The sequence below is a fragment of the Myxine glutinosa genome, chromosome 9 (genome assembly GCF_964187855.1).
Source record: "Myxine glutinosa chromosome 9, kmMyxGlut1.1, whole genome shotgun sequence".
Lineage (NCBI taxonomy): Eukaryota > Metazoa > Chordata > Myxini > Myxiniformes > Myxinidae > Myxine > Myxine glutinosa.
Window position 1 is genome coordinate 13,941,936 of NC_136269.1, and position 72,089 is coordinate 14,014,024.

General features: G+C 44.2%; 1 protein-coding gene across 2 annotated transcripts; it reads right to left on the reverse strand.

Annotated features, from left to right (window-relative positions):
• Positions 1–12,961: 12,961 nt before the first annotated feature.
• LOC137435629 (BRISC and BRCA1-A complex member 2-like) lies at positions 12,962–57,513 on the reverse strand. Of its 2 annotated transcripts, XM_078784106.1 has the most exons (14): positions 57,455–57,489; positions 56,893–56,983; positions 50,769–50,960; positions 50,580–50,656; positions 50,368–50,462; positions 41,029–41,223; positions 37,614–37,688; positions 36,852–36,967; positions 36,466–36,565; positions 33,533–33,603; positions 22,304–22,386; positions 21,949–22,102; positions 13,122–13,244; positions 12,962–13,078 (listed from the first exon to the last, which is right to left on the reverse strand). In XM_078784106.1, exons 3-13 carry the CDS (start codon positions 50,885–50,887, stop codon positions 13,181–13,183), a joined length of 1,149 nt encoding a protein of 382 aa, XP_078640232.1. In that variant the 5' UTR covers positions 50,888–50,960; positions 56,893–56,983; positions 57,455–57,489; the 3' UTR covers positions 12,962–13,078; positions 13,122–13,180. The 2 variants fall into 2 exon arrangements, with proteins under 2 accessions (XP_078640232.1, XP_078640231.1); XM_078784105.1 differs by lacking the exon at positions 56,893–56,983 and having other exon boundaries at positions 57,455–57,513.
• Between the last annotated feature and the right edge of the window lie 14,576 nt (positions 57,514–72,089).

Genomic DNA, 72,089 nt, shown 5'->3' on the forward strand with positions numbered 1-72,089 from the left:
CAAACAGCTCGGTTAGGTTTGGTTAGGTTATATGTTTGCTTTGGTTATTGGTTTGGTTATAGGTTTGCTTTGGTTATTGGTTAGGTTTGGATAGGTTATCGGTTTGGTTTGGTTATTGGTTAGGTTATCGGTTTGGTTATTCAATGTAACTCAAACAGCTCGGTTAGGTTTGGTTAGGTTATATGTTTGCTTTGGTTATTGGTTTGGTTATAGGTTTGCTTTGGTTATTGGTTAGGTTTGGATAGGTTATCGGTTTGGTTTGGTTATTCAATGTAACGCTAACAGCTCAGTTAGGTTTGGTTAGGTTATAGGTTTGATTAGGTTATAGGTTTGGTTAGGTTATAGGTTTGGTTAGTTTATAGGTTTGGTTTGGTTAGTTTATAGGTTTGGTTAGGTTATAGGTTTGGTTAGGTTATAGGTTTGGTTAGTTTATAGGTTTGGTTTGGTTAGTTTATAGGTTCGGTTTGGTTAGTTTATAGGTTTGGTTAGGTTATAGGTTTGGTTAGGTAATCGGTTTTGGTTTTAGGTTTGGTTTGGCTAGGTTAGGTTATAGATTTGGTGTCGTCAAGTTAGGTGTGTGTTATACAACAAACACAACAACATGCATTTTAAGGCCATTTTCCCTGCAAGAGCGGGGGTTAGCCTTGCGGTCCCCATGACGATCTTCTCCATTTTGCCCTATTTTCTGCATCTCTCCTTGTTAACCCCCTTGCCCACATTTCTTCTTCCACCATCTTTAGCCAAGTCTTTCTCGGTCTTCCCCGTCCTCTACGTCCTTATACATTCATTTCCATCACTCTTCTCAACCAGTCACTTTCATCCTTCCTCAACACATGACCAAACCATCTCAACCTGTTCCTCTTCACAGCATCAATCACAGGCTCTATTCCCATCATCTTTCGCAATTCATCATTTGTCTTCTTCTCTCTCAACGATACTCCGCACATCCACCGAACCATTCGCATTTCCACCCTTTCCAGCCTTCGTTGCTGCTCTACGTTCATTACTCATGTCTCGCTCCCATAAATCATAACACTTCTCACACATGCAGCATACACCTTTCCCTTCAGCTTCAGCGACACTCTCCTCCTCATCAGCACGCCACTCAGTTCCCGAAACTTCTTCCATGCACATCTCACTCTAGCAACCGTTGCCGAGTCTGATCCACCTTCTCCATTCAGTAGGTCTCCGAGGTAGCAAAATGTTTTCACAGCTTCACACCATCTCCAAGATCCAAGATGTGTTATGCATGATTTATTTGTTTATTGGTCCTCCATCTCTCCTTTCTTTGTTTCTCATTTTTTGTCTAGGAAGGGTTGAATCTTACAAATAGTTTTTGAAGGGTTCACCTGACTGTTCCTGGATGGGTTTGAGGGTAGAGGAGAAGAAGCAGTTGAAACCCAAGTCCTATCCAGTTGAAACCCAAATCCTATCCAGTTGAAACCCAAATCCTATCCAGTTGAAACCCAAATCTTCCTGGTGACTCCATCTTTGTCTTTTTGTGTTCCTCTTGATACCCCAGTGCTCTATTTGGTCAGTTCTTTGATTATAACATTTATCAGGAAGTCGGTATGACTTTCTAGGTAGAGATGGCTCCATATGTTTCAAATAACACAAATCCTGAAATAAATCTACCGAGATACAAACCTATCAACCTGTAATATATCTGGCAATCATCTGCAAAGGATTTCACATCAAACTACAGTAGAAGGATACTCGGTGGAGTGTATACCTCCGCCAGGCTGAGTAGTTTACGTTTTGTATCCACCAATAGGATAGATCCGTACCTGAACCAAAATCGAATCGGCTTGTTCTCGTCATGTAACCAACTCATCCACCTAGTTTTGTCATAATCAGTCTTGTCACAAACTCAACCTGTCCACCAAGTTTCATCCAAATCTGTCCATAACTTTTTGAGTTATCATGCTATTAGAGTTTTTAGCCCCATCACTCTATGGTGAAAAATCACTTAATAAATTCTCTGATCCGGATCCGAATCCGAATCTTCACCAAAATCTAATCATTTCGTCCTTGACACATACACTACATCTCTGCCAAATTTCGTCCGAATCCATCCACAACTTTTTTAGATATCATGTTCACAGTCAGACAGACAACGAGAACAGAGCAGACACCTCCGCCAGGCTGAACAGTCTATGTTTTGTATCCCACTGATGGGCCGGATCTGGATTCGGACCTGAAACAAAATCGAATCCCTTGTTCTTGCCACCTAACCACCCCATTCACCTAGTTTTGTTATAACGCATCCATAACTTTTTTTAAACATGTTATACTGTATATCGCTTTTCGCCCGATCTCTCAATGGTGAAGAATCAGTTCAAAAATTAAATAATTCTCGTATACAAATCCATACTCAGATCATCACCAAAATCGAATCGTTTCATCTTGTCAGACACCCAACCTGTCCACCAAGGTTCGTCCAAATCCGTCTATAACTTCAGATATCGTGCTACGTATCGGTTTTAGCCCTTTCTCCCAATGGTGAAGAATCACTTAAAAAATTATCTGATCTGGATCTGGATCTGGATCTTCACCAAAATGGAATCATTTCGTCCTTGTCACATACACTACATCTCTGCCAAATTTCGGCCGAATCCGTCCACAACCTTTTTAGATATCTTGTTCACAGACAGACAGACAGACAGACAGACAGACAGACAAACAGACAGGGGTGAAAACATAACCTCCATCCACCTTCGGTGGCGGAGGTACTACCACTCATGAAGCTCTTGGACAGCATCGCTGAACTACAAAACGGACTTATCTCATCTTTACTCTTCATTATCTTCAAACGTCTCCACCAAATCCCCTCATAACCAATCACATGTTCTCTAATGTATAAAGTCTCGTCTCCTTCGGTCTCTCCTCGTCGCTTCGTCTAGCTTGGCCCAGAATCGATGTCGCCGCTCCAGGCTGAACCGCGTCTCTGGAAGATACTTCCTCCCTCAGGTATAATAACCCAAACTAGACACAATATTCCAGGTGAATCGCACACATAGTGTTGCATTAACATGTGCACCGTGCCCAAGATGGACGTTAAAACTGAGGACCGTCTGCAGCGTTGCCAGGTAAAGATCCGACAGGGTCTTTCGACGAAGAGTAGGTGAGTTATCTCCGGTGTCCTGGGCAAATTCCGAATTTCTGCCCTGCCCATGGCGGGAACATTGTTCCATCATCAACACAGCAACGTCCCCAAAAATGATGCAACCACCAGCCATGAGCTACAGACGCTCAGACGAAATGGAGCAGGCCCCCAGATCGAAGGTGAGAGTTTAAAATGAGAAAGAATTTTTTTTTTTAAACAATGAAAATACACAATGAAAGTTGCTGCATTTGTAGGTTTTTTTTCTGGGAGATAAAAGACAAAATTGTTTGATTTATGTGTCTAATAACACGTCATAGTTTACGAGTACAGGAGTTAAGGTTTAAACAATATGTGATTTCACAGAAAATGGAGGATCATTGTTTTAACACAATTCAACTCGAGGTGTTCAATGTGCATTGTTCATTCTCTATTATTCTTACAGCATTTGTCACGTGATACTTCTTAGAAACCAACATGATTTATGACAGACCACAATCCAAACCCTGGTTGCAGTACAAGAAGCAGGTTTTCAGGTGGTGTGTTCCATGGCACGTTCAGTGTACCACGTGACTAATCAGAGTGGGTTGGAATCTGAAAACGAATGCTTGGGAAACCAACACCTGATGTTCAGTGGGGGTGTCAATCCACTGGCGGCTTCCTGTAATACCCACTCCGGCCTCACCCTTCCTTTGCTCCATGTTGATCCTGTTCTGTGTGTCTTACAGGCAGAATCCCATCCTGCCCATAGGTAAAAATCCCATCCTGCCCATAGGTAAATAATCCCATCCTGCCCATAGTTAGAATCCCATCCTGCCCATAGGTATCCTACCCCCATAGGTGTTCTGTGAATTTAAGTTCTTTCCTTCGCTGTATTGCTTATTTCTTAGATTTTCTCTTCTCCCCCTAACTTCCCTGAACATCGACCACTTCTCTAACGTTTTAAATATTGTCTGGCAAATACCGTAATTAATCGTGTTCTGCTCCTCGTGTGCGGCCTTGCACCCCCGTCGTTGTTTGCTAACTTAAGTCCCCTACTTCGTGTTTTGCTCGGCTCTTAGATTTTTCCCTTCTACCCCGAACATAATACTCTTTGTCTGACGTTTTAAATCGCCACCCTCCCCCCCCCCCCCCCCAAAAAAAAAATAAAAAAAAATAAAAAGAAATAACCAAAAACATTTATTTTTCCTTTCTCCACGTGTGCTGTTGTCTCATCCTGTACTTCTGTCCAGGTGTGCTGTTCGCCCCGCCCCCATTATCTCCTTGCCATCCACCTTTTGCTCTGTTCACGTGACTCGTGGTGGTCCCTCAGGCCCTCCCTCCGCCGGAATTTTGTGCATTTAAGATTGTTCACGGTTCTGTTTAAATATTATTTAAATATGTTTAAACTTTCCCCTTCATTGTTTTATTCAGTGGTATATTACAACACGCTGTTTTTCTTCATATTTAAAAGGCTTCTTTCAATTTCCTCTCCAACTCATTCCACTTCAAAAAAAATAAATTCAATCCCTTATAAATCTAAATCACTGCATGCTCTAAATTCACATTCTTTCCATCCTTCCTCCATCGTTCTTAATCGGATTGCTAACTTGAAAATCACAATAAACCCAATTTGTTATCAATGTTCGTCTTTCATCAATCATCCACTTTCTAAACTCCCCTCTTGCCCCTCCCCTCCAAATCCCCCCCTTGCCCCCACTCTCCTAAACTCCCCCCTTGCCCCTCCACTCCTAAACTCCCCCCTTGCCCCTCCCCTCCAAATCCCCCCCCTTGCCCCTACACTCCTAAACTCCCCCCTTGCCCCTCCACTCCTAAACTCCCCCCTTTCCCCTCCCCTCCTAAACTCCCCCTCTTGACTCCCCTCCAAAACTCCCCCCTCACTCCTCCCCTTCAAAACCTCCCCCCAACCCCTCCCATTCAAATTTCCTCCCATACCATTCCTCTCCAATTCTCCCTCCCCCCTCCTCCTCCTCCTCCTCAAAGCTGCCTCCTCCCCATTTCGTCTCCCTTCTATCTCATACCTCCACCTCCCCCAACTTTCGACTTTCCTCTTCCCCCCCTCAAACAACCCCTCACTGTGCCTCATCCCTTCACCATCAAACCTTTCGTTCTCCTCATCCTTCCTTTTCCTGTAACTCTTCTGTAATCTCTGACACACTATCAACTGCTCTCCCTACCTCGCCCTCTCATCCTTCATCTTACCCGACATCTCCCCTCCCCTGTACCCGATGCTCCCCCTCTCTCTTTATTAACGGTATGGACCTCACACATCTGGGGCCTTCGCTCAAACCTGACTGATCTCTCCATACAGGTTGCTTCTGACAATCCAGACTTGATCTGCTTAACAGAAACTTTCCTCCTTCAAGATGTCTCTGATTCCTTAATATCTCTTCCTGGTTACTCCCTCCTCCGGTATGATAGACCTGAGCCTCGTCCTGGTGGTGGGGTGACTATCTTTATCAAAAACTCTCTTCCTCACTCTCCCTGCACTGCCCTCTCTCCACCTCACCCCCAGGAGTACCTCTGGCTACGGCTTCCTCTCAGCTCCCATCTTTTGTTCATATGTGTTCTGTACCGTCCTCCAAACAGTGATGACTCCATTTACATTTCACTGTCTGACAACATGGACTAACTTCTATCCACTCATCCCAACTCTCTCATCCTCATATGTGGCGACTTCAACTGTCATCATGCCACCTGGCTGGGTGTGGGTTCATCTCTCACCAGCCATGGCACCTCAGCAAAGGACTTCTGCGACTCACTGAGATTGACACAATCTGTCAATTTCCCGACCCGGATCTCAGCCAAAGGTGTATCTTCTCTTCTAGACTTGGTTATGACAAACTTCCCTGCTAATGTCTGCTGCTCTTCTTCTGCCCCAATCGGTTCTTCTGATCATGTGCTTGTTAAAGTGGACATCTCTCTGGCCATTCTCAGAGAGCCTCCTCAACGTCGCCGAGTCTGGCATTTCACTCAGGCCAACTGGCACGGTCTTCAAGCAGCCATCAATCATCTGGACTGGTCTCCCATCTCCACTGCCTCTGACATCAATTCTTCCCGGGAATTCTTCCAAAGCAATCTGCTCTCTCTCATGCACAGATTTATCCCATCTCGTCTTCAGTTGTATTACCCTTCCTCCCGTCCATGGTACACTGAATCTCGTGGTGAGGCAGTTGTCCTGAAACAACTTGCCTTTGCCTCTTGGAAGGCTAATCCAACTGAAGGCAATCTCAGTTCCTTCCACCAAGCTCGGAACAAGTGTGTGTCTACCCTCAGGAGTGCCAGGAAGCACAATCTCTCCACACTCAAGAATGAACTCTCAAACCTGTCTCCTTCCTCCAAATCCTGGTGGCGTCTGGTCAAATCCGTTTCTGGTGTTTGTTCCCCCTCCATCCCCTCCCTTACCTCAAATGGCTACACAGTTGACACCGCACGTGACAAAGCCGAATGCCTCAACTCTGTGTTTGCCTCAAAATCTTGTGTCCCAAACCCATCTCTCTCTGTTCCCACCTTACCCAGTCGAACCCAACTGCTCCTGGACTCTGTGTCCTTCTCTCCTGACAAGGTGGAGGAGTTTTTGTCAAACCTCGACTCTGATTCTGCAACTGGACCAGACGGCATCAGCCCACGGGTCCTAAAATCCTGCTCTGCCGCTATATCTCACCCTCTCTCTGTTCTTTTCACCCTCTCTTTTGCTCAAGGTCATCTGCCAGCATCCTGGAAATCAGCAAACATTGCCACTTTACACAAAAAAGGTGCAAAAACTGATCCTTGCAACTACAGACCAATCAGCCTACTCCCAATTATCAGCAAAGTCATGGAATCCATGATTGCTTCGGATATCAAATCCTTCCTCTTCTCCAATGGCTTGATCTCCGATCATCAATTTGGATTCAGACTAGGTCATTCTACTCTGGACATGCTGCTTCTGCTGTCTCAACAATGGATGGAGGTCCTCAATGCCAAACAGGAAATCAGAGCCGTCTCCCTTGACATATCACATGCCTTCGATACGGTCTGGCACCCAGCTCTGCTCAACAAACTCTCCTCCTATGGTATCCATGAATGGCTTGCGGACTTTTTTTTTTTTTTTTTTTTTTTTTGGTTTGTTTGTTTGTTTGTTTGTATACAAGATCGAGGCTCGTGAAAGAGCGAACATTAATCACACAGAAAGACAAACAGACACATAAAACAAATAACATCGGGAGCGGTAGACAAGATGGGGAGAGAGGGGGAAGGACACAAACACAACATTTGAGAGCAGGGACCGAGAGACATGGAGACATCGAGAGATCTGTGTGAGGGAGAGGGCTTTGGGGGGAGGCATGTGAAGGGGGGGGGGGGGGTGGGAGAGGTATAAACATATGGACACTGCCAGGATTTCCAGGAAAGAAGTTGGAATTTCAAACAAGGTGGATCTGGGGTGAATTAGTGGGGGTAGAAAAGATCAAGGTTTTGGATGGGGGAAGATAAGAGATGGTGGTGAACAGCTGTTTTAAAGACCTGGAGGGAGGAGAGGGATTGAAGGGAGTGTGGGTCGTAGACAATGTGTGGCCCTGAATGGATTTCTCTCATCCATCTCCCCTTCCTGTTCAGGCTGGAGTTCCCCAAGGCAGTGTTCTGGGCCCTGTGCTTTTTCTGATCTTTATCAATGATCTCTCCGACTCTCTGGAAAATCCTCTCTATCTCTTTGCTGATGACTCCACTCTCTGCCGCTCCATTCCTCTTCCCTCAGATCGGTAGTCTGCAGCCTCCTCACTCTCTGCAGACCTGGACAAAATCACAGACTGGTCAAACAAGTGGAACATGTCTTTCAATCCTGACAAATCTCACACTCTTACTATGTCTCTCTGAAATGATCGACTGGACAACCCTCCCATCTACTTTCTCAACAATCCTCTCCAAGAAGTTCTGTCGCTCAAGCTTTTGGGTCTCACTATCTGCCATGATCTTTCTTGGGAAAACCACATTTCCAAGCTGGCGTCCAAAGCCAGTCGCCGAATGGGCATCCTCCGTCGTGCGAAGTCCTTCCTAGGCACACCTGAGCTCCTCACCACATACAAGGCTTTCATCCGCAGCTCAATGGAATACTGTTCTCCCCTATGGGCTGGTGCTCCTGCCTCACACCTAGCTCGACTTGACGCTGTTGAAACCAAAGCTTTCAGAATCATTGGAATCTCCCGCGATGAAGCTATCTCCGAGGGCCTTTCACTCACTCACCGCAGACCGGTAGGTGGTCTTTCTGTCTTCTACCGACTCCTCTCCGGCCTTGCTCCCCCAGCTCTCTGTGCTTTGTCCCCCAAATATTCCTACAGGTCGCACAAGATCTGCCAGCAACCCTCTGATGGTTAAACTGCCGAAATCTCGGCTCTCTGCTCACCTTCACTCTTTCATTCCTCTTTTCTCCCACCTCTGGAACAAACTCCCACACTCCCTTCAATCCCACTCCTCCCTCCAGGTCTTTAAAACAGCTGTTCACCACCATCTCTTATCTTTCCCCATCCAAAACCTTGATCTTTTCTACCCCCACTAATTCACCCCAGATCCACCTTGTTTGAAATTCCAACTTCTTTCCTGGAAGTCCCGGCAGTGTCCATATGTTTTATACCTCTCCCACCCCCCCTTCACATGCCTCCCCCCCCCCCCCCAGAGCCCTCTCCCTCCCACAGATCTCTCGATGTCCCTGCTCTCAGATGTTGTGTTTGTGTTCCTCCCCCTCTCGCCCCATCTTGTCTACCGCTCCCCATGTTATATGTTTTATGTGTCGGTTTGTCTTCCTGTGTGATTAATGTTCGCTCTTTCACGAGCCTCGATCTTGTATACAAAAAAAAGAAAAAAAAAAAGAAAAAGGTAGAATCCCATCCTGCCCATAGGTAGAATCCCATCCTGCCCATAGGTAGAATCCCATCCTGCCCATAGGTAGAATCCCATCCTGCCCATAGGTAGAATCCCATCCTGCCCATAGGTAGAATCCCATCCTGCCCATAGGTAGAATCCCATCCTGCCCATAGGTAGAATCCCATCCTGCCCATAGGTAGAATCCCATCCTACCCATAGGTAGAATCCCATCCTGCCCATAGGTAGAATCCCATCCTGCCCATAGGTAGAATCCCATCCTGCCCATAGGTAAAAATCCCATCCTGCCCATAGGTAGAATCCCATCCTGCCCATAGGTAGAATCCCATCCTGCCCATAGGTAGAATCCCATCCTGCCCATAGGTAGAATCCCATCCTGCCCATAGGTAGAATCCCATCCTGCCCATAGGTAGAATCCCATCCTGCCCATAGGTAAAAATCCCATCCTGCCTATCGGGAGAATCCCATCCTGCCCATAGGTAGAATCCCATCCTGCCCATAGGTAAAAATCCCATCCTGCCCATAGGTAGAATCCCATCCTGCCCATAGGTAGAATCCCATCCTACCCATCGGTAGAATCCCATCCTGCCCATCAGTAGAATCCCATCCTGCCCATAGGTAGAATCCCATCCTGCCCATAGGTAGAATCCCATCCTGCCCATAGGTAGAATCCCATCCTGCCCTGCCTTATCCTTTTATAGACTGAATAATCAAAAACATACTTACTGTGGGCTCTTCGTTACCACTGTGTGTATAAGCGCACTCCAATCCAGGGATGCTGCACATTTTCTGCATTCTGCTGCACATTTGTTGGCAATCCTCAGCTGGCAGGGTGGCGGACAGGTATGCTGCACTATTTATACATTCTGCTGCACATTTGTTGGCAATCCTTGGCTGGCAGGGTGGCATGCTGCACTATTTATACATTCTGCTGCACATTTGTTGGCAATCCTCGGCTGGCAGGGTGGCGGACGGGTATGCTGCACAATTTCTACATTCTGCTGCACATTTGTTTTCAATCCTCGGCTGGCAGGGTGGCGGACGGGTATGCTGCACCATTTATACATTCTGCTGCACATTTGTTGACAATCCTCGGCTGGCAGGGTGGCGGACAGGTATGCTGCACAATTTATACATTCTGCTGCACATTTGTTGGCAATCCTCGGCTGGCAGGGTGGCGGACAGGCATGCTGCACATTTTCTACATTCTGCTGCACATTTGTTGGCAATCCTCGGCTGGCAGGGTGGCGGACGGGTATGCTGCACAATTTCTACATTCTGCTGCACATTTGTTGACAATCCTCGGCTGGCAGGGTGGCGGACGGGTATGCTGCACCATTTATACATTCTGCTGCACATTTGTTGACAATCCTCGGCTGGCAGGGTGGCGGACAGGTATGCTGCACAATTTATACATTCTGCTGCACATTTGTTGGCAATCCTCGGCTGGCAGGGTGGCGGACAGGTATGCTGCACAATTTATACATTCTGCTGCACATTTGTTGGCAATCCTCGGCTGGCAGGGTGGCGGACAGGTATGCTCTGAGTTGTCAAGCTTGGATTCAAATCTCGACCCAGCTATAAACTGCCATCCTGGTGTTACGCAGGCAAGGCGATGCATCGATGTGTGTCGTGCCATCCCTCGGATGGACTGTAAACTGAACGTCCTGTCTGCCAGTGTTCGTTGGTGGACGTTAAAGATCCCACGGTGTCCTTTGCTAAGAGGAAAAAAAACCTATTGCCAGAACTACGAACAAATTACAAATCCCTGCTCTGGACTCTGCAACTAGACCAGGTGGCATCAGCTCACATGTCCTAAAAAAATGCTCTGCTACTCTTCCACTTCCACTCTCTGCCCCTTTCACCCTGTCATTTGTACTCGGTCATCTTCCATCTGCTTGGAAATCCGGAAACATGACCACTTCAAAAAAAGATGCAAAAACTGATCCCCTTAACTAAAGACCTATCAGCTTATTTCTAATCATCCGCAGTTGATTTGCAAGCAACCTAATGTCAGATCACCAATTTAGTTTCAGCCCAGGTCACTCCACCTTGGACATGCTGCTTCTACTCACTAAACAATGGAGGCCCGCAATGTCAGACAAGAGTTGAGGGCCGTTTCTCTGCACATATCTCATGCTTTTGATACAGTCTGGCATCCTGCCTTGCTCTCCAAAATGTCTGCCTATTGCATCTAGGGCCAACTCCACCACACGGTTCACTGACTCCCTCTACCCTCATAACCAGCGTGTGGCTCTCAACAGAATCGTTTCAACTCCTCGCCCTGCCAAGGCTGGAGTGCCTCAAGGCAGTGTTCTAGGCCCAGTCCTATTCTTGATCTTCATCAATGATCTCTCTGACTCTCTGGAAAATCCTCTTTATCTATTTGCTGATGAGTCACATCCTCTGCTGTGACATCCCTCATTCTTCAGACAGACAAGCTGCGGGCTCTTCCCTCTCTTCAGACCTTGATAAAAATCACAAGATGTTCAAACGCTTGGAATACGTCTTTCAATCCTGACAAATGTCACAAGCTCACCATCTCTCCGCCATAAATGACGTATGGCAAACCCTCCTATCTACTTTCTTAACAATCCTCTTGAGAAAGTTCAGTCACTCAAACTCCTGGGTCTCACTATCAGCCATGATCTTTCGTGGGCAAACCACATTTCAAATTTGGCCTCCAAAGCCAGCCGGTGACTGGTCATCCTCCATCGTAAAAAGTCCTTCCTTGGCACACCATAACTCCTATCCACCTACAAGGCCTTCATCCACAGCTTGGTGGAGCACTGCTTTCCTCTCTAGGCTGTCACCCCTGCCTGACATCTTGCTTAGGTTGACGCCATGGAAACCAAGGCCTTCAAAGATCATCGGAATCTCTTGTGCTGAAGCTGAGTCTATGGGCCTATCACTTCGACATCGCTGACAGGTTGGTGGTCTCTGTCTTATACCGTCTCCTTTCTGGTCTTGCACCCTGTGCCCTCACCATGCTTTGCCTCCTCTCCCCCAGGGTTTCTGCAGGGAAAACATAATCCACCATCAACCCAATTTGGTGAAACAACCTAAATCCAGGATCACTTCTCACCTTCACTCATTCGTACATCTTTTTTCCAACTGTGGAATCAACTTCCACATTCTCTTCAATCTCTTTCTTCCCTCCAGGTCTTCAAGACAGCTGTTCACCACCATCTCAGATAACCCCCCCAATCCAAAACCATGAACTCTTCTACCTCCGTTAACCCCTCACCTTCCCGTTCCTCCCCCAAGCCCTCACCCCTCCAGATTTCCAGCAGTTTTTCCTTCCTGACAGATTGCTTCTGCATCCATCCTGCACATCCCAAGCATTCTTTCCTACCACTCATTCCTCCCCACTTTTCTTACCTCTCCAAGTCTCCCTCTATTTTGTCCTTGGTGTGTTTCCCCTTCTCCCTTTCTACTGTTCCTTTTGTTCTGTTGCGTCTTGATCCGTTCAGTGTTCTCGCTCTTCCACGAGCTTGACCTGGTATTCAAAAAAGAAACGAGCCGTGCATCAGCACTACTGCCGGGTACCCAGCAGATAATGCAAACCAGCAGCCATTTACTGCATGCAAAAGAGGAAGAAGACAACCTTATCTACCACGTAGGGGAAAAAAATGCATCGTGTCGGCAAATTAAAAAACACGAAACATGTCATGAGCGTATAAATTGCACTTTGAATCAGATCGAGGAATTGAGGGACAAAAAGAAAAACTCAGTAGCAAAAAGAGGAAAATCAATAATTATTATTACTTACAAATGACTTCAGCAAATACGTTTCATGTACGAGTTGATGAGTTATTGCATCGAGAGGTTTTGAGACTTATCAATGCTTCTCTGGTCCATATCAAATACACGTGTGTCGCTGTAATCCCTGCTGTTCCACAAGTCCCATCACATCCACATGAAGTATTCATTGATTTCTGGAACCACAAGGATGCTATCTGAAACAGGCATCACAATAAAGTACCAGCTACCCAGACGAAGGGCAGGTATGCGACTACGAGGCAGTAGGGATCAATTGCAAAAGTATCACTCAAAAACGAACGTCTGCACTCAGAGACTCTCGTAGAAAAACACGCCGGTGTATTCATCCGCGCAAGTACAGACGCATGCACGTACGTACGTGTTCACACGTGTCGGTTAAACAGACGCATGCACGTGCACATGTCATCGTATTTCTCCCAGTGACCCCGGTACATCTGCTCAATAAGTTCCGTTGACCGTTGCCATCTCCAAGAAGGATGGAATTGCCTCCTTGAAAAAGCTCCTGCAAAATAAAAACGAGGATTACTTCTCTACTGGAATGAGATCCGCGGCCAAAGCATACCCAGAGGAGCACCACATGATGGGGATCGTTCGATACGCCGCTCGGCTGCTCATCGTATGGCGAGGCGATCAAAAAAGTACCGGAATCAAACATCCCAAAGTAATACATCTCAAAATGTTTACATGTCCACATGCAATGGTCACGCGAGGTCTTAAAGGTCATCGTATACCTTCTAAGTTGATTGTATGCAGCAAACGTGGACCCAATCAAATAGACCAAGAGATAACAACCAGCACTTGGGCATGCAGAACTTTTGTGAGAGGTGCTCGGGTTTCTGGGAAAAGCCATGATGTCTTTTGTTCCAAGAACCTTGCAAAATGATCACGTGATTTTCATCAACATCTAGATTTCACGTAAACAAGCGTTTTGAATTATAAGTACTCAGATGTAGTCGGTATTCCGATCCAAGCCGAGTGAATGTTTCATGAGGGAGAGGGATCGTTTTTACTGCTGAAGGGTTAAAACTGAACTGCTTACACCTTGGCGAGCGAGGCTCAATGAATGCCTTTCAGAGTCCTCAATAATTCATGTTCAAATTAGATTTCCAATCACTGTGGCTGAGAGCCGAGGGGCTCTTTACAATAAACACGTCACAGTGTACTCCTCCAGCCCGACGCACGCCGAAACCACGCCACCGCACGATGCTGCGCGCATTTACATTCCCAGTTTAGAGGGCAAGGCGAGTCCACTTCAGAACCAAGAGCACAATTATAAAGGCACAGTATGGATACCAGAATGTAGTACCTGTAGCCAAAGGCTTTGGTCGCTATTGAAAAGTGGGGAGGACATTTTCTGGGAAGCTGATTTTGAAGAGGCTATGAAGAAGAAGATGATTATATATTTTTTTCATTTTCATGAATTTTTTTTGTTGTTTGTTTTTTGTTTTTTGTATACTGAATCGAGGCTCGTGAAAGAGCTAACATTTACTTCACAAACAAATCAACCAGACAAACAAAATATATTAAAAGAGGGAGCGGAAAACAAGATGGGGAGAGAAGGGGAAGCACACAAACACAACATTTGAGAGCAGGAAGATGTGTGGAAGGGAGAGGGCTTGGGGGGAGGAGGCGTGGGAAGGGGGGGAGGGGGGGGAGGGAGAAGTATAAAACACAAGGACACCAAGGACTTCCAGGACAGAAGTTGGTATTTCAAAAAAGTGGAATTTGGGTGAAATTAGCGGGGGTAGAAAAGATCAAGGTTTTGGATGGGGGAAGATAAGAGATGGTGGTGAACAGCTGTTTTAAAGACCTGGAGGGTAGAGTGGGATTGAAGAGAGTGAGGGAGTTTGTTCCAGAGGCAGGAGAAAAGAGGAATGAAGGAGTGAAGGTGAGCAGAGAGTCTTGATTTTGGCAGTTTGACCATAAGAGGGTTGCAGGCAGATCTTGTGCGACCTGTAGGAATATTTGCGGGACAGAGCCCAGAGAGAGCTGGGGGGGGGGGGGGGCGCAAGGCCAGACAGGAGTCGGTAGAAGACAGAAAGACCACCAACCTGCCTGCGGTGAGTGAGTGAGAGGCCCTTGGAGTTAGCTTCATCGTGGAAGATTCCAATGATTCTGAATGCTTTGTTTTCAACAGCGTGAAGACGAGCTAGGTGTGAGGCAGGAGCACCAGCCCAGAGGGGAGAGCAGTATTCCATTGAGCTGCGGATGAAAGCCTTGTATGTGGTGAGGAGCTCAGGTGTGCCAAGGAAGGACTTCGCACGACGGAGGATGCCCAGTCGGCGACTGGCTTTGGAGGCCAGATGATCTGAGGGATGAAGAAATGTGGTTTTCCCAGGAAAGATCATGGCAGATAGTGAGACCCAAAAGCTTGAGTGACAGAACTTCTTGGAGAGGATTATTCAGAAAGTGGATGGGAGGGTTGTCCAGTCGGTCTTTTCGGAGAGACATCGTAAGAGTGTGAGATTTGTCAGGATTGAAAGACATGTTCCACTTGTTTGCCCAGTCTGTGATTTTGTCCAGGTCTGCAGAGAGTGAGGAGGCTGCAGACTGCCGATCTGAGGGATGAAGAATGGAGCGACAGAGAGTAGAGTCATCAGCAAAGAGATACAGAGGATTTTCAAGAGAGTCAGAGAGATCATTGATGAAGACCAGAAAAAGCACAGGGCCCAGAAAACTGCCTTGTGGAACTCCAGCCTGAACAGGAAGAGGAGATGAGAGAAACCCATTCAGGGCCACACGTTGACTACGACTAGAGAGGAAGTCCGCCAGCCATGCGTGGAGATTTCCATGGATACCAAAAGAGGAGAGTTTGGTGAGCAGAGCGGGGTGCCAGACCGTATCGAAGGCACGTGATATGTCAAGGGAGACTGCTCTAATTTCCTGTTTGGCATTGAGGACCTCCATCCATTGTTGAGAAAGCAGAAGCAGCATGTCCAGAGTAGAGTGTCCAGGTCTGAAACCAAATTGATGATCAGAGATGAAGCCATTGGAGAAGAGGAAAGATTTCATATCTGAAGCAATAATGGATTCCATGACTTTACTGATAATTGGGAGAAGGCTGATTGGTCTGTAGTTGCTGGGATCTGTTTTTGCACCTTTTTTGTGCAAAGCGGTGATGTTGGCAGATTTCCAAGCAGATGGAAGATGACCTTGAGCAAAAGAGAGAGTGAAGAGAACAGAGAGAGGGAGTGAAAGAGCGGAAGACCAGGATTTTAGGACCCGTGGGCTGATGCCGTCAGGTCCAGTTGCAGAATCCGAGTCGAGGGTTGACAGAAACTTTTCCAACTTGTCAGGAGGAAAGGACACAGAGTCCAGGAGCAGCTGGGTACGACTGGGTACGGTGGGTACAGAGAGGGATGGGTTTGGGACACAAGATTTAGAGGCAAACACAGAGTTGAGGCATTCAGCTTTTTCACGTGCGGAGTCAGCCGAGTGGCCATTTGAGGTGAGGGAGGGGATGGAGGGGGAACAAACACCAGAAACAGATTTGACCAGACGCCACCAGGATTTGGAAGAGGGAGACAGATAAGAGAGTTCGGTCCTGAGAACGGAGAGATATTGTTTCCTGGCTCTCCTGAGGGTAGACACACACTTGTTTCGGGCTTTGTGAAAGGAAATGAGATTTCCTTCCGTTGGATTTGCTTTCCAGGAGACGAAAGCAAGTTGTTTCTGGGCAATAGCCTCACCACAAGATTCCGTGTACCATGGACGGGAGGAAGGGTATGACAACAGAAGACGAGATGGGATAAATCTGTGCATGAGAGAGAGCAGTTTGCTTTGGAAGAATTCCCAGGAAGAATTTATGTCAGAGGCAGTAGAGATGGGAGACCAGTCCAGATGATTGATGGCTGCTTGAAGACCGTGCCAGTTGCCTGAGTGAAATTCCAGACTCGTCGACGCTGAGGAGGCTCTCTGAGAATGGTCAGAGAGATGTCCACTTTAACAAGCACATGATCAGAAGAGCCGATTGGAGCAGAAGAAGAGCAGCAGACATTTTCAGGGAAGTTAGTCATAACCAAGTCCAGAAGAGAAGATGCTCCGTTGACTGAAATCCGGGTCGGGAAATTGACAGATTGTGTCAGTCCCAGTGAGTCACAGAAGTCCTTTGCTGAAGAGCCATGGCTGGTGAGAGAGGTACCCACACCCAGCCAACTGGCATGGTGACAGTTGAAATCACCACATATGAGGAAGAGAGAGTTGGGATGGGTAGATAGAAGTTGGTCCATATTCTCAGACAGCGAGATGTAGATGGAGTCATCACTGTTTGGTGGACGGTACAACACACATATGAACAAAAGGTGGGAGCGAAGGGGAAGCCGTAGCCAAAGGTATTCCTGGGGGTGAGGTGGAGAGAGGGCAGTGCAGGGCGAGTGAGGAAGAGAGTTTTTTATAAAGATAGCAACCCAACCTCCAGGACGAGGCTCAGGTCTATCATACCGGAGGAGGGAGTAACCTGGGAGAGATACCAAGGAATCAGAGACATCATGAATGAGGAAAGTTTCTGTAAAGCAGATCACGTCTGGTTTGTCAGAAGCAACCTGTATGGAGAGATCAGACAAGTTTGAGCGAAGGCCCTGGATGTTTGAGGCCCATACTGTTAAGGAAGAGGAAGGGGGAGCATCGGATACAGAACAGGGGGGGGGGGGGAGCGGTAGGGTAAGATGTGGAAGAGGAGGAAGATGTCGGGAGAGCTGTTGAAGGTGTGTCGGAGATTACAGAATAGCTTGGAGAAAGGGAAGAATGGGGCGGACAAAAGGTTTGATGGTGATTGGGAGAGGCACAGTGAGGTGTTATTTGACGAGGGGGAAGAGCGAGGCAGAAGGTTGAGGGAGATGAAGGTGAAAGTTGGAAGGGGGAAGAAGCGGGGAGGACGCTTTGAGGAGGAGGGTGAGAGGGGAGTCTAGGAGGGGAGGAGCGAGGGAGAGTCTCGGAGGGGAGGGGTGTTGGGGGAGATTTGAAAGGAATGGGTGGTTGGGAAGATTTGGAGGGGAGGGGCAAGGGGGAAGATTTGAAAGAGATGGGTGATGGGGATGATTTGGAGGGGAGGGGCAAGGGGGTAGATTTAGAGGGGAGGGGTGATGGGAAATGGGATTTTGGGGTGATGGGATTTTGAAAAGTGTACGATTAATGGGAAACGAACATTTATTGCAAAATGGGTTTCTTGAGACATTCGAGTCAAAAATACGTTTGAGGATGCTGGAGGGAGGATGGAGTGCTGGAGAGTTTAGGGAATGAATGAAAGATGCACGATAAGAGATGGAATTTTTTTTTGGAATGAATAGATTTGGTGAGCAAATTTGATATAATCGCTTAAACAGTCACCAATTAGAAATGTGATATCAAACTTAAAATTGAATTGATGGTATATCAGGAGGGCGGAAGACTTCCTATGTAACGGTAGGGATAACAAACAATTCCTCAAAAGAGAAAATCTACTAAGACACGAACTTGTAAACCTGTGAAAGTGCCAGTCAGTCATCTGTGTAAGATTTCACATCAAACTAGAACGCCACTTTGTAGAGCGCATACTCCCGCCGTGGGTCAAGTTGGAATAGTACGATTTCACAAAAGTTTGAGGGAGTAGTTCAGTGACAACACAAGACAAGACAACACAAGACAAGACAACACAAGACAGACACTGCACAGATATATATTTAGAATATATAGAAGATAATGTTAAAAAAAAAACAAGGCAATTTCACTTACATTTTCGGATTCAGCGTTCAATTCTATGTATGTGAGTGTATTTTGAGGCATGTGTGACTTCAAATAAAATTGTAAACCAGGAAAACGTTCGTTTCATTCCTGAGGGATACAACATGTAAAACTGGCCCAAACGTGAAAACAAAACTCGCTCATTTTAAGTCGTGCAAGCTAATGCGTCCCCTCATTCTTCTGGGAAGAATCCCGTGCACATGCTGGTCACACTTATAAGTCACCTAAGTCTTTATAAGTTCATCAAATACTGACACCGCGATTGACATTCGCTGAGGTAAATGTTGATATCTCTTCTGAGGTTATAATAAAAACAAAACAAAAAAAAAACAGTTTTAAAGCATTATACATATCAAACGATACATTTTATGAAACGGGGAAACCGAATACACACTTTGGTGGTTTTAAAATGACAGAATATGTCTTTATTAGAAAGAAAAAAAAGAACCTTGAAGACGACGCTGCTAACAAAATACACCGCTCTAACGCATAACCACGAGTTTAAACTACATTTACAACAAATATGAAAACTATTTTCATATCACCATGTCAAATATAGAATATATAGAAGATAATGTTTAAAAAAAAATGAGCCCTATCTTCCAATGATAAAAAATCCTTCAAAAAATTCCTGGATCTGGAATAATATCCTGAGCTTCACCAAAAACGAATCAATTCTTCCTTATCCCAAGGGCAATCATCCCACCAACTTTCATCCAAATCCGTTCAGAACTTTTCCAGATATCTTGTCCACAAACACATGGACACGATCGAATGCATTACTCCCTAACGGGAGTAATAACACTCGTTGACCCTTTGTGTGCGGCATCTTTTTTTTCAAAATTTTCATTGAAAAATTAATGTTTTTTTTGTCGTTTTCCAAAAAAAAAAAAAAAAATTTTCATCTTGTCACAAATCTGCGACAAAAGCACGCGAAGGGTTAAACGTTTGGAAATTACTAAACGACAAAATTGACAGAACAAAAATAGCCTGTTTGTACTTTTCAGGCAGTAACTTAAAATTGGGTTAAGCTCAGTACTTTGTTCAAAAGCGAATCTTCAGCATTTTACAGGGGAAGGTCCCCATGACAGCTCAAATTTTTCATAACTTGTTGAAAGGATTCCACGAAAAGTAGGTGTAACTGCATATTTCCGCTTTGGGCAACGAAGTGCCAAGAGGGGTGGGCGGAAAACAGCTGTCAATCAGTCTGATGGGGCGGGGCCGCAAGACACATTTGACCATATGTACTATTTATAATGGTAGATCGTCTGTAAAGTATTTGCAGTGCTGTACCATTACAATGTGAGTACGTCTACAAAGTTTGGACTCCAACATTTATAAAGTAGAACAGCACTCGGTAGAGCACATACCTCCGCCAGGCTGAACAGTTTATGTTTTGTATCTCACTGATGGGCCAGATCTGGATCCAGACCTGAACCAAAATCTAATCGGCTTGGTCTTGTCACCTACCCAACTTACCCACCAAGTTTTATCAAAGTCCGTCTACGTTTTGAAATATCGTACGTGCTTTATATCGTTTTTTATCCTATCTCTCAATTGTGAAGTATCACTTACAAAATTGTAGTATCCAGATCTGTATACCAAAATTGTAGTATCCTCGTCATACACTCAACCTCTCCACCAAATTTTGTGTGAATCCGTCCACGTTTATAAGATATCCTGTTCACAGATAGAGAAACAGACTCCCCCTAAAGAAACAGACAGTCCTCAAAGTTCCCTCTTAACTCCTCCACAAAGCTGCCTCCTCCCCCCTTCCTCTCTCTTCCAATGCATTCCTCCACCCCCTCCAATCGTCTACTTTGCTCTACTCCCCCCTCAAATTACTCCTCACTGTCCCTCATCCCATCACCATCTACTAGCCTTTGTCCTCCTCATCCTTCCCCTTATTCTAGCTCTTCTGCAATCTCTGACACACTGTGAACTGCTCTCCCTACCCCCCCCCCCCTCTCCTCCCTCATCTTACCCTACCCTTCCCCTCTCTTGTATCCGATGCTCCCCCTCCTTCTTCTTTAACGGTATGGACCTCAAACATCCAGGGTCTTCACTCAAACCTGACTGATCTCACCATACAGGTTGCTTTTGATAAACCAGACTTGATCTGCTTTTCAGAAACTTCATCCTTCAATATGTCTCTGACTCCTTAAAATCTCTCCCTGGTTAGTAATGCTCGAGAAAAGTTCATATAAAGGGTGCCAATTTGATTCATACAGCTGCATGAATAAGTAAATGTATTTTATTTGCCAGATGCAGGGCACCCCTTTATATTAACTTTTCTGGAGCATTACTTGGTTCCTCCTAAGAACACAAGGGTAGTCCAGCATGCACACGAGATTTTTTGAATGTCCCTTCTTTTCTTTTGTTTGGCATTTTCTACAAGTTATGGAATGTCCCTTCTTTTCTATAGTTTGCCACATGGAACATCCCATATAAAGGGGCCTTTTCTATGTCCCTGGCAATTTGGATAAGGGGAGTCAGAAGAGTTGGATCATACAATCAAAAAACAAGGTTGGTTTAAATGACCGAGCAGAGCATGGATAAGGATATGACTGGATCCTGCTCTGCGGGGAAAAATGGCCTCTAAAGGTGGTTCTACTTACATTACAAGATACTCGACAGGATCCTTGCAAAACAATCTATTGAATAACTGCATTAAAATCACAGACTATGCTCCGAGGGACTCCCAACTGATGAAAAACACAGTGCAATGGGGGAGAGGGTTAATGAGGGGGCTAGGAAGACCCATTATAGTCGGAAGCTATCTGTCAGCAGGGAAAGTGCAAATCAACAGCACACAGAACATTCTGCACAGTATGACATCATGATATGGTCAACTTGCTTCTTCAGTATTCACACAAGTGTTTGACTTCTCAAGAAACATTCTGTTCAAAAACAAAACGCTTTACGTCACAGAATAACAAGGGTAAAATGAAAAGAGCCGAAAGAGAGAGCCAATGCACAAACAGCCCTCTCCTTCTGTAGCAGTTTATGAGCAGGGATGAGTCACATGACCAGTTTGATCCAATGGGGAGTCAAAATTGAACCTCTGGACTGACTGTTCAAATTGAATGTCGAGGCAAGTTTTGAGCAGTCAGTATTGGTTTAAAAAAAAATCTCGTCTTTGGTGGTATTCAAAAATCTTAAAAACAACAACATAGCATGCCAAACACAATAACAACAATAGCACGTTGCCATGACAGTGGGATTTTGTTGTGGTGCCAAGATCATTGCGGCAATTTAATAGCACTCCACATTTAATAATTAGTGCATTCAATATGAAACGGTAGCATGCAGCAGCACCCGGTTCTCGTCAAGAAACTGCGTTACGACTCAAAATAAGACAGAATTCCAGGCCCGGCATAGCAAATGGAATATATGGGCCAGCAAGCCAGAAAATGGTTTCTGTGGAATAATATTTCCAAAAACTCAAAGCAAATAGATATCCTCCACATTTCATGTCTCTCACCCACCTCGCCCTGACTGCCATTTCATTGCCGTCCCAGCGTGGACTGTAAGGATAAGACTTGTGGAGTTGTTGAAGGAGAAACCTGGCAGCTGTAAAATGGCAACATGACTGGAACGTAATGACCGGCTGGTCGCGTGGGAAGCAAATCGGAAGATCGACTGTGAGGAATCCGGTGGGATACACACGTTCAATTCGTTAAAGGGGAATGCACATATTTCATCCAAAGAAATACCTTCTCAGCTGCATAATGACATACACACATCTGCAGGTGTATCAAATGTATTCAGTTTCGATTGTGCTCGGGACATTGTGCTCCTTGTTTGATGAGACAATCCCATACAAGCTGAAGAGGTACTTACTATGAATAAGGCAGTACAAACAGTCATTCTCCAACAGAAGGCTGAGCTTGGTGAACCCTTCGGCATCGTACTCCACAATAGCTCTGAAAGACAACAACCTAGGTATTACAGGTAGCTATCTTACACATCTTTACAAAATAAAAACCTGTGTGGGCAAATGTCAGCCTGGTCAAGTCTCACCTGACCTGTCATTTTTAGCAAGTGTTATGGAGCTTACAGGTTCAAAGCCTCATGATCGAAAGAAACCCTCTGGACCCGGAAAGAAAAACTGCGGATCTAGACGTCGTTATGACTAACTTCCCAGCAAATGTCTGCTGCTCTTCTTCTGCTCCAATCGGTTCTTCTGATAATTTTCTTCTCTTCTTCAAACTTCTTCAAAGCCAGTCGCCGACTGGGCATCCTCCGTCGGGCGAAGTCCTTCCTTGGCACACCTGAGCTCCTCACCACATACAAGGCTTTCATCCGCAGCTCAATGGAATACTGTTCCCCGTCTGGTCTGGTGCTCCTGCCTCACACCTAGCTCGTCTTCATGCTGTTTGAAAGCAAAGCTTTCAGAATCATTGGAATCTCCCATGATGAAGCTAACTCCGAGGGCCTTTCACTCACTCACCGCAGCAGGTAGGTGGTCTTTTTGTCTTCCACCGACTCCTCTTCGGCCTTGCTCCCCCAGCTCTATCTGTGCTCTGTCCCCCAAATATTCCTGCAGGTCGCACAAGATCTGCCTGCAACCCTCTTATGGTTAAACTGCCAAAATCTAGGCTCTCTGCTCACCTTCACTCCCCTTTTCTCCCGCCTCTGGAGAAACTCCCTCACTCTGTTCAATCCCACTCCTCCCTCCAGGTCTTTAAAACAGCTGTTTACCACCATCTCTTATCTTCCCCCATCCAAAATCTTGATCTTTTATACCCCCGTTAATTCACACCAGATACTTCTTTCCTGGAAGTCCTAGCAGTCAGTGTCCATGTGTTTTATACCTCTCCCACCCACCCCCTCCCCTTCCATGCCTCCTCCCCCCAAGCCCTCTCCCTCCCACAGATCTCTCGATGTCCCTGTTCTCTACTGCTGTACTTGTGTGCTTCCCTCTCTCTCCCCATCTTGTCTCCTGCTCCCTTTATCATATGTTTTATGTATCAGTTTGTTTTTTTGTGATTATTGTTAGCTCTTACACAAGCCTCGATCTTTTATACCAAAAAAAAATACCCCCCCCCCCCCCCCCCCAAAAAAAACACCCCCCCCCCCCCCCCCCCCAAAAAAAACCTGTTAGTTTAACGTCCTAGGTTTCACTATGAAAAGGCCAAATCAAACCCAAAGGCCCGTGTATTATGACAAATTCTCAGCTTTCCAACGTATTTCCATAAATCTTCAAATATTTTACTCTTTCGATCAAAATTGCACCAACCATTAATTAATGCTAAAAGTGAATCAATATCAAAGAGTTTGAAAACAGGGAGAGGACAACGGGGAAGGGGGAGCGAGGGGGGCAAGTGGTACAAAAGCTGTTGAAAACTAGATGGACAGTCACAAAGTTGGAAAAGAACAGTTTTTAAAAAAGGTATAATTGTTTGATTAAATCGATTAGTTTATTTTCTAACATTGATCTAAGTCTGATATTGGACTTTATACATATACCAGGCCCAAGACAAAGACATTATTGAATGTCTGTGCCGAAATTGAGGATTTCGAAGTGTACTTTTTCATGGATTGCAAGGACATTGAAGACAATGGAAGTAGGTTTATGGGTTTGAACTTGGGCTCCTGACATCACGACCTAAGTGGTTCTGATGAGAACAGTAACAGACCAATCCAATCCATGAATATAATGACATGCCAAATATGGAAATGCAGATCTTGTGACAAAGATGAACAAAAACAGAGAGGAGAGCGAGGAGGAAGAGGTGAGACAGAGACAGAGACAGAGACAGAGACAGAGAGAGAGAGAGGGAGAGGGGGAGAGAGGGAGAGAGAGAGGAGGAAGAGGAGAGAGAGGAGAGAGAGGAGAGATAAGAAGGAGAGGAGAGATAGGAAGGAGAGGAGAGATAGGAAGGAGAGGAGAGATAGGAAGGAGAGGAGAGATAGGAAAGAGAGGAGAGATAGGAAGGAGAGGAGAGATAGGAAGGAGAGGAGAGATAGGAAGGAGAGGAGAGATAAGAAGGAGAGGAGAGATAGGAAGGAGAGGAGAGATAAGAAGGAGAGGAGAGATAGGAAGGAGAGGAGAGATAGGAAGGAGAGGAGAGATAGGAAGGAGAGGAGAGATAGGAAGGAGAGGAGAGATAGGAAAGAGAGGAGAGATAGGAAGGAGAGGAGAGATAGGAAGGAGAGGAGAGATAGGAAGGAAGGAGAGATAGGAAGGAGAGGAGAGATAGGCAAGAGAGGAGAGATAGGAAGGAGAGGAGAGATAGGAAGGAGAGGAGAGATAGGAAGGAAAGGAGAGATAGGAAGGAGAGGAGAGATAGGAAGGAGAGGAGAGATAGGAAGGAGAGGAGAGATAGGAAGGAGAGGAGAGATAGGAAGGAGAGGAGAGATAGGAAGGAGAGGAGAGATAGGAAGGAGAGAGAGATAGGAAGGAGAGGAGAGATAGGAAGGAGAGGAGAGATAGGAAGGAGGGGAGAGATAGGAAGGAGAGGTGAGATAGGAAGGAGAGGAGAGATAGGAAGGAGAGGAGAGATAGGAAGGAGGGGAGAGATAGGAAGGAGAGGAGAGATAGGAAGGAGAGGAGAGATAGGAAGGAGAGGAGAGATAGGAAGGAGGGGAGAGATAGGAAGGAGAGGTGAGATAGGAAGGAGGGGAGAGATAGGAAGGAGAGGAGAGATAGCAGAGATAGCAGAGAGAGGAGAGGAGGGAGAGGAGAGGAGAGGAGAGGAGAAGAGAGAGAGAGAGAGAGAGAGAGAGAGAGAGGAAGAAGAGGAGAGAGGAGAGAGAGGAGAGAGAGGAGAGATAGGAGCGAGAGAGAGGAGAGAGAGGAGCGAGAGAGAGGGAGAGAGAGGAGAGATGGGAGAGAGAGGAGCGAGAGAGAGGAGCGAGAGAGAGAGAGAGAGAGAGGAGAGAGAGAGGCAGGAGAGAGAGGCAGGAGAGAGAGGAGAGAAAGGAGAGAAAGGAGAGAAAGGAGACAGAGAAAAGAGAGAGGGTCAAAACAGACATCGTGATCACCGAGTGTAATCTTTGTCGTTATGTTGTGATCTTTGGGTAAAGCTGGAAAAGCCTCCTTTCCCTCCTACGTGGGCTCAAACCCAAACTTATCAAAGTCAGCAAGCAAGTCTAAATGTTCCATTCCTGATTGCAGCTTCAATTCGTAGCACGACGACGGATTCAAACAAGGAACGCGATGATGTTGACTTGGCTATTACACTGTATTACAGCAGGGGGTTTGTACAAAACGTACGGATGCAGAATGGTCCCCGCCAGAGAAGACAGCACAACCTTGGGAACAACTTGCTGGCATCAATAGGTACTTCCTGGAAATTGTATGACATCCTCTGGGTGGTGACCCCCAGCTGACGTAATAGTGCATAGTACGAAAACATGTCACTGTAAAACATGAGTATTCTTATTTGATGAACATTCAGTTTCAAAAAATATTGGGTCAAAATTTGATGTAAAGAACAATTAATGCAACAGTGTAAATTTGCATGACTATCATGTGGCTAACGATGTGATGCATGTATATTGCAAGCTCGCGGCCTTGCTTCTATATCCCAAGGCGGTGTTAGGGGCGTGCAAGCCAAGCTCGGTCTCATGTGCTGGGGTGTGTTCACGGAGCTGTATATACAACTGGAGCACAGTTGCAGCACGTGCTCTCTGGGCAAGCAGCCGCCATGTTGGAATACCCTTCACTCGCGAGAACGCGAGAGGTACAGCACAGCTGAGAGTGTGATAAGCGTGAACACATACAAACGCAAATGGACTTTATCAGTTCCGTTGCCAGATTGATTCACATTTGTTTTCCTCTTTCGTTTGTTTTCCTTCTGGCGCTTGTCATAGATCCACGAAGCTGACTGACAAAGCTGAGAGTCTGATTTTAGTAAGTGAGAAGTACCAAGTTGAGTTGGTCTGCGAGAATAACTGAGTCTCAGTGCCCCAATAAAATGGAATGAAAGTGTGGTGCTTGGGAGGGGAGGGGGGAGTGTAACTACAAATTGATAATCGTCCAGAAACAATTTCCACTTCGATTGTCTTTTTTTAAGCATTAAGAAAGAAAGCAGAAAGAAACAATAAGAAACCCGCATATGGGGTTAACAACCAACCAACCAACCGACACACACACACACACACACACACACACACACACACACACACACACACACACACACACACACACACACGGGAGTGGGTCATCCACTCCATTCACACACACACACACATATTGTTTTTTATTTTTGTTTCTCACAATTCTATCCCTTATGGTTTTCAAATCTTATGTCCAACGATGCTCCGATTCTTATGTCCAATTACACACACACACACACACACACACACACACACACACACACACACACACACACACACACACACACACACACACACACACACACACACACACACACACACACACACACACACACACACACGATAACAAACGCGAGTGGTGACACATAAACGATGCACCGCCTTTCTCCCCACGTGCAGAGTACCTACAGTCATGTGAAAAAGTAAGTACACCCCAAGTAAAGTTTTGACTTTTTCAACATATTTCAACATACAGCTATTTGATCTTCATTTCAACAATATTGAGAGATAAAGGTGATATAATATAACAAATATCATGAAACATTTACATTTTGTAGTCCATTGTATAATTTAAATAAACATAAATGCAAATTTCGCATGTGGAAAAAGTAAGTACACCCCTACATTTATCACTACTTCAAATACCTAAAATTAGAATCAGGTGCACCAGCTCAGGTGCAAATGATTAGAACATCGTTAGAGAGGATCTTGGAGGAACCTGTCTTATTTCAACCTCAGACGTTTAGTTTGGTTTGCTCTTTGTTGTTGAAGTGTGCGGCGTCACCATGCCTAGATCAAAAGAGCTCTCTGAGGCCTTCAGAAAGAAGGTTATAGATGCCTACGAGTCTGGGAAGGGATTTAAAAAGATCTCCAAACAATTTGAAATCAATCATTCGACTGTCCGGAAGATCATCTACAAGTGGAGAAGATTCCAAACAACTGCCAACTTGTTCAAGCCAGGCCACCCCAGCAAGTTCAGCCCGAGAGCAGACCGCAAGATGCTGAAAGAAGTCTCCAAGAACCCCAGAATGTCATCACGGGACCTACAGGTAGCTCTTGCCACTGTTGATGTCAAAGTGCACGAGTCTACCATTAGAAAGAGGCTGCACAAATTTGATCTACATGGGAGGTGTGCTAGGAGGAAACCTTTGCTGTCCAGAAAGAACATCAGGGCAAGACTAAAGTTTGCCAATGAACACCGAGGCAAAGACCAGCACTTCTGGAACAATGTGCTCTGGACAGATGAATCAAAGGTAGAGCTATTTGGCCACAGTACCAGAAGACATGTTTGGCGAAAACCAAAGACAGCATTTGACCACAAGAACCTGATACCAACTGCAAAGCATGGTGGTGGAAATATTATGGTTTGGGGCAGCTTTGCTGCATCAGGGCTGCCAGTTAGGCCTGGGCAGCTCACCATCATACAATCCACTATGAATTCTTCATTGTAGCAGAGGGTGCTTGAGGATAATGTGAGGCCATCTGTCAGAAAGTTGAAGCTCAACCGTAGATGAACCTTGCAACATGACAATGACCTTAAACACACCAGTAAATCCACCAAGGAATGGCTGAGAAGAAAGAAATGGAGGGTTCTGGAATGGCCAAGTCAAAGCCCGGATCTAAATCCCATCGAGATGTTGTGGGGGGATTTGAAACGAGCTGTGCATGCAATTGTGTATGCTGTGCAACAATTTTTTGTTGAATAAATTATTGCAAATTCAATTTGTCATTGTTTTTTGTTCAATTAGATCACCTTTATCTATAAGATACTGTTTAAATGAAGATCAAATATTGATATGTCCACATATGTTAAAAAGATTAAAAAACATTTCATGGGGTGTACTTACTTTTTCCACATGCGAAATTTGCATTTATGTTCATTTAAATTATACAATGGACTACAAAATGTAAATGTTTCATGATATTTGTTATATTATATCACCTTTATCTATCAATATTGTTGAAATGAAGATCAAATAGTTGTATGTTGAAATATGTTGAAAAAGTCAAAACTTTGCATGAGGTGCCCTAACTTTTTTACGTGACTGTAATTGCAACTCGTTATCGTGACTACGTCTAAAGAATGAAACATTCCGACGATATAAAGAATACAACTCAAATGGAAATGTCCCTTGGAAAAAAGTATTTTGGGCGGTGTATAAGAACATAACATTGCACCTTTGTATCCCACGAAAAAACCCAAGTTACTCTTTTAGTTACAGCATAGAAAATGACATTTTTTAAATGAAAGATTTCAAATAAACTTATTTAAAGTGTACGTGGACATAACGTATAAAATAAGAACAAAAACATATCTTTCAGCAATTTCCTCTGTTAATTTATTTATTTTACATATGTGAATTACACGTCCATGCACACGTGAAATGGAGTTTGTTTATTCATTCTGGAAGTGAACACGATGTTGAAAACTGTTGTGAAAACCAAAAAAAAAGATCGATGGAATGAATGGAAGTTTAAACAGATTTACCTTTACTTCCGGATAATAATGATGAATGAAATAAGAAATAAGGAAATATATGTCGGCATCATTGTTGACGTTTTTGTGACGACTGTCATCAAACGGAAAAGTAATATATTATCTTAACGGAAAAGAAAAAGCGAATTTTTCATATATGTCGACATTTTGAGCTATATGGGCGGTGTATGATACATCGTCCCGCGTCGATTCTGGTTGAATCATTAAAGATTTCAAATAAACCTATTTAAAGTGTATGTGCACATAACTAATAAAAAAAACGAAGAAATATCTCTCGGTAATTTCCTGAAACATATTTTACTTCCGGAAAATAACGATGAATGAAATAGGAACGAATAAATATATGTCGGCATCATTGTTGACGTTTTTGTGACGACTGTCATTAAACGGAAAAGTAATACATCTTAACGGAAAAGAAAAAGCGAGTTTTTCAGATATGTCGACATTTTGAGCTATTTGGGCGGTGTATGATACATCGTCCTGTGATTTTTTATATATCTTGGCATTTTCCCGTGTGTGCGTGAATTTTCTCAAATATTTCTGACACCGAGTCTAAAACCATCGATAAAAATGAAATAAGATGGTGAATTCGAGATAAAATCGCGAGGGTGAATCAATGAATGGGCTTTATTTTACAAGCCTTCAAAAATGCATTTCGTTCTATAAACAGAAACTTTCATCGGATTTTCTTCCCGTTTTTTTTCCAACCGAGTCTAAAACTATGCTAGCGACTGTGAAAAATGAAATGATATATCGAATTAGAGTTGAAATAAAACTGTGAGAGAGAGCAAGACACCGCAGACCTAACAAAAGGGCCTCAAAGCTATGCAAGTTAATAAAATGGTGGATATTTGTTTATGAAGCCTCTCCCAGAATGGGTGGAGCTACTCTCTAAACGGAGTAAGCCACACCCCCGGAGACGGATCACCTACGGCTATTATAATATAGATACATTCACATGATGAATTAAACACATCAACATAAACACAAGCCGAATCAGCGACTCTGAGTGGAAACTTCACCGCCGAGAGCCAAATAATAATAATAATAATAATAATAATAATAACATCATTAAACATTAAAAAATCTGATTTAATATAAAATAAAGTTCCCTTACTTGTGAAAAGTGATGGTTTTGGTCATTTTCAACTCTCGGGAATGTCTGTGATTGCAGCCGCAATCAAAACAGAACACCATGTTGTTTTTACCTAAAACCAGTGAGATCCTCCCTGGGCTATGGTAATCCAAGGTGGAGGTAATAACGCCAATCGTTACGTACATAGGACCACAGCGGAGATTGATCCAGTTATACACCTCAGTCGGTGTGTTCCATTCCCAAGCAGCTTGTAGAGCACTCGCCAAGTGGCTTAAGCACTCAAGGTAGCACGAGGCTCCATGGAAACGGTTACTAAGGGATGGCTGGTTTGGCAAGCTCATTGATTTACAGCGCGAGTTTATTTACAGCGTGTCAAGTGAGATTAATCATTCGGGGGTTAATTACCGTTATTATAATCACAAAATAATTTAAAATATATTCACAGGAGCAGTCAGGGGGGATCATGCTATTCTTTTTCAATACTGCCAATTATTTTACTATTATTTTATTGCACCATTTAAAGTGGCCATTGAAAAACGCCATAAGGTAAAATGACGGCTCAAGCTGCTATATATACACCTTCCCAAGGTGGGAACGGGCGATAAAAAGGGAATTCCTCTGGATTTTTTTGCAGTCAAGTGGTCTAAATCAACGTAGGCAAAGTGAATGTGAAAATAACACGGAGTCCTCTTACTCGTGATATAATTGAGGATTTCTGAAGCGTCATTCGTAATATCCTCGTCTACCATTACCAGAAGAAGCAGCGATCAATACACGGTAAACGTTTACGAAGATAATTTGCATCGCCCGACCTTCGAAACTCCTGGTGAGAGAAGCAAATTAGGTCACCACAACCTTTACCGTATGAGCTGTAGTCCACTTGGCAAGTCCAGTTGGTTGAGATTGCATAATGGTAAGTAACGACCGAATACATCGACGATTTTGATAAGTGGCCAAAAGGGCCACCTAGGGCCAACGTTTTGATGGCCAAACAGAGGTTTTGGTGGCATTTGGCACCCGGGCCAGCGATTATATCGAACCCTTTGTGTATACAGTGTTGAGGCTCATGTAAGAGCTAACACATCAAACATGAAAACATGCACGGACACATGAAACATACAATAAAGGGAGCGGGAGACAAGAGGGGGAGAGAGAGAGGAAAGCACACAAGCACAAAAACAGTAGAGAACAGGGACGTCTGTGGAGCCCTGTTGTAAATATGTTATTGATACAATATCTTCCTGATTTACAAATTTCCAAATGATGAGCTTTAAACCTTGCATGCTGAAATTTTTGATACCAACAAAAATTTGATCAATCACTTCAAAACCTGACATTGCAAACTTTTGCTGAAATTCAGTCAACTCGGTATTGAGCTACAAATTCAAAACATGACCTGGTGGAAAAATTTCGATTGTGGAATTTAAAATGACCACGTACAGTATCTCGCAACAAAATGCCACAGCATCACTCGGCTTACATCTGAGACGATGACGTCAGAGTATCCATTCCCTCCATCTCTCCTACGTCGTCACGTTTGTGCTTAAATGCAGTTATTTTATTTACTTTATTTAAACGTTCTTGTACATCATTAATCCATAACTATGGCAACTAAAATTAAGATAACTGCCCAAGGAAGTGATACTCATCTATCTATAATTCCAGTAATCTCTGTTTGTACGTTTGTACGTTTGTACGTCTGTACGTCTGTACGTCTGTTTGTCTGTGACCGCTGTTTCTCGACAACCACGGGTCCGATATACTTTTAACTTGCCAGGTATATTGCTGGGGACCCGAGGATGTGCCTTTTCAAGGTTTCATATTAATCGGACAATTACTTACCGAGCTATGTCCAAAAAACGATTCAACCAATCAGAGAGCAGCGAACGATCGCGTGTGCCGAACGTGGAGGACACACTCTGCCTCGGATGGCACATTTGAGAGCGTATTCATTTATTTCACGTTTGCAAACTATGTTGGCGTTAAACTATGTTTTAAAACTAATAAAACCGAATTTGCGATTCATTCGCTTTCCTGCGCGTTTGTGCACGCGATGGCGATTTCTTTACCAAACTCCGGAAGCCGTTCGCTTTGGACCAAACCATTGCATGTAAATAGAGGGGGGGGATTGTCACCGTACTCGCAAGCCGTTCGCTTTGGACCAAACCATTTCATGTAAATAGAGGGGGGGGATATAATTTTAGATATAGATATAGTACGGGCAATGCCCTAGTAGAAAGAAAGATGGGAAAGTGAGATTGTGAGAAAGGAAATTAGAAATTCTTAGTCAGTTTGACGCTGGTGACCACCTCATGGATATTGTGCGTGATTTAGGCCTTGCAAGTACAATGGTGATTACGATACGCAATAACAAAGAAAAGATCATGACATGTGCTCGAACTGTGACACCTCCCAGTGCGGTGCAATCGTTTGTTAACCTTATTTAATTTCTGAATTAATAATAAATTAAAAACTTTTTATTACTATTATTATTTTGTATTATTATTATTAGTGTTATTTCTTATTACAAGTACATCTGCTCACTCAGAAGCGGCAGGGGGAGTCATGTTATTATCCTTATTATTATTGCCAATTATAATCAGTTGAATGTTAAACAGCAGGAGCGACTGTTTAAAATGGTAATCATACGTGTTTGTGGTTTATAATATTTTTTTTACTTCTGGTAGGGAGTGCTCCCACGTAAATGCCACGATAAGGTATTTAAACACGTTAACACGGCGTTTGCTCAAGGAGGAAAACACACCTTGAGGAGGTGGGATTTTATTAGTATTAATATTGTTTTGTAATAACATTAATATTATGCCATTATCATTAATTTGGTTATTTAAAGGTCTTGCAAAAACGCCACACTAAAGCTAGCTTAACAGGGATATACACCTCAACACGCAACCAAATTGGCGGGGAAGACTCCCTTGGCGGAAAAAAAAAAAACCCTTGGAGAGGGGGGGAAATGAATTCGCTACAACCTCCATTGTGTGACTCTTAGTCCTCCTGTCAAGGTGAGTTGAGATTGGATATGTAACGACCGAATATATCGCCAACAAAAACCGTCAGACAGACAGACAACAAATTGCATATTTTAGTATGATGCTTATTGTAGCTTTTTGTTATTTTCTGTTATTATTGAATTTTGGACAGTTTATTTTTTCCCAGGGGATGTATATATATATATATATATATATATATGTATATATATATATATATATATATATATATATATATATATATATATATATATATATATATATATATATAGGTTAAAATTAAATCCTGATTTACAAACTACTTTTCAGGAACACTTGGTGTTTGTAAATCAAACGATTGCTACAGTATTCCAAGGTAATTAGTTGATGTTAACAAGTATAGTATTTAAAACCAAAGCACTCGTTACCTTCCAAAATGACTGAGAAACGCTGCAATGTATTCCCTCCTCTTGTGGTAGCTTTGTACAACGTACTGGATCTGTGCAAGGGAGGCAAGCTGATCCTATGGAAAATCAAATTTCCTACACACCCAAAACATAAAGGTGTGTATAGAAAAGGGGAAAGGGATCTACACAGGAAGAAAGGTTTAAATGGAAGGTTAGTAGTTAAAATCAAGGTATTCAAATAAATCAAGGTAATAACTAAAATATAACTTTTTTGAAAGTTTTTATTACCTCCACCACCAAAGGTGGATAGAGCTTATGCTATCAGCCATGTCTGTCTGTCTGTCTGTTTGTTACTTGGGGGGGAAAAATTTTTTTTTGCAAGTATGTTGATCACTCCGGTGTGTGTGTGTGTGTGTGTGTGTGTGTGTTTGTTTGTGTGTGTGTTTGTCTGTCCGCTCACTTATACTTGCCTACAGGTCACAATTTTAAACCGATCTTCACGAAACTTCACCAAATGGTAGAGTTCGTGATCCGACAAAATCCTATATATTTTTGAGGTTAAAAGTTCAAAAGGTCAACATAGGCCAAAGGTCAACAACAATTTCAAATTTCCAAAATCCTCAATTTTCATCCCATTCACTTGAAATATGAATGGGATTTACATATCGGCTAACTGAATTAAACCACCAACTATTTTTGAGATCGTAGGCCAAAAGGTCAACATAGGCCAAAGTTCACCACTTTTTTTCAAATATATAAAATCCTCAATTTTCATCCGATTGACTTGAAATTTGAATAGCATTTCCATATCGGCAGACTGCATTCAACCACCCACTATTTTTGAAATAAGCTTGGGCCAAAAGGTCAACATAGGCCAAAGGTCAACCACTTTTTTCGAATTTCTAAAATCCTCAATTTTCATCCAATTGACTTGAAATTTGAATAGGAGTTACATGTCGGCTAACTGAATTCAACCACCAACTATTTTTGAGGTCAACATCGGCCAAAAGGTCAACATAGGCCAAATTTCAAAAATTGTCAATTTTCTCAGATTAACTTTAACTTTGAAGACGATTTGCAAATCAGGTCACTGAATTCAACCACAAATTATTTTTAGGTCAAAAGTATTCTCTACTGAGCGATATTCTACTTTGTACTGTTTTGCCAAGTGTCCCTCTACGAGTGATTTTTCATTTGTCTGTCCGTTTGTGAACAAAATATCTCAAAACGTTGTGGACGGATTCGGACGAAATTTGGCAGAGATGAGCGTATGCGACAAGGACGAAATGATTAGATTTTAGTGAAGATCCGGATTCGGATCCGGCTACTAGAATTTTAAAGTGATTCTTCATCATTGGGAGATAGGGGCAAAAACGATACATAGCAGGATGTCTCAAAAAGTTATGGACGGATTTGGACGAAACTTGGTGGACCGGTTGGGTGTCTTACAAGGACGATTCGATTTTGTTTAAGATCTGAATATGGATTCCGATATGAGAGTTGTTAATTTTTTTAAGTGATTCTTCATCATTGGGAGATAGGGCCAAAAACGATACATAGCAGGATATCTCATCTCAAAAAGTTATGGACGGATTTGGACGAAACTTGGTGGACCGGTTGGGTGTCTTACAAGGACGATTCGATTTTGTTTAAGATCTGAATATGGATTCCGATATGAGAGTTGTTAATTTTTTTAAGTGATTCTTCATCATTGGGAGATAGGGCCAAAAACGATACATAGCAGGATATCTCATCTCAAAAAGTTATGGATGGATTTGGACGAAACTTGCAGGACAGGTTGTTGCGTGACAAGGAAGAATCGATTCAATTTTGATGACGATCCGGATCCGGATCCAGCTAGTAGAATTTTTAAGTGATTCTTGACCATTAAGTGATATGGTCAACCAGGCGGAGGTATGCTCTCTACTGAGTGCCGTTTTAGTTTTATTACAGAAACTGCAGTGAGAATCGAAATAAAGAGGAGGCAAATAATTAAATAATTCTGCATTTGCACGAAATAAAAAGTCAAAACAATAAAGGATTGAATTCATACTCTTTCCAGAGCATCAGTACTTGCAGAAGGGGTCACATGGCTGGGCAGTCTTGAAAAATACTCCAAGTGGTTTGCCATAGACTTCCCAGCAATATTTAGGGCAGGAATTTGGGATTTCGCCAGGCTGCCGGCACACAATGGCCTACACCTAGCAAAAGTCACCTTGGGATATTTAACACCCACTAGTAAATGCTGGCAGATGGGACCCTGGCTTAACAACCAATCTGACAAACTGCGCACTCAGTGATTGAATGCCCAGCCTGTGAATCACCAGGGTGGTAGTTTATAGGTAGGTGAACAATTAAACCCAGATGAGACAGCTCAAAGATGAGCATGCTATTTCTGAGCAATCCTGCAACGATATAATAGTTATAGCAAGAATAGCAGCAGTGATGATGGTAGTACTACTACTAGTAGTCACAGCAGTAGTTGTTGTTTTCGCATGCAGCCTGTGGCTGCTGATTGAATAAATTTCTCTGGAAGCGCGTTTGTGCCGCTGATGCAGTGCCCCAATTACCAGTGAGCTGGTACTAAATTTGCCGACCTCGGAAGGATGACAGGCTGAGTCAACCCTCCTGGCGTTAATTCAATGCTCGACCGGGATTCAAACTCAAGATCCTGGTATCCCAAGCCATCACCCTAACCGTTAAGCCAACACCAGGCTTAATGATAGTAGTAGTCATAGTAGTAAAATAGGAGCAAGGGGGGGCATGAAAAAAAAAAGCATTAAAAGAGGATCTACAGTCCAATTGGACAAAACATATAAATACTGACATTCATAAAAGTGAATTGAAGGTACAGTTGATGCAGAGATTAGTGCACTTAAACAACCAGACTGTAAGTGGAGGGAGTGCTGGATGGCTGTCGACTCCCAAATACACACTCAAACAAAGACACACACCTTGCTGCTGAGAAACTCACAAACTTGTGGTACGTAATCTAACAGACACCCCCCACCCGGGAATGGCGGAGCATGTGTGGAAGATACTTCACCCAAGGCACTAGAAGTGAGGGGTTGTGGGAAGTGGAAGAAAGTGGAGGAGGGACGGAGGGAGGAGGAAGTTTCAAAAAAGCAGAAGAACGAACCAGTATGCAGTGAATGTATTGCCCATGCCATGTGTTCAGGTAAAACGAAGAGTCCAATCAAAATAGGAACTTGCCTCGAAACGTTTCATTCACCTATTCCATTGGAATTAATTGTTCTGACATTATCCAAGATTAATTTGACACAATGAAACATCATTATCACCATACGTGACAGTTGCATGCGAGTTCAGGAAGAGTTACCATTCGATCCGTTGGGATAGGTATAACTTAGGAGTCACTTTAGTAGCCTCGATGTCTTCAAAAGTAACCAAGAGTAACACGACATCCTCCCCGGGATCGGTGGGATTTAGAAAACCCTGCAAATATCCAATTCCAGAAGATCAATCAATCGATCACGATGCAATGATTCACAATTCCCGACGGCAAAGCCACCCTTGTAAGAGCAAACATCATACGTTGATTCCCCATTTTGATGCTTTCATTTTCTGTTGCAAGTCTTTGCTCCTCTCCTTTTAAAAAGGCTGTTATAAGACTCAAATATCTTTGACACATAATCATTGAATGTTTTATTACAGGTTCTCAAAAGTAAACTCGGCGAGCAGTAAACACGGGGGAAAAAACCCCACCGGGTAGTGGAAAGTTTTACACGGTGAGGGCAATTAAAAGGCGTAACGAGGTTTACCAAAGTGAGGCATGTTGTGCATGGGATGTGTGCCAAGAGCAGGCAACGCATCTGTCTGCACATGAGGCAATTCCCCACGGAGTAAAATAATTAAATAAATAAATCATTGCAGTGGCAAAAAACAAACTTCCATTGTTGCACAATTGACCCCGAAACCCAACGAGGTAATTGCACATTGCACAGCCTCTTCAAAAAGGCTCTTCCAGTACAACACATGGAGTGAATGCGGCTATCCCAACTGCATGCTCCCCTTTGTGATGTTTCTGCACCACACCATACAAGTCCAAAATATTTTTGGAAGCATAAGCAGCTGGGCTTACCTTCAACAGGTAGGCTGGGAGGTCCCTAGTATCAATCGGTAGATGTAGAAGAAAACGGACACAGCATTGATTGCCCTGAAAAAGGTACAATATGATAATAATCTATATTATAACAATGCGACTGTGTCACCAATATGCCTCTGCATAGTCCCACAACGGGTAGATGCCTCGTTCACTGTCCTAAAAATAAACAAGTTTGATGTAAATCTCTGCACCTGTTTTCAAGTATCACATTTTCACCAGCCATGACAGGTTTCACATCGATCAGTGAAGCGGTTTCAGAGAAGGGATTTTAAATATCAGCTTTGAAGCTAATATGGCTGCCAAACCACGTGACATATGACATCAAAAATGTACACTCTGCATATGTATGGGTTGGGGATCACGTTTGTGGAGTTTCGTGTTGATCGGATAAGGTTCGTTTTTCTATCTAAGATGGTTGCCAAACCACGTGACCTATGATATCATCATTTTTAAACTATATGCGACAATGCTGTTAGATGGTATTTTAAAATTTCGCATAGATAGGGTAAGTGGTTTCAGAGATATAATTATTTAATATTTTCCTTCAATCTAATATGGCTGCCACACCATGTGACCAATGATGTTTTCATGATCATGTTTTAATCGCCATGCCTAGTCAATGACACATAAAGTTTAAAGTCAATCGATTTGGTGGTTTGGGAGAAGATGTTTTTCTGAAGGTTTTATGTTAAATCCAATATGGCTGCCAAACCATGTGACCCATGATGTCAAAATTTAATATTTCAATACAAATGGGTCATAGATCATGTGCATGCAATTTCAGATTTTTAGGATAAGGAATTTGATTAAAATAGTTTTGGCTGGTATACCAATTCACTGATGATGTCATCATTATCATGCTTTTGTTCCACATTGGGAGTACTTGACAATGTGCCAAGTTTCAAATTTTTCCATTCAGCGGTTTCTGAGAAATAATTTTTTTAAACTATTTGCGTTTAATCCAAAATGGCTGCCATACCACGTGACCTATGGCATCACAATTATCATAAAAAATCATTCTGCATGGGTGTCACTCCTACCCTGAAAGTTTCGTCTCAATCGGACATATGGTTGCTGAGAAAAACGAGGTTTAGCCCGTACGGACGGACGTGCGTACAACGCGAAAACATAATGCCTCCGACCACCTTCGGGGGCGGAGGCATAAAAAAGAGCCATACCTGTCTGTCTGTTTGTCATGCTATAACTTGAGAACAGATTAACGGATTCCAATGAAACAAGAATGCCAGATTCAGGGAATTCCCAGGAAGGTTTGTGATGCAAAAAGAGAAAAAGAGAGAAAAAAGGACAGTTTGTGTATGGGTAAATGGGCACACATGGCGAAACTGCAAACGCCAACTTGCGACGCTGGTTACCCCCCAATGAATGGCAGGATGTTCCAGGAATCCTTTTTTGTTCTTGCCCCATAGATTAGCCATCGCAGCAATTCATTAGATTGGTATTCTAGTCAGCGAAGCGACAGGTCTTATATTCTAGTAATTATAAATTGATCCAGCTACAATTGTCTGAAGAACAAGTGCATTTAGTCAGATGAGAGCGATTTGTTCATTTAATGTATCGGGTGTGAGGAATTAGCAATTTTACAAACAGGAATTTTCTCCTTTCACTGCCGAATCATAATGGGGCCATTGAACAAGAGATAAAATTTGCCGAAAAAAATTTCTACTTTCACAAGAATGAGCGCACTGCGACCACAACCTGCGGCAAAATCCGGTAAAGGGCTGATTTGGAAACTCTTAAAAGATGAACAGCGAGATTTGGAAACACATTTAATTAGTTATTAAAATTTTAACTTGCCACCTCTTATCCATGTCATCAGACCCATGGTTATATCGTCGCAAGGTCATGAATCGCTTAAGCGCAATATGGGGCCATTCAAAATTACGTAAAACATTTTAAAATAGTAATTTGCATAACATAACGCTTGATTACGTAACGCTCGATTATGTAACGCTCGATTACGTAACGCTCGATTACGTAACGCTCGATTACGTAACGCTCGATTACGTAACGCTCGATTACGTAACGCTTCATTACGTAACGCTTGATTACGTAACGCTTGATTACGTAACGCTTGATTACGTAACGCTTGATTACGTAACGCTCGATTACGTAACGCTTCATTACGTAACGCTTCATTACGTAACGCTTCATTACGTAACGCTTCATTACGTAACGCTTGATTACGTAACGCTTGATTACGTAACGCTTCATTACGTAACGCTTCATTACGTAACGCTTGATTACCGTGTGTTCTGACAGGCTTGATTAACCCTGACTATTAGTCGACATATGATGGATTTTTCGGGGTCCCTCGTTGTCAATAACAGTCGACACAACCAAAGCCAACGGTTTTAGTAATTTGAGTAACATAACGCTTGATTACATAACATAATAGAACGTTTGATTACATAACGTAACGCCTGATTACCATGTGCTCTGGTGTATGGTGCGTTCTGATGGGCTTGATTAAACCTTACTGTTATTCGACATGTGGTTAGATCTTTCGGGGTCCCTCATCTTGAATAGCAATCGACCCAAACAAAGCCAATGGAAATCTGATGCAACAAACCCTGGCAGTGCATGATCAACAGAGGCCTATGCGTCTGTGTTAAGCCCACCAGAGAACCAAGATGGCGGCTCTATCATTTCGTCCTGGTGTTATGGTGGGTGGAGTCAAGTGACAGATGTGGATGTGATCCAGCAGCTGTCCGACCAATGGGTGCACATGGCGATCTTTTTCCAAGCATTCAACACACTCCTCTGACACAAACCTTTATTTGAGCGGTGTATAGGCAACTGACAGCTGCCTCAATTGCTCTCAAAAATAAATAAATAAATAACCCGGGTTATGTGCATGAAGCAAAAACATGGCTACTGCTTATAATTCAAAACACCTCACTGCACTGGAAAATGTGGAGGAAGGGATACTGTACTGTAAAGGGTGGGACTTGTAATACCCTCTCCCACCTGGAGGCAATACACATTTACATAGAGAATTTGCATTACCCCCTCCCCAAGACCACCAACGAAGATAAAAACATCCCTATACACGAATTAGGGTCATGCTGATCCTATGTAGCAAGTCTGGATGGAATCGGCCCAGAATTGTAAGAGTAGTGCGACAAACACACACCTGTCCATGCAAAAACATTTGGCCCGTTATTTTTATGCCATACCCACAACTCAGCATTCCCACTTACTAGGTAGTCCTAACCCCAGGCAGGGAATTCCGCCAGAGTACCAGTACATTTGTTCATAATTGCTGCAAAAATATTCTATTACAAAGAACATAAAAAGTCTGATTATTAACTTTGTGTAGCTGTGAGGTGCCCAAGCGTCTCGTTTGCAGTAGGCATGGGGCAAGGCTTACCCAAGGGGGGTGATGCCCGGCAAACACCTCCAGATTCCTGCCATAATTGGTCTCCTCTGCCAATGAGTTGTACTCAAAAAGAAGGCGAGAACATTTATGCAGATGTTCTATCTGGTGCTCACGATACTGCTCAAGTAGTTCCGCAAGTAGTTTCTGCAGGCAATCTGCCTCGCAGGGATCCCAGTCTGTAAGGTGCTGTAAAAAACAAGCGTGTGCTCACCTTATCAAGCGAAACTGCCCTTTTGATTCTTCCTGTCCATTTATTTTTGCACATCCCACTTGTCTCACACAGTTTACACGATTCACACAGATCATTTGGCACATCCTCAATAAAACTCTGCAGGATATTCGACTTCCAAGTAAAAAAACAGCTCAACAGAAAAATTTATAGTGGTGGAACACGTTCCTCTATACATGGTTGGTGTAAGCTGGTTCGAATTTAACTTCAATGTTTGCTTATAAAAGGCAGGTTAATGTACGGTCGAGTGTTCATTTGAAGGGAACATCTTGATAATGTTGGAAAACAAAACACAAACTAGAGAGTTCATAGAACACCTTACCCCTTGCCGTGTTCAAGTATATAATCCAAATGAAATAAAAGAAAGATTTGAAAGGTCGTATAAAAAAATAATTCCGGAAGTTTACCACTGTTGATGCAGTGGCTTTTACACCACCTTATTTAACACGTTACTCGAGTTATTCATGCCTGTTGTTTGTGTCCTTTATAACATCCTTACTTTATAACAGTAACTTTCCTCTTTGGAATGATTTTCAATTTTGTTTGACTGCCAGACAGTCAAACGGAGTAAGAGTATTACCTCACTTCTCTCTGCGTATGTAGGATTGGGAGAAATTCAGATCCAAAGTACTATTAAACCACAGGTTCTTTTTCCGATTTGTATTCAAAATTTAACAACTCATTCAAATTAAGTAGTTCCTTGACCATTGACGAAATTGATGAATGATGAATTGTTTAATTAAATTAAAATTAAATGATGAATTGCAAAAGATTATGGGAATAGAGCCTGTGATGGATGCTGTGAAGAGAAACAGGTTGAGATGGTTTGGTCATGTGTTGAGGAAGGATGAAAGTGACTGGTTGAGAAGAGTGATGGAAATGAATGTAGAAGGAAGTAGAGGACCGGGAAGACCGAGAAAGACTTGGCTAAAGATGGTCGAAGAAGAAATGCGGGCAAGGGGGTTAACAAGGGGAGATGCAGAAAATATGGCAAAATGGAGAAGATTGTCATGGGGACCGGAAGGCTAACCCCCGCTCTTGCAGGGAAAATGGCCTTAAAATGCCTGTTGTTGTTTATTGTCTTGACCATAAACTAACATTTTATGGATGGACGCACAGACAGAAGTGAACCAATTGCTTGACCCCACTTTTTACTTTGTGTGCGCAAGGAAACTAGAACGGCACTCGGTAGAGCGCATCCCTCCACCAGACTGAACAGTTTACGTTTGTAGTTTGTATCTCACCGATAGGCCAGATCTTAACAAAAATCCAATTAGCTTGTTCCCTTCACCGACACAACTCATCCACCAAGTTTTGTCACAATGCGTACACAACTTTTTGAAATATCGTGCTATATAATCGTTTTTTGCCCCATCCCTCAATGGTGAAGAATCACAAAAAGTTCTCGTATTGTTACGGATTCGTCACTTCCGCCTTTGTTGTTATTATATACTTGTAGGATTTTTAGTTTCAGGTAATATTGTTGTTAAGATTTTTGTGTGAAATTGAGATGACTTTAGTAAAAGGTAAAAATAAATGTTTGTGGAGGAAAAAGGAAAACGCAGCAAAGAACTGGAAGGAGGTGGAGGAGGAGGAGAAGAACGGCTATGATAGAGATACAGCCGTGAATCGCGTCGAGGCTGCAGGCTTTTTTGATATTGGTCGCGAATGAGTTGAGATTTCCTGGGAAAGGGATTGTCCGCGACATCGTCACCTATTGCGAGTGCAATTAAACCTGCATCTCAGGTTTTATCACCAAGTGTGAGTCATTGTTGGAGAGAAATCAAGCGCCTCCATTACAGGCCGATACGCCATTTTGTCATCGAAGAAGAAGAGGCTGTCCGCTTGGTGCATCTTGTCGTGTCGTTGGGATTTCCATATCAACCTCACCGTGTGGAGCGTTGTTGGTTTACATATCGGCTCAATTCCCATATCGACCTCTCACTTCGTAACTCCTCATTCGCCGTCGTGCCGATACCTGCCTATTATTCTCGTCGTTCTGCACAGCTTCAACCAGCGTGGAGATCCGTGCACGGACTTTGGGGAAGGTTACATTTCACTCACGTTGGGCGTATCGTGAGTTTATTGCTTTGAGAGCATTGGGGAATGATGGTACTATCATAAGTATTGTTCATTTGATGCAAGTGACATTTTCATTGTACTTTCTTTAATAGTGTTATTATTGTGTATGTGAGAGTTCTTAATACGATTACTTGTTTTGTTCTACAATTGCATTGGTGTGGTTTTACCATGGTTTATTGGAACACGCAAAATAACATCTTTCTGCCGTGTTCCCACTCCAGACTCTGAGGTGCACCGTAACCGGAGTTTCGGGAGGTAATACGTAACACTATCCAGATCCAGATCTTCACCAATATCTATCAAAACTTGACAGCAGGACTAACGGTCACACGATGGAGGTTGTAGCGACTTTATTTGTCCCCTTCCCAAGTGAGTTTTCCCCGTCAAGGGGGTTGCATGGTAAGGTGTATATCTGTATTAAGATAGCTAATTGTAAAACAACATCAATACTAACTCTAACAGCCACTTTATAACTGCTGGCAGTGATGACCGGTTTCCTCTGCCTTCCCGCTTTCATACAACCCCACTTTCACATTATCATTATTTTTCCCCATCAATTTATCCCTAGATGATGATCAAGAAATTTCGTCATAATGACATCGTAATGGAGGCACCTATGACATCATCATTCACAAGGGTTATTCTCCATGGAGAGTTCTTTACAATGAGACATGTCTCAATTTTTTCTGTCCAGCACTTTTTGAGATATAGAGGTGCAAATTTTTTGGTTTTTCCAAGGTGGCGCCCGTACCACGTGACCTGTGACATAATTACCATTAAAATATTATACAGGCCGAGGCGCTCCTATGGTGAAAATTTCTTGTCAATAGGTCCAACTGTTGCAGAGAAAATTATTTTTAAAGGAAATAAATCCGAAAAATGGCAGTGGCACAATCACTTTGATGGCCTGAGAAGAAAAAGTGTTGCATTTCTTCTTCTTCCAACAATAACGACTTCTGGCTTCCAGACCGTACAACCAATCAATCATATTGGAATTAAAAAAACCTATTCCCCTTGATGACAAGCTACATTGCATTAAAGATTCAAGTCGATCAATGCAGCGGTTCAAGAGATAGAAGCTTTTTAAGATTTCCGTTCAATTATATTTATTGCGGCCAAACAATGTGACTTATCGCAACTTCCCAAGTAAAGTTTAACTTCCCCACAAGGGGAACATTTATATAAAGTTTCCACTCAATATCTTCAAAATTGAGGGAGGAGATAGGTTTTAAAGTTTATGCTTAAAAACGTCATAACTCAGAAACCATGTGATGTATGACGTCATCACCCGGGAAATTTTTGTTCATCATGGGTATGTGATTATGCATGCAAAGTTTGGGCTCGATCTGTTCAATCGTTGCAGAGAAAAAGAGATTTGTGTTTTTCACGAAAAACAATATGGCGGCCAAACCATGTGATGTATGACGTCGACATTTTTTGCATTCTGAATTTTTTTTTTGCTTAGGTCATGTAAAAACAATATCATATTCGTAGCATCAAGGGGTCTATTTGTGGCATTCTAACTTCATAACGTTAGCACTTTTAATATCCCAAATAAACATTTTTCTTTGGTCCCATTGCAGAATTTTTTTAGAATGAGCCATGACTCAATTTTTTCCATTGAGCCGTTTCGGAGATATAGAGCCAAAGTTGAAGGTATTTTCTAAGATGACGCCCATACCACGTGACGTATGACATCATAATTAGCAGTAAAAAATGATACATGTCTAGCCAATCACTTTTTGAAAATGTCCTGTCAATCGGACCAACGGTTGCTGAGAACATCAATTTTAAAGTTTTCGGAGGTGAAAAATCAGGCGGAATAATAATAATCCTAGGAAAGACAATAGGTATTCCTCTACATTTCATGTAGAGGAAACCTGATAATATCCCCCTCCCCAACGGGGTTTCCTTCTTGGACAAATTCCGTGTCAACGTATATAAATAGCTCATCATGGCGTTTCGTGGGGGCACCCTTGTATTATACACCGGAGTGAAAATACTGGCACATCATTGCAAATCCCCACACTTTCCACCAAAAGCAAAGTTAAAAGATGGCAAAAAGTTCCACCAGGAGTGACCCAATATACCAAATTTTTGGTTTAAAAAAAAATAGTTCTGTTTTGACGCCTGTGACTAAGTTCCTTTTACCTTGTTACTGTTCATTTTGTTCCTCTCCTGGTCCTCTTGTTATGCTCCTCTCTCTACTGTTCCTTTTATCCTGTTACATATTGATCAATTCAGTGTACGGCTCAGTCGTTCCACGAGCCTTGGCTATTCAACAAAAAAGTGTGGGATTTAATTAAGTAGAAGATTTGTTGTAAACAAAAGCCCAAATAAAATTTGACAAGATCATATCAATCTGCTTGACATTGAGACTCATTTTCATCATCCTGCAAGTATCTAGCTGGACAACGTGGATAAAACCTCCCCCAGCAAACGGGCAGAAGGGTTGTGAAGTCCAATGATGTGGCAATCCCCATGTTGACATGCCTCAGCGAATGCCCTATTCATCGGGAAATACAGAATTTTCCAGGAATTCCTGCGATGGAGGCCATTTGTGATGTTTTAGAGTCGTTCATGGATCTACTAACTCATAGCCTCCCCAAATAAACGATTTGGAGATTCACAAAGTTGCATGTGCTGCTTAATGACGTCACTGGGAGAGTTCGTTTTCGTCATGAGACTAGACGTGCAAGCTTGGTACAAGTTGCCCAACATGCCAGATGGTGGAGGCAAGAAAGGGTGTGGAAGGAAGGCTCTGAAGTACAAAGTTCATGAAGCAAGAATTCCGCAGGAAATGTGGTTTCACCTTCCTATTGCCGTCCATATTAAAAAGACCATTTCAAACCCTCAATGGGAACATCGGCGATATCGATTCATTTAGGTTATTTTTTTAAGGAAACCGCATCGTGACAAAGTGGCATCGACTGTTCCACTTCTGCATTTCTCCAGTCACACAGGCATCGTCATACTCCACGAGCTTCACAAGTGATGGGACAAAGTAGATCTTCTTAGGCCTTGTGCACACCTGCATGTTCAGCTCAATGGATTCAAAGCATCGCTCCCAAGGTGTAATCCCTCCTTGACGTAAGCCTGGAAATCATCCCTTTGAAGGGCTCACAGAAGAGTTTTTGAGGCCGAGGTGATGTCATCAATTGATGTCTTTGTTATAATCAATGATGATGGATTTATGTTCGGTAAAAGGATGAGTATGGAGAAGTTGTAGAATTGGGAGAAGAAAAATTGCAATAACCTCTCGACATTAAATGTACTGAACTTGTTTTAACATTTGTTGAAAACATCAGTGTACAAAGGTTAAATATAAACATCTATAGAAAGAAACTTTGCATTAAAATAAAACACTGACGAATCAATCTGTCGGTTATCAATCTGTTAATAAACAATTATTATTCCCACACTTAAAAATAAATAATAATAATAATAATAAAATAATGGAGAGGATATTGAAATTGGCTCCGCCCATCACGCTATCTCCTCCTAAGCGGTTGGGCAGAAATTCAAACTTGGCAGTTATGATCACCACATGGCAAGAATGCATGAGCGCAGTATCATTTTGGTACATTTAAAAAACATTTTTAATAAAACTTTGTATATGCAATTGAGTTTGGGGGACGTATGGAATATGTAACGACTTTTTTGGGATTTGAACCCCGGTTCATGCCACAGGGATGGGGCCTTCGGGTCACAAGGGTCAAAATAGAAGATTTTTTAAACTCCAAATTTGATATTGGGTCTTTCTTGGTGGAAGTTTTTGCCATCTTTCAACTTTGCTTTAGGTGGGAAGCGTAGGTATTTGCAATGGCGCGTCATCGACTTCGCTCTAGTTATTGTTAGTCTAAGTCCAGCCCAGCCCGGCTCTGACACGGAGAAGTTTAAAGTTGATATTGGGGGAAATAAAACATCATTCACTAATTTTCTGTCATACAATCATGAGTTATTCACAGCAGAGCAAAGAACACTCATAATTCCCCATCATTGGTTACTCAATATGACAAACAAAAACAAACAAACACAATACGGATACGGCCTTGTTATTTGAGTATTTGGGTATGGCGGAACACTGCTAGAGGTGAGTCTGATATACTGAAGAGTGCAAAAACCATCACTTAGAACCTTAACTGCATCCTTTTGTATTCAGTGGTTGCATTTCTGCTCACACATTATCCTCTGCACCTGCTTGACACCTACCTACCCTCACTTTTGAACTCTGCTTTGAACCTTGATGTCTGTGTATAGCTATTACACTAATTAACCTAGAACGACTCGGAGTGCGTCCTCCACCAGGCTGAGCAGTTTATGTTTTGTATCCCACTGAAAGGCTCGATCTGGACCCAGACCTTAACCAAATTCAAATTCGCTTGCAGTGTTGTAGTCGAGTCCAACTGGTCCGAGTCCAAGTGCGAGCTGTTCGAGTCAAAGTCATTACTCAAGCCGAGTCCGAATACTTGGCATTCAGAGTCCGAATCCGAGTCCTCCAAAAAGTGGACTCAAGCCCGGACTTGAGTCCTACATCACTGCCGGCTTGTTCTTGTCACATATCCAACTCATTCATCTAGTTTTATCATAACTCGTCCACAGCTTTTTAAAATATCGTAACATTTTGTTTTTGGTTCCATCTCTGAATGTTGCAGAATTACTTGAAACACAACACAACAACAACACAACAACAGGCATTTTAAGGCCATTTTCCCTGCAAAAGCGGGGGTTAGCCTTGCGGTCCCCATGACAATCTTCTCCATTTTGCCCATTTTTCTGCATCTCCCCTTGTTAACCCCCTTGCCCGCATTTCTTCTTTGACCATCTTTAGCCAAGTCTTTCTCGGTCTTCCCCGTCCTTTACTTCCTTCTACATTCATTTCCATCACTCTTCTCACCCAGTCACTTTCATCCTTCCTCAACACATGACCAAACCATCTCAACCTGTTTCTCTTCACAGCATCCATCACAGGCTCTATTCCCATCATTTTTCCCATCATGCAGAATTACTTGAAAGATTTTTAAAATTCTCAGATCCGAATCCGGATCCTCACCAAAATCAAATCATTTCTTCATTGTCACACACCCAACCTGTCCACCAATTTTTGTCCGGATCCGTCCACTTACAGACATATCTTGAGATATCCTGCTCACAGACAAACAGACAGACAAACAGGGGTGAAAACATAACCTCCGTCTACCTTTGGTGTTTTTGTTTTTTTGTTTTTTTGTATACAGAATCGAGGCTCGTGAAAGAGCTAATATTCATCACAAAAACAAATCAAAGAGACAAATTCCATGGATACCAAAGGAGGAGGGTTTGGTGAGCAGAGCGGGGTGCCAGACCGTATCGAAGGCACGTGATATGTCGAGGGAGACAGCTCTAATTTCCTGTTTGGCATTGAGGACCTCCATCCATTGTTGAGACAGCAGAAGCAGCATGACCAGAGTAGAGTGACCTGGTCTGAAACCAAATTGATGATCAGAGATCAAGCCATTGGAGAAGAGGAAAGATTTCATATCCGAAGCAATGATGGATTCCATGACTTTGCTGATAATTGGAAGAAGGCTGATTGGTCTGTAGTTGCTGGGATCTGTTTTTGCACCTTTTTTGTGCAAAGCGGTGATATTGGCTGATTTCCAAGCAGATGGCAGATGACCTTGAGCAAAAGAGAGGGTGAAGAGAACAGAGAGAGGGAGTGAAAGAGCGGAAGAACAGGATTTTAGGACCCGTGGGCTGATGCCTTTAGGTCCAGTTGCAGAATCAGAGTCGAGGGTTGACAGAAACTTTTCCACCTTGTCAGGAGGAAAGGACACAGAGTCCAGGAACAGCTGGGTATGACTGGGTACGGTGGGTACAGAGAGGGATGGGTTTGGGACACAAGATTTAGAGGCAAACACAGAGTTGATGCATTCAGCTTTTTCACGTGCGGAGTCAGCTGTGTAGCCATTTGAGGTGAGGGGGGGGGGGGGGGATGGAGGGGGAACAAACACCAGAAACAGATTTGACCAGGCTCCACCAGGATTTGGAAGAGGGAGACAGATAGGAGAGTTCGGTCTTGAGAATGGAGAGATATTGTTTCCTGGCTCTCCTGAGGGTGGAGACACACTTGTTTTGGGCTTTGTGAAAGGAAAAGATATTTCCTTCCGTTGGATTTGCTTTCCAGGAGACGAAGGCAAGTTGTTTCTGGGCAACAGCCTCATCACAAGATTCCGTGTACCATGGACGGGAGGAAGGGTATGACAACTGAAGACGAGATGGGATAAATCTGTGCATGAGAGAGAGCAATTTACTTTGGAAGAATTCCCAGGATGAGTTGATGTCAGAGGCGGTAGAGATGGGAGACCAGTCCAGATGATTGATGGCTGCTTGAAGACCGTGTCAGTTGGCCTGAGTGAAATGCCAGACTCGTCGACGCTGAGGAGGGCTCCCTGAGAATGGTCAGAGAGATGTCCACTTTAACAAGGACATGATCAGATGATCCGATTGGAGCAGAAGAAGAGCAGCAGACATTTTCAGGGAAGTTAATCATAACCAAGTCTAGAACAGAAGATGCTCTGTTGACTGAGATCCGGGTCGGGAAATTGACAGATTGTGTCAGTCCCAGTGAGTCGCAGAAGTCCTTTGCTGAGGAGCCATGGCTGGTGAGAGAGGTACCCATACCCAGCCAACTGGCATGGTGACAATTGAAATCACCACATATGAGGAAGAGAGAGTTGGGATGGGTAGATAGAAGTTGGTCCATATTATCAGACAGCGAGATGTAGATGGAGTCATCACTGTTTGGTGGACGGTACAACACACATATGAACAAGAGGTGGGAGCGAAGGGGAAGCCGTAGCCAGAGGTATTCCTGGGGGTGAGGTGGAGAGAGGGCAGTGCAGGGCGAGTGAGGAAGAGAGTTTTTGATAAAGATGATTAACTAAAGATGATGATTAATTAAAGATGGTGGTGGAGGTAATTAACGATACACAAACTAACAATATTTCCCCAAAACTATAAATGGGTTTTACAATCACCGGTAATCTTTCTGGATTAGGCATGAAGTCCGTATCTTCTCCAAATATGAAGTCAGGAGATAGCTCTGGGTGCAAGGCATTGAAAATGACATCCCCTGTGAAACAAAAATGGAATTCAGCAATAGATTTGTACCCTGTTACTCCAGTAAGAATTGATGAGGTTGTTTTGATCTGTCATACTAGATACAAAGACAAAATATTTATAAACGTACATGTGAGGGTTTCTCCTGCATATGGAATGTGCAGTTTGAATCGGTCACAGCATGGAGGAGGGGTCACAGACGGACATCTGGAACACAAGCACATAGGATTGTATGAAAGGCCTCACTCTATTGAGGGCACAGCTCGCTTGTTAGTTCACGTCTCGTGTTACGCACTGTGCCGAGAAGTTAGACACATACCCACTTGCCACGTCTGTGATGAACAGTGTCCCGGGCCCATTACGGCCCGTCCGAAGAAGGAAGTCCACTTGATTCCTCACTTCGGGAGAGAGGTTTGCCAAAATCTCCTCTATTGACATATCTTCACAACTTGCCGCTCACAATGTAGAAATATGGCCAAGGTCCAACACTTCTTACTGATGTGTCTTGGCCCTTGTTGAAAGGGATGAAGATTGTAATCTTTCACCAGAAAAAAATTAATCTGAAAAATTAAAACATTCTAACTACCATGCCAGAAGATTTCTCCATAGTACAAAACTCAGGTGCCACAGGTATAAAACAGAACCATCAAACGCACAGCTCAAATGTTGCTGGAGGACGATGTGTTTTCATTCTAAAGTTTAACTTCAGTGGCACACGATTAGCAAGGACACAAGGTTATGCAAGGACACAAGGTGATGTAAGGACACAAGGTTATGTAAGGACACAAGGTTATGTAAGGACACACAGTTATGTAAGGACACAAAGTTATGTAAGGCCACAAGGTGATGTAAGGACACAAGGTGATGTAAGGACACAAGGTGCTGTAAGGACACAAAGTTCTGTAAGGACACAAAGTTCTGTAAGGCCACAAGGTTATGTAAGGCCACAAGGTGATGTAAGGACACAAGGTGATGTAAGGACACAAGGTCATGCAAGGACACAAGGTGATGCAAAGACAAGGTGATGGAAGGGCACAAGGTTATGTAAGGACACAAGGTTATGTAAGGACACACGATTAGCAAGGACACAAGGTTATGCAAAGACACAAGGTTATGCAAGGACGCAAAGGACACAAGGACATAAAAGGACACGAGGGCATCCAAGGACAGAAGGTTATGCAGTTATACAAGGTTATAGAGTTATACAAGATTACACAAAGTTGAACAGTGTTAAACAAAGACACAATGGCACAATAAAAGACAACTCTGCCCCATGGAGCCTGCTCTGCTCCAATACAAAAACACATACTTGAGGATAACACATAACTGATGACAAGCTCCACAGCAACCAAAGAGTATGGGGTGGCCAGGACTCTGGACACAGACACACAGAGAGCGACAGAGACACACAGAAAGCGACACAAACACACACACACAAATCCTAGTCTTGTTCACACACACACACACACACAGCACCACACACACACACACAGCACCACGTGCCACACACAGCGCCACACACAGCGCCACACACAGCGCCACACACAGCGCCACACACAGCGCCACACACAGCGCCACACACAGCGCCACACACACACACACACACACACACACAGCGCAACACACACACAGCGCAACACACACACAGCGCAACACACACACAGCGCAACACACACACAGCGCAACACACACACAGCGCAACACACACACAGCGCAACACACACACAGCGCAACACACACACAGCGCAACACACACACACACAGCGCCACACACACAGCGCCACACACACAGCGCCACACACACAGCGCCACACACACAGCGCCACACACACAGCGCCACACACACAGCGCCACACACACACACACACACACACACACACACACACACACACACACACACACACACACACACACACACACACACAGCGCCACACACACACACACACACACACACAGAAAAACAAAGATAGACACATAGACACAGACATACACAGAGTCATACACACACAGCGACACACACATACACACAGAGCGACACACACATACACATAGAGCGACACACACATACACATAGAGCGACGCACAAACACTCACAAAGCGACATACACACATACAGTCATGGCCCAAAATATTGGCACCCTTGCACTTTTTTCAAATAATGCATCATTTCTTCCAGAAAATTGTTGAAATAAAAAAATGTTTTGGTATTTAGGATTACATTACATATATTACACAATACATATGTATTTCTTTGGTTTGCAGTGGAACAAAACAAAAAAGGCTGAAAAAAAATCACTAAATCTTAGCTTATTCCACACAGAAATCCTAAAATGGCCTGGAAAATATTATTGGCACATTTTAGAGGTTGTTAGAAATAATTCGATTTCAAGGTGATTCTCCTTTACTTTGGAATTGAACTCATCTGTGGTGACTTACAGGTGCCTGCAATATAAAAAAATCACTCATCCAACCAGTTTGAATAGAGAAAAGGAGTCATTCTGCTGTTTTGCGTCACTGTGTATACCGCAATGACCATGGAGAAAAGAAAGAAAACCAGAGAATTGTCGGAGGAGGTTAGACACAAGATTGTAGCCAAGCATGGACAATCTCAAGGAAACAAGTCCATCTCCAGAGACCTTGATGTCCCTGTGTCCACCGTACGCAATTTTATCAGGAAGTTTAAGGCCCGGACAAGGCACCTCGATCAACTGCCAAACAGATTCAAGCTGACCTTCAGACACAAGACACGACAGTTTGAACTCACACCATTCATTCGTCGCCAACATAATGAAAGGGGGTTCTATCGTAGGAGACCCAGGAGGACCCCACTGCTGAAAGAGAGACATAAGAAAGCCCAACTGGAACAAGTTTTTCCAAAACACACCGTAACAAGCCAAAATCCTTCTGGGAGAATGTCCTGTGGACAGATGAGACAAAATTAGCGCTTTTTGGTAAAGCACATCATCTCTATGTTTACAGAAAACAGAATGAAGCCTTCAAAGAAAAGAACACCTTCCCTACAGTCAAACATGGAGGAGGTTTTGGGGTTGCTGTGCTGCCTCTGGCACTGGGTACCTTGAATGTGTGCATGGCGTCATGAAATCATGAGAGTACAAAGGCATTTTGGAGCACAATGTTCAACCCAGTGTCAGAAAGCTGGGTCTCCGTCGAAGGTCATGGGTCCTGCAGCAGGACAATGACCCCAAACACACTTCAAAAATCACCCAGGAATGGTTGAACACAAAACGCTGGACTGTTCTGAAGTGGCCAGCAATGAGTCCAGATCTAAATCCCATTGAACACCTGTGGGAAGATCTGAAAACAGCAGTTGGGAGAAGGCACCCTTCAAATCTGGGAGAACAGGAGCAGTTTGCACAAGAAGAGTGGGACAAACTACCAGTACAGAGGTGTCGTAAGCTCATTCATGGCTACAGGAAGCGCTTGACTGCAGTTATTTTGTCCAACGGCTGTGCTACCAAATATTAAGTTGAGGGTGTCAATAATTTTGTCAAGGCCATTTTTTTTTTCCTGATTCATGGATATATTACGTTCTGAATCAAAAACAAAGGTTTTGTAACATTAACAGTGAAATGAAAAATTGTGGAGAATAAATACTTTTGTCAATTTCAATTTGTTTAGAGAAAATGTGTTATTTGAAAAAAGTGCAAGGGTGCCCATATTTTAGGCCACGACTAAAAGGCCACCACAAAAATCGATAGTGACACAGAGCGACACATACACACACAGAGCGACACACGCACACAGAGCGACACACGCACACAGAGCGACACACGCACACAGAGCGACACACGCACACAGAGCGACACACGCACACAGAGCGACACACACGCACACAGAGCGACACACGCACACACAGAGCGACACACGCACACAGAGCGACACACGCACACAGAGCGACACACGCACACAGAGCGACACACGCACACAGAGCGACACACGCACACAGAGCGACACACGCACACAGAGCGACACACGCACACAGAGCGACACACGCACACAGAGCGACACACGCACACAGAGCGACACAAGCACACAGAGCGACACACGCACACAGAGCGACACACGCACACAGAGCGACACACACGCACACAGAGCGACACACACGCACACAGAGCGACACACACGCACACAGAGCGACACACACGCACACAGAGCGACACACACGCACACAGAGCGACACACACGCACACAGAGCGACACACACGCACACAGAGCGACACACACGCACACAGAGCGACACACGCACACAGAGCGACACACACGCACACAGAGCGACACACACGCACACAGAGCGACACACACGCACACAGAGCGACACACACGCACACAGAGCGACACACGCACACAGAGCGACACACGCACACAGAGCGACACACGCACACAGAGCGACACACGCACACAGAGCGACACACGCACACAGAGCGACACACGCACACAGAGTGACACACACGCACACAGAGTGACACACGCACAGAGTGACACAAGCACACAGAGAGACCAACACAGAAAGAAAAGCACAGAGAGAGACACAGAAAAAGACAGACACACAAAATCGGAAAAGCGTAGGTTCTGCAAGGTAGAAACAGAAAGTACGAGCCACCTCCAATCGGGATGTAAAAACAACTCATGTCAGAACAGCTGCACACACAAAGGTACAACAGGGTTTGTGGAGTAATCTACCGGCACATCAAAAAAAAAATTCAATATCACAGTTCCAGAAAACCCATGGAAATATGAATCAAAAGCAATCATTGAAAACAAGGAGGTTACACTCACGTACGGCCATCGAGCGTGAACATAGAGAACAAAGCATCAAAGGGTAGTGTTATTAACCTTTGTGGGGTATATAGACTGCAGTAGATCTACGATTAGATGCGTTCGTCGATGTGAAACACCCCTTGGAGAGGTGGGATTTTATTTGTATTAATATTTTTGGAACATCAATATTATGCTACTATCACTAGTTTTGTTATTAGAAGCGGCCTTGGAAAAACGCCACGATAAAGCTATCGTCACACGGATATACACCTCAACATGCAACCCCATTGGCGGGGAAAACCCCATTGGGGCGGGGGACAAATGAATTTGCTAGAACCATCATTGTGCAACCCTTAGTCCTCCTGTCAAGTTTGGTTGAGATTGGATAAGTAACGACCAAATGGACCAAATGTATCGCGCGGTCAAAAATCGTCAGACAGACAGACAGACAGACAGACAGGCACTGTATTGCGTATTTTAGTACGATGACAATTCTGCAGTTCTTCATGGATTGGAAGCTCTCGGTTGGCTTTGAGGCTCTCTCCCAGCATTCTTGCTTTCCGACACACATCAGGGGGTGGGATGTCAGACAGGAGTGGAAGTACAGGTGCTGATTTCAGTGTACTGCAGATTATCCGCATCAGCGTTTTCAGGACAGTATCCAAGTGTTTTGTGCGGCTGCTCTTTGCCAAAGCAGAAGAACAGTATTCCGCTGCAGATTACACAAGAGCAAGGTGCGTGCACTTGATCCCCAGCAGGTGCCCGCTAGTTTCCAGATGATGTTTACCTGGTCTTGATCTTTTCTGTGACCCGTTTTAGCCGTTCTCGGAACGTGAGGCTGCAATCAAGCGTGACTCCAACGAGGTACTTGGGGAACAATTCATTCTAGATTTGTTTGCTACAAAAGGAAACCTGGAGTTTGCTGTTAGACAGTCGGTTGCTGAGATGTAAAGCGGTAAATGTCGTCCTAGGTGAGTTTTAGGCGGAGGCACAGTCGATGAAATATTGCTCCAATACGTTTACATCCTGGAACAGGGTACGGCTGAGATCTTCAAGTTTGATTGCTTGGGTAGCAAGGGTAAGATCATCTGTGTTGGAAAACTTTCTGTAGGTGGGACAAGGCATGTCACTCACATATATGTTGAAGAGGATTGGAGCTAAGACAGACTCTTGCAGAAGACCATAATTCAGAGTCCTTATGGAGTTTGGTTACTCTCCGAGTGAAATCCTATGTATTCGATTGCTAAGCATAAAAGAAAGGACACACATTGTGGCTTTGCCTGGGAAAGTCCTTGGACCTGGAAAGTCTATGGACCTGGAAAGTCTATGGACCTGGAAAGTCCATGGACCTGGAAAGTCCATGGACCTGGAAAGTCCATGGACCTGGAAAGTCCATGGACCTGGAAAGTCCATGGACCTGTAAAGTCCATGGACCTGGAAAGTCCATGGACCTGGAAAGTCCATGGACGTGGAAAGTCCATGGACCTGGAAAGTCCATGGACCTGGAAAGTCTCTGGTCCTGAAAAGGCCCTGGTCCTGCAAAGACCCTGGTCCTGGAATGTCCCTGGAAAGTCACAAGAACCTGGAAGGTCTGGCAGGTTTCAGCAGAGGACCATGTTGCCACACAGTATCATACATTAATGAAAGGTCAATGAGTGCAACACCTGTGGTGAACACGCATAGGTAGCCAGCTTGTTCGTTGGGAAGGTCGGGCTGCCTCTACCAGTGGAGAGAGCCTGGGCAGGAGCGACACGTCTGTGAGGGCGCAAATTGTCCAGGAACTCAGGATAGACACCACCAATTCATGCTGCCTTCCTTGTCATTCCTTTAACAACATGTCGCTGTTCAACTGCGGGAAAAGCTTCACAGTTATGGTTTAACACCGGAAGTCCCTCCTGCTTGGAATCAATATATTGAATCGATAGTGACACCTTTTGTACGTCTTTAAGTTTAACAAAGATTGGCCGCCACCTGCGAGTCATGAATGAATCAACATAAAAAAACGTTCCGTCACCAAAATAACAAAACAAGCGATTCATTCGCACAAACGTGCACCAGGAAATGATCACGAACGGTGGTCGCCTGTGGGAGCAGATCATCCGCTCAGGAATCCGGTCACGGGGATAGAAACACCAAGGGAATGGAGGTCACGATGAGGAAAACGAAGATGAGGGGTTACAAAGAAAAAATCAAGCCACAAACATCGAATAAACAAGCTCCACCAACCCGCCAACTCAAGCACTTCGCAACCTGAGGTAAATGTTGTTGTTGTTGTTGTTGTTATTACATATCGCGTCAATGTTGAATAATTTGTAACTATTTCGCTTACCTTTAATGGAGAAATCTTTATCGTTCCTTTAACAACATGTCAGCATTAAACTTTGTTTAAAAAAATCTTCGCAGTTATAGTTTAACACCGGAAGTCCATAGTATTTAAAATAAATGGACCGAATCCATAGGGATACCCTTTGTATGTCTTTAAATAAAGATTGGACACTAACTGCGCGTCCCCAGGACCTTATTTAAATTAAAAAACTACATTCGTATCTTAATTTAAACACTACTTTAGTAATAATATTAAAGGAATATCTATTTATTACGTACGCAAAATGACTGAAATATGGTGTTAGTATTAAAGGAACATCTACTTATTACGGACGCAAAATGACTGAATTTATGGTGTTATTATTAAAGGAACATCTACTTATTACGGACGCAAAATGACGGAATTATGGTGTTATTATTAAAGGAACATATATGTATTACGTACGCAAATCTTCGGATGGCTCAATCTTCCCAGTAAGCTGGTGTTTTACTCATTTTACCGACCTCAGAAGGATGACAGTGTTATGTTTGATGGTTATATGGGTTTTTATTCGCCTCCGTTGGACTTGGTCCGAAACGGAGGGGCTTATGGATTTCTACAGCATTTATTTATTTATTTGTTTATTATGATTCTGATGTAAACTACCATACTCTGTCTGTGCAGAGCTTCGGTGCTGCCAAAGCGGTTCCTTGGCAAGGGTTGTACTTGCCACTTGGTGGTATGCCATTGCCTTCCCAGCAGTAGTCATGGCAGGAATTTGTAATTTGTTCAGGATGTCGGCGATAACTGCTCAGGTTGGCGGATACTATAGTCCAGGACCTCGTGACTGCAAAGGGAGAATTAAAGGATAGAATCGATTTAACAGATGAATACAATAGAATGGAAAAACCTATTGGAGAATATGTGGGGTTGGAATGTTGGAGAGGATGTAAGAGATAGAGGCAAAGAACATTTATTTTTAATTTAATTTTTCTCTACAGCTATTGAGGCCCATGGGAGAGCACTTGCTTAGATGAGAGAATGAGGCCAAAATTGATCTGGATTTGTTTGAGGGAGAGCTAAATGAAACTGCAGGTGTACCTAACAACATCGCATTGTGTATGCAGTATACTATGTAAGATCATACAAAGAAGTGGAAAATTAGTTAAATTAGAGCAAAGTCGACGGGACGCCAATAAAATTTACCACCTACAACTAAGTTGAAAGATGGAAAATTTATTCCACCAATAATGACCCAATATCAAATTAGGAGTTAATTCCCCCCCCCCCCCTTTGATCCCTGTGACCTGAGGTCCCCACCCCCTGGGGCATTGACCAGGGGTCAAATCCCAAAAAAATTCGATACATATTTCATGTGTCTCCAAATGTTGATTTCATATAAAAAGTTTCTTTTTAAAATTCTTTAAAATGTGCAAATAATTGCATTTTTTTATATTTGACCTTTTGACCACACCCAAGCCAAAAATTACACTTCTTTTGCACCTTTATGCCGTGTGATGATCATAATTATGAAGTTTGATGAGTTTCTGCCCAACTCTTTATGATGAGATAGCGTGACGGACAGACAGACAGACAAATGGAGGCGATTACAATATCCCCCCCCGTTTTTTTTTCAAAAAAATATATCTATGATTCTATGAGATGGCAGGATAGCCTGGAGGTCTCAACCCAGCTATAAACTGCCATCCTGGATTTCTGGATGCAGGGTGATTCATCAATGTGTGTGCCGCCCCTCGGACGGACGTTAAACGGGCGTCTCGTCTGCCCGGCATCTGATGGTGGACGTTATAGATCCTACGGTGTCCTTCACAAAGAGTCGGCGAGATATCGCCAGCACCCTGCACATCATTCACTCTCAGCCGAGTGTCCTGCATTGGAGTGGTGAGCCGCCCGAGATTGTAACCCCTAGCCAGGGACGCTGGAGTGATAGAAGGGGGAAGAATTTATTTTCAGGGCAACATTTAAAAGAAGAATAACACCATACCCTTCCCTTTATCGATTTGGGGTAGAAAAAAAAAATAGAACGATGCGACCGTGTCGCCAATATGCCTCCGCATAGTCCCACAACGGGTAGATGTCATCACTCTGCATATGTATGGGTAGGGGATCACGTTTGTGAAGTTTTGTGTTGATCGGATAAGGTTCGTTTTCTATCCAAGATGGCTGCCAAACCACGTGACCTATGACATCATCATTTTCAAAGTATATGCAACAGTGCTGTTAGATGGTATTTGTAAAATTTCGCATCGATAGGGTGAGGGGTTTCAGAGATATCATTATTTAATATTTTCCTTCAATCCAATATGGCTGCCAAACCATGTGACCTATGATGTCATAAATTTAATATTTCAATACAAATGGGCCGTAGATCATGTGCATGCAATTTCAGATTTTTAGGATAAGGAACTCGATTAAAACATTTTTGGCTGGTATACCACTTCACCTATGATGTCATCTTCATGCTTTTGTTCCCCCATTGGGAGTACTTCACAATGTGCCAAGTTCTGATAAATTATTTTTTAATTATTTACTTTTAAACCAAAATGGCTGCCATACCACGTGACCTATGACGTCACAATTATAAAAACATTCTGCATGGGTGTTACTGCTACCCTGAAGGTTTCGTCTGAATCGGACATGTGGTTGCTGAGAAAAACGAGGTTTAGCCCGTACGGATGGACGGACGGACGGACGGACGGACAACACGAAAACAATGCGGCGACTTTGTCGGCGGAGACATAAAAACTGGAGATAAACAGCAAGTTGCAAGTTGAAGAAGAAGTTGAGGCCTCAAATGGGGCTAAAAAGCATCATCAGATTTACACATCATGGATCATGACGCTCGTGATTAAAACAGAATCCAGTCGCTGTTTCACACCAAGAGGTCCCAAAAAGTGATATCACCCACGTGGGGTACGATTATTGTCCCCTGTCGCACCGCGGAGCGAAAGGGGGACTATGGTTTTCCCCTCCGTCCGTGTGTACGTGCGTGCGTCCGTGCATGCGAAAGCGAAGGACCGAATTCTAATTTGGTGTGTGGGTGCAACCCACGTCAAAATCCAAGATGGCCGCCGCCATGTATGTCTGATGCCATGTATGTCTGAACCTTGTGAGCGGAATATCTTGAAAAATAAGCGAAGTACCAACTTCTAATCTGGTGTGTGGGTGTATCTAGGCTTAAGGAAGAACGCGTGGGAGGGATTTTCGAAGCTCCACACGGTCTCCACGTTTTTCGAAGTTAAGTCTGTTCACAATTGTATTTTGTCGAAACTGTATTTATCTTTCGGTGTGTGAAGTTATTGTGTGCAACTTTGGTTGCTTCTCGGTGTTTATCTTTCATAAATTGCTCGTCTGTTTGCCGTGTCCACGGAGGTATATAATATGGAGAGCCAATTGGCCACCTCGCAGCATTAGCCGCCGTGAAGCCACCGGAAATAGTCTGGCGGCCATATTGGGAAGCCGATCGTTTTGTAAACAAAGCCTGTCAAAGCAAAGGCGTGGCGTACTGATGATGCAGCTGGAGCGAATTTTAGGACCGCCGACTATTTAATTAATATAGAATACTAATATTTGAACTGATATTCTGGCTCAGAATCCCGTTCTTTAAGGAAATGGTGTTCATTAAGTTTGAAGTTGATTCTAGACGCATTTTTCCTGGGGAATCCAATGGTTTAGAGCTTGTTTGAAAAAAAAGTGCCCAAAATTACCGCTCGGTGTTCTTTATCGTTCTTCTCATGACCCAATCACCCACTAGTAGGAATAAGAATCCTGACATGTTACACCCCTGTTTAACTCCCGTCTTCACCTTGAACCATTCTGTTGTTTCACCTTGGTCGACGACCGCACATTGAAAGTCTTGGTAAAGGGCTTTTACAAGGTTCACTAATTTTCCAGGTATGCTGTATTTCTTCATTATGACCCAGACTTTCTCTGGGCAAGGAGTCGAAAGCTTTCTAGAAATCTATAAAATTGAGGTACATCGTCGTTTGCCATTCTTTGGCTTGTTCAATAATATTCCTCAATATAAAGATCTGATGTGTTGTCATGTTATATGATGTTACTTAATTCAGTCATTATATTGTAACTAAGATGTGTATGTTTCTATTACCGAGATGTTAGAAACCACGCAGATATAATAATAACCAGAGTTTATTCTACACTGACATGGGTCAGCAACACATCAACAGTGAGTCAGTCACATAAATGACATGAAACGCTGTCATGTAGTTAACCCACAAGCCTCACTGGTGAGCAAACAGGACCAGTTTGCAATATTTTTTCCTGATGCGCTCTTCCTTTATGTCATCATCGAGTGTTCTCACAACATGATGGAAACGTACCTCTCCACTCCACTCCTCTCCACTCCTCTTCTCCTCTCACCTCTCACCCCTCCCACTCTCTCGTCCTCTCCACCTCACCCCACCCACTCTTCCTCTCCACCTCTCACCCTCTCCATCTCACCTCCTCATCCTCTCCACCTCACCTCACCCTCTCAGCCTCTCCACCTCACCCCATCCTCTCTTCCTCTCCACCTCACGCCACCTCTCACCCTCTCCATCTCACCTCCTCATCCTCTCCACCTCACCTCACCCTCTCATCCTCTACACCTCACCCCACCCACTCTTCCTCTCCACCTCTCACCCTCTCCATCTCACCTCCTCATCCTCTCCACCTCACCTCACCCTCTCAGCCTCTCCACCTCACCCCATCCTCTCTTCCTCTCCACCTCACGCCACCTCTCACCCTCTCCATCTCACCTCCTCATCCTCTCCACCTCACCTCACCCTCTCCACCTCACCCCATCCTCTCATCATCTATACCTCACCCAACCGTCTCATCATTTCCACCTCACCCCACTCACCCTCTCTTCCTCTCCACCTCACCCCATCCTCATCTATACCTCACCGAGCCGTCTCATCATCTCCACCTCACCCCACTCACCCTCTCCACCTCACCCCATCCTCTATACCTCACCGAGCCGTCTCATCATCTCCACCTCACCCCACTCACCCTCTCCACCTCACCCCATCCTCTCATCATCTATACCTCATCCAACCATCTCATCCTCTCCACCTCACCCCACTCACCCTCTCCACCTCACCTCACCTTCTCTTCCTCTCCACTTTACATCACCTTCTCTACCTCACCTCTCATAACCGTCTCCTCCTCTCATAACCGCCTCCTCTCATAACCCTCTCATAACCCACTCCTCTCATAACCCACTCCTCTCATAACCCACTCCTCTCATAACCCACTCCTCTCATAACCCACTCCTCTCATAATCCACTCCTCTCATAACCCACTCCTCTCATAACCCACTCCTCTCATAACCCGCTCATAACTCAATCATCTCATAATCCACTCCTCTCATAATCCACTCCTCATAACTCACTCCTCACATAACTCACTTCACAAATAAGACTCCTTACAGTCGGTAAGCATCCAAAATGAATCAGCTTCCCAATATGGCCGCCAAGCAACTTCCGCTAGCTTCAGCCGACAGCCGTCATTGGCTCTCCATTTTATATACCTCCGTGGCCGTGTCGTGTCTTGAGGCCTTGTACAGTGTGCACTGTACAACCTTGAGGCTTTGTTTTTCTCTCAGCGGTCCGTCGTTTGTGATCCAATAACTTTCCTTCTCTGTATTCCCAGTCTTTTCACCCATAGCCTACTTCCTTGTGTAAATCTCAACTCCAAAAAAAAAAAAAAAAAAAAAAAAAAAACATTTCCTTCTCTGTTCTCATTCGTTTATTCATTCTTATTCGTTCGTTCGTTCTTCGACCACGTGTTTCTCCCCCATTTCCCCAGATAGTTTTCACTCATTAACCTTCAATGTTTACACTTTCCCCTCAAGTTATGTATTCCGTCATATTTTATAACACCTTTTTCTTCTTCTTCTTTAAAAGGCTGCTTTCGACTTGCTCACCAAATCAATTCATCCCAAAAAAAATATCCATCTCCTATAGTGCCTTTTTTCTACATTCCCTAAACTCTCCTGCACTCCATCCTCCATCCAGCGTCCTTAAACGTATTTTTAACTCGAAGGTCACAAGAAACTCATTTTGCAATAAATGTTCGTTTCCCATAAATCGTACACTTTCAAAAATCCAATCTCACCCCTCCCCTCCAAATCTTCCCCATAACCCCTCCCCTCCAAATCTTCCCCATCACCCCTCCCCTCCAAATCTTCCCCATCACCCATCCCTTTCAAATCTCCCCCCTTGCCCCCTCCCTCCTAAACTACCCCCTCACCCCTCCCCGCCAAGACGCCCCCTCGCCCCTCCCCTCCTAGACTCCTGCCTCACCCCTCCCCTCCAAATCTCCCCCATATCCCATCCCTTTCAAATCCCTCCCCTTGTCCCTTCCCTCCCAAACTCCCCCCTCACCCCTCCCCTTCAAATCTCCCCACCCTCATTGCTTCTCAATTTCCCCCCTCTCACTCCCCCTCCTCAAAGCGTCCTCCCCGCTTCTTCCCCCTTCAAACTCTCACCTCCATCTCCCCCAACCTTCTGCCTCGCTCTTCCCCCTCCTCAAATAACACCTCATTGTGGCTCACCCAATCACCATCAAACCTTTTGTCCGCCCCATCCTTCCCTTTCTCCGAGCTATTCTGAAATCTCTGACACACCTTCAACAGCTCTCCCTATCTCTTCCACCTCTTCCACATCTTACCCTACCCCTCCTCCCCCTGTTCTGTATCTGATGCTCCCCCTTCCTCTTCATTAACGGTATGGACCTCAAACATCCGGGGCCTTCGTTCAAACTTAACTGATCTCTCCATACAGGTTGCTTCTGTCAAACCAGACGTGATCTGCTTAACAGAAACTTTCCTCCTTTATGATGTCTCTGATTCCATAGTATCTCTCCCGGGCTACTCCCTCCTCCGGTATGATAGACCTGAGCCTCGTCCTGGAGGTGGGGTTGCTATCTTTATCAAAAACTCTCTTCCTCACTCGCCCTGCACTGCACTCTCTCCACCTCACCCCCAGGAATACCTCTGGCTACGGCTTCCCCTTCGCTCCCACCTCTTGTTCATATGTGTGTTGTACCGTCCACCAAACAGTGATGACTCCATCTACATCTCGCTGTCTGATGATATGGACCAACTTCTATCTACTCATCCCAACTCTCTCTTCCTCATATGTGGTGATTTCAACTGTCATCATGCCAGTTGGCTGGGTGTGGGTACCTCTCTCACCAGCCATGGCTCCTCAGCAAAGGACTTCTGCGACTCACTGGGACTGACACAATCTGTCAATTTCCCGACCCGGATCTCAGTCAACGGAACATCTTCTCTTCTGGACTTGGTTATGACTAACTTCCCTGAAAATGTCTGCTGCTCTTCTTCTGCTCCGATCGGATCATCTGATCATGTCCTTGTTAAAGTGGACATCTCTCTGACCATCCTCAGGGAGCCTGCTCAGCGTCGACGAGTCTGGCATTTCACTCAGGCCAACTGGCACGGTCTTCAAGCAGCCATCAATCATCTGGACTGGTCTCCCATCTCTACCACCTCTGACATCAACTCATCCTGGGAATTCTTCCAAAGTAAATTGCTCTCTCTCATGCACAGATTTATCCCATCTCGTCTTCAGTTGTCATACCCTTCCTCCCGTCCATGGTACACGGAATCTTGTGGTGAGGCTGTTGCCCAGAAACAACTTGCCTTCGTCTCCTGGAAAGCAAATCCAACGGAAGGAAATCTCATTTCCTTTCACAAAGCCCGAAACAAGTGTGTGTCCACCCTCAGGAGAGCCAGGAAACAATATCTCTCCGTTCTCAAGACCGAACTCTCTTATCTGTCTCCCTCTTCCAAATCCTGGTGGCGTCTGGTCAAATCCGTTTCTGGTGTTTGTTCCCCCTCCATCCCCTCCCTTACCTCAAACGGCTACACAGCTGACTCCGCACGTGAAAAAGCTGAATGCCTCAACTCTGTGTTTGCCTCTAAATCTTGTGTCCCAAACCCATCCCTCTCTGTACCCACCATACCCAGTCGTACCCTGCTGCTCCTGGACTCCGTGTCCTTTCCTCCTGACAAGGTGGAAAAGTTTCTGTCAACCCTCGACTCTGATTCTGCAACTGGACCCGACGGCATCAGCCCACGGGTCCTAAAATCCTGCTCTGCTGCTCTATCTCACCCTCTCTCTGTTCTCTTCACCCTCTCTTTTGCTCAAGGTCAACTGCCATCTGCTTGGAAATCAGCCAACATCACCACTTTGCACAAAAAAGGTGCAAAAACAGATCCTAGCAACTACAGACCAATCAGCCTTCTCCCAATTATCAGCAAAGTCATGGAATCCATCATTGCTTCGGATATGAAATCTTTCCTCTTCTCCAATGGCTTGATCTCTGATCATCAATTTGGTTTCAGACCAGGTCACTCTACTCTGGACATGCTGCTTCTGCTGTCTCAACAATGGATGGAGGTCCTCAATGCCAAACAGGAAATTAGAGCTGTCTCCCTCGACATATCACGTGCCTTCGACACGGTCTGGCACCCCGCTCTGCTCACCAAACTCTCCTCCTTTGGTATCCATGGAAATCTCCATGCATGGCTGGCGGACTTCCTCTCCAGTCGTCGTCAACGTGTGGCCCTGAATGGGTTTCTCTCATCTCCTCTTCCTGTTCAGGCTGGAGTTCCCCAAGGCAGTGTTCTGGGCCCCGTGCTTTTTCTGGTCTTCATCAATGATCTCTCTGACTCTCTCGAAAATCCTCTCTATCTCTTTGCTGATGACTCCACTCTCTGCCGCTCCATTCCTCTTCCCTCAGATCGGCAGTCTGCTGCCTCCTCACTCTCTGAAGACCTGGACAAAATCACAGACTGGTCAAACAAGTGGAACATGTCTTTCAATCCTGACAAATCTCACACTCTTACTATGTCTCTCCGAAAAGATCGACTGGACAACCCTCCCATCTACTTTCTCAACGATCCTCTCCAAGAAGTTCTGTCGCTCAAGATTTTGGGTCTCACTATCTGCCATGATCTTTCTTGGGAAAACCACATTTCCAAGCTGGCCTCCAAAGCCAGTCGCCGAATGGGCATCCTCCGTCGTGCGAAGTCCTTCCTCGGCACACCTGAGCTCCTCACCACATACAAGGCTTTCATCCGCAGCTCAATGGAATACTGTTCTCCCCTATGGGCCGGTGCTCCTGCCTCACACCTAGCTCGGCTTCACGCTGTTGAAACCAAAGCTTTCAGAATTATTGGAATCTCCCGCGATGAAGCTATCTCTGAGGGCCTTTCACTCACTCACCGCAGGCAGGTAGGTGGTCTTTCTGTCTTCTACCGACTCCTCTCCGGCCTTGCACCCCCAGCTCTCTCTGTGCTCTGTCCCCCAAATATTCCTACAGGTCGCACAAGATCTGCCAGCAACCCTCTGATGGTTAAACTGCCGAAATCTCGGCTCTCTGCTCACCTTCACTCTTTCATTCCTCTTTTCTCCCGCCTCTGGAACAAACTCCCTCACTCCCTTCAATCCCACTCCTCCCTCCAGGTCTTTAAAACAGCTGTTCACCACCATCTCTTATCTTCCCCCATCCAAAACCTTGATCTTTTCTACCCCCGCTAATTCACCCCAGATCCACCTTGTTTGAAATTCCAACTTCTTTCCTGGAAGTCCTGGCAGTGTCCATATGTTTTATACCTCTCCCACCGCCCCCTTCCCATGCCCCCCCCCCCCAAAGCCCTCGCCCTCTCTCAGATCTCTCGATGTCTCCATGTCTCTGGGTCCCTGCTCTCAAATGTTGTGTTTGTGTCCTTCCCCCTCTCTCCCCATCTTGTCTACCGCTCTCGATGTTATATGTTTTATGTGTCGGTTTGTCTTTCTGTGTGATTAATGTTCGCTCTTTCACGAGCCTCGATCTTGTATTCAAAAAAAAAAAAAAAAAAAAACGCTATTGAAAATTGGGTCGCCACGTCAAAATCCAAGATGGCCACCTTGCGTCTTCCACTTTGTCAACTCGTCACTTCAACGACGGGGGACCGAGGCGTAACGCTTGTTCATTTTTGTAATTAATCACAATACCAAGAATTATCAATGAAACCAATTAGTGGTACCTGTACTAGTGTACAACGCAGCACTATCGCTAACCTAGCTCAGTGTACGTAGCTGGATGGCAGCTATACGCTTGTTGTCAGGTACAGGTAGCGTCATTCGCTGCCATGATGTGCGTGCCGTGTCTTATCGCAGTGAAAATTGACCAAATCCAGGATAAATTGGGATTAGGGAATCCTTTTGTGGAGGAAATGTTGAGGTCTGCCTCCTGAAGGCCCCTAAAGCCTTGAGAGGACAGAACTGTTGCCAGCGAAAGGATTTAAGAGGCATTTTCGAAACCGCTTCCCTCTCTCTGTGCGTTCAGCAATCTCGTCAGATCTTTCTGGGCTTCTGCGTGATAAGGCACTTTCTGCCCCCACGGCCCCCCGCACCTCCTGGCAAAGGCAGGAGGTGGTTCCCCCCCCCACCCCCCATCGCCATCACCCCGGCTTCCCAGCCACTGGCTCCATATAGAGCATGTCGACTAATAATAATAATAATAATGCCATAGTTGGTCATCTTCTTCACCATAAGAGAGCTGTTTTTGTCTGTCTGTCTGTCTATCTATCTGTCTCTCTGTCTGTATGTATGTGTGCCCCCATGTGTTTCAAAGATGGCTGAACGGATCTTCGTCAATTTTTCAGATGTTCTTCAGTGAGTGCCTGGGAGTGTTTTGGGCAAAAAAACGTTTTTCTTTTTTTTGTATTAAAAAAAAAATCTCTCCATGGTACCTGAGCCTTTGGAGAGATATGAAAGGTAATATTAACTTATCCCCGATTAGTGTGTGTGGGTAATACTATAATATTAAATATAAATTTTCCTTAGTGGGTCTCGGGGAGTGTTTTCGGCACCCACAAAAAAATCGAAAAACCAAATTGATTTCTGCAAAATTCCAACAGGATTAGAACATCAGCGGGCAATGCTGGGTAATCCTGCCAGCCTGCCAGGTACTTTGTATGCACGAAAACAAACAGTGTATGTCGGAATAATAAGCCATTCCGGTAAGTAGCTGCGCTGCTCTTCTCTGCACATTCTCGTTATGACAGTTTTATTGAGCTCAGCTGTATTCGGCGGTTATAGGAAAATAGCGATGGCTCGAGGAAACACCTTTCACTAACAAGTTCGAATAAATCAGCAGAAGGTGCACTCTGCCGATTCCTGCCCTCGATCAATGCGACGACAAACTGCATTCACAGCTCGGGGAACTGTAATGTACAACTATGTACATTCCAGCAATCCCACGAACAATATTCAAATAACTTGATGCAAAGAAAATGTTGTTTGGGAATCGAGAAAACTGTTTGGAAAGTCGATATTAGTAACGAGGGGGTGAAAGAGATTAACGTAAAGTCGGGGGAACACGTGCGTGCGAAGCCAGGGGTCCGGAAGGAGGGAGAATACAAAGGTGGTGCGAAGAGAGGCCAAAGGTTTTTGCACATGTAATATGTAGATAAAGCCTGAGAAGGGTATCACAAAATAACCTTGAGAAAAGATACCTCCAACCATATACCACATCAAAAGGTTGGACGTCACGTCTCTTGCGTCTATGAGCAAAAGCAGTTCCTCGTCATTATGTTGAAACATGTACTTTGTCACAACACGACATACAGAGTATTATGTATAAGGAGCAAAGGCACTCGGCGTTGCTGGGCAACACAGGGATGCTTTGCTCATGGAAATATTAAGAAAGGGGGGCAGAGACGAGGGGGAGGGGGAAATGGAGGATGGAGATGGGATGAATGGAGGGGGGAAGGAACGGCTACCTTGGCAAGCGATAGCTAGCTGATTGGTAATGGAACATACTACTGGAGGAGTTAACTTTTCCGATGTTAGCTTTCCCAAGATGAGGGGTCTCCAGCCTGTGCTCCTCAGGCACCAATGTTAATCCAACGTGTGTGAACACCGTGGGGCCACACTGCAGGTCTCTCTCAAAATAGTAAATACAAATACAACTTTATGTGGGAGGTAACACAGGCTTTGTGGCCGAGACCTCACGTGGGAGTGTAAGGTGGGGGGGCAAAAGGGGAGAGGGGAGGGGAGTAAATTATCTATGTAAATGTATACCGTGTAGTGCCACCTGGTGGTGTTGGCAGAGAGTATTACAATATCCTCTTTATCTGGGCAACACTGAGGTTAGGAGGTTACAGCACTCTTTGCATGGGTAAATTTGTCCACATGTCAAAGCTCCCCTCCCCCCTCCCCCAAAGATATACAGTGTTCAGAAAGTATTCAGACCCCTTCACTTTTTTCACATTTTGTTATGTTGCAGCCTTTTGCTGAAATCTTTTAAATTCATTTTGTCCCTCATCAATCTACACTCAATACCCCATAATGCCAAAGAGAAAACAGGATTTTAGAAAGTTTTGCAAATTTATTAAAAATAAAAAACTGAAATATCACATTTACATAAGTATTCAGACCCTTTTCTATGAAACTTGAAATTTATCTCAGGTGCCTCCCATTTCTCTTGATCATCTTTGAGATGTTTCTAGACCTTGATTGGAGTCCACCTGTGGTAAATTCAATTGATTGGACAACACAACAACAACAGGCATTTTAAGGCCATTTTCCCTGCTAGAACAGGGGCTAGCCTTGCGGGCCCCATGACAATCTTCTCCATTTTTACCCTATTTTCTGCATCTCCCCTTGTTAACCCCTTTGCCCGCATTTCTTCTTCCACCATCTTGAGCCAGGTCTGTCTTGGTCTTCCCCATCCTCTTCTTCCTTCTACATTCATTTCCATCACTCTTCTCAACCAGTCACTTTCATCCTTCCTCAACACATGACCAAACAATCTCAACCTGTTTCTCTTCACAGCATCCATCACAGGCTCTATTCCCATTCATCATTTGTCTTCCTCTCTCTCAACGATACTCCGCACATCCACCGAACCATTCGCATTTCCACCCTTTCCAGCCTTCGTTGCTGCTCCACATTCATTACCCATGTCTCGCTCCCATAAATCATAACACTTCTCACACATGCAGCATACATCTTTTCCTTCAGCTTCAACGACATTCCCCTCCTCGTCAGCACGCCACTCAGTTCCCGAAACTTCTTCCATGCACATCTCACTCCAGCAACCGTTGCCGAGTCTGATCCACCTTCTCCATTCAGCATGTCTCCGAGGTAGCAAAATGTTTTCACATCTTCCAGCTTCACGCCGTCTCCAAGATCCAACTCAACATTTCCTCCATCTGCAGCTCCCTCTATGCACACCTTACATTTGAATGTAGCTGCCACACTGGTTAATGACCCTCTCAGACCACTACATTTTTGATGAACCCACTCAGCGCACATTGTACATTGAATGGAGTTCACTCCGACACCCTTCCTGCACACGGCCACTTCCCAGTTCTTTCCACCTCACCACATACTTTACCATTTGCCATCACCTTCGTCTTTCCGATATTCACCATCAGACCTTTTGTCTCCATACATTCCTTCCACTTGTTAATCTTCTCCTTCAGACCATCCATACTCTCCGCAATTAACACTAGATCATCTGCATCCAACAACTCCCACGGTAAACCCTCCTTTACATTCTGAGCCAGCACCTCCATCACAACTACAAATAGTAGTGGACTTAGTACCGACCCAGATGCACTCCCACCTTCACCTCAAACTCACCACTGTTCCCGTCCTACGTCCTTACAGCTGTGCGCGCTCTTTTGTACATTGCCATCACTACTCTGATCAACCATTCCTCCACTCCTAACTTCCTCAATGCCCATGCCAATACTTGACGTGGAACCCCATCGAATGCTTTCTCCAGATCAACAAACCCAAGAAACAACTTCTTCCTCCTCTCCATGTACTTCTCCTGCAACTGCCTTACAATAAAAAAGCACGTCTGTCATTCCTCTTCCTGGCATAAATCCAAACTGCATTTCGTCGATCTTCACCTTCTTCCTTATCCTCCTCTCCAACACCCTTTACAATACCTTCATTCCATGCTCCAATAACTTTATCGCTCGGTATGAGCCACAGTCCAGAGGGTCACCTTTCCCCTTGTAGAGAGGGACGAGAGTACTCAGTTCCCAATCCAATAGAATGCGGCCTTCTTTCACCACCAAATTACAGATCTGTGTCATTCTCTTCACACCCCAACTTCCTGCTGCCTTCAACATATCTCCCACAACTCCCGTCGGCCCTCCGGCTTTTCTACTCTTCATTGCTTTTATCTGGTGTTGACCCTGGTGTTGGGCTAGCGGCTAGGGTGCCGGCTTAGGCTTAGGATATCCAAGGATCCTGGGTTCGAATCCCGGTCGATTGCTGAATTAATGCCAGGGGGGTTGACTCAGCCTGTCATCCTTCCGAGGTCGGCAAATTGAGTACCAGTTCATTGGTAATTCCCTGTTTGTCGTTAAAGGCGGCAAAAAGGGTTGGCGTCAGGAAGGGCATCCGGCCGTAAAACATTGCTTCAAAAAGGGGACCGAAAAACCACAACAACCACGGTTTCCGAAAAAGGCCAACCCCCGCTTTGCGGGGAAAAATGGCC

Excerpts from the sequence above, each read along its gene's own strand:
- LOC137435629 (XM_078784105.1), bottom strand. The coding sequence starts at position 50,887 with ATGTCAATAGAGGAGATTTTGGCAAACCTCTCTCCCGAAGTGAGGAAT. Across the intron at positions 50,463-50,579 it reads TGCAGGAGAAACCCTCACAT|GGGATGTCATTTTCAATGCC; the intron begins GTACGTTTATAA and ends TTTGTTTCACAG. Across the intron at positions 13,245-21,948 it reads GAAATGGCAGTCAGGGCGAG|GAGCTTTTTCAAGGAGGCAA; the intron begins GTGGGTGAGAGA and ends TTTATTTTGCAG.